Raw genomic sequence first — 72089 nt, 5'->3', positions numbered from 1 at the left:
TTCTATCTTTTTGAAAACAAAATGTAATGCTTATATAGCATGTTACAAACAAAAATCAATTTACATATTGATTTAATAATTTATATAAAAAAATCAATTTAACAATTTATATTTAAAAAAAAATGAATATAATAATTTATATAAACGCAAAAAAACAATTTAAAGGTTAGTATTAATCAGGTCATATCAACATTCCTCCCTTTAAGTAATAAACTCCACTCAGGTTTTTCTTACATGTGAATCTTATCGTGCAGGCAACGTTTCTTGATAGTTATATTGTCATCATTAGTATATTTCATTAACTTTTGCTATTGAAAGTTTATTTAAAAGAAAAATATTTTAATAATATATTTTTTTTTAAATATATTTTTAGTCTTTATTTCATTATAAAATTATCGAATTTTTTGTGAAAAATTATATTCCTGCTTGGTCTTTGACTAATAAGACTCTGTTCTTGTATTCCTAAATTTTGATCATCATTTCTTCTGAAACTTAGAGTAAAAGGTATTGCATTTTCAGTATTTGTTTTCAACTGTGTCGTTTCATTAAGTGGTGTAATACTCGTAGACCTTTTTTTGATTTGGTCTAAATGTCTTCTAATAATTTTGTTTCCTGTATCCATTTCATATATTAAATTCCCATTTTTGCGTTATACAGTGCCTTTATTCCATATATTATCCTTGAAAGTTTTATACCAAACTTTGTCACCATTCATGATATTTCTATTTGATGATAAATTACGATTAAATTCATTCACTTTATCTTCTTGTGGTTTGACTAAATCCCATCTGGTTCTTACGGTTCTGTTGATCATAACTTCGCTGTTGATTGTTGCGTTTGGTGTGTTGCGATAATTGAATAAAAACTTTTCTAAAGCTATATCTAAGTCTATTTTATTATTACTTTCCATATTCCTTTTCATGCATATTTTCATTGATCTTATCATTCGCTCACACTGACCATTGGACTGTTGGTGGTGAGGCGCGGTGAGAATGTGTTCAATTCCATGATCATTGCAAAATTTCTTGAACAAGTTACTTGTAAAATTTGTATCATTATCACTGATTATTTTATAGGGTATACCAAATAAGATGATTATTTTTAACAATTCTTTGATTGTTGACTCAGTAGTTATATCTCTCATTCTTCTAATGATAGGAAACTTGCTAAGTGCGTCAACACATACCATGAAATTGATACCTTCAATTGTGCAAAGTCGATGTGCACGCTTCGAACTCTTTTACAGCTGTTTCCCATGGATTTTGTACATTATGAGGATTGTCCGCATATTTATTACACGTATCACAGTTTCTCACCTCCTTATCTATTTCAGCGTTTAGACCAGGCCACCAAAAATGATCTCTCGCCAACAGTTTCGTTTTCCCAGCACTAAGATGCCCTTTGTGTAATTCCTGTAATATCTCCTTTCTCATATTTTTCGGAATTCTGATCTTATTCTCTTTAAAAAGACCATCTTTAATTAAGCTCAGTTCCATTTCCATATTTTTATATATTTTATTCTTTATCTGTTCATGATTCTTTATATTGTTAATTACCTCCATTAATTCGATATCAATACTAGTTTCTTGAACTATTCTTTTAAAATTTATTGGTAAGTCCCAAAATTTGTCATAAATTATTTCATCATCTATCTCTTGTACCATCTCTTCTGTGTTCATTTGGGGTAATCTTGACAAACAATCCGTTATTACATTTCGTTTCCCGGGTCTATGAATTATCGTAAAGTCATAAGCTCCCATAGCCAAACTCCATTTTTGAAGTCGCATTGATATGGATGAATTATTTTTTAGTCCCTTCGTAAATATATAAACGAGCGGCTTGTGATCTGTGATTATTGTAAATCTCGTACTAATAAAATATTCTTGAAACTTTTTTACCGCGTATATAACAGATAAAGCTTCCCTCTCTATATTTGTATAATTGAACTCTGATTTTAATAAAGCTCTTGACGCGAAAGCAATGGGTTTTTCTTTGCCATCACCCTCAATATGAAATAAGACTGCGCCTAGACCTTTCTTTGAAGCATCAGTTGCAATGCCTATTGGTAGATCCGGATTATAAAAATTTAACGTAGGCTGAGTACTTATCAGTTTTTTTTAGGTCATCGAAGCTTTCTTGATGTGTACTATCCCATAACCATTTGTCTTTATTAACCATTTTCTATAAGGGATCAGCTATTTCATCAAAATTACACAAAAATTTTCGATACGCCATCCCCAAAAAAGTCCAATTCATCTTTTGTCTTCGGTTCCGGCATGTTAGAAATAGCTTTTATCTTATCTGCAATCGGATGTATACCTTTGTCGTCTATATCGTGCCCCAAGAACGGTAGTTTTTTTAGAAAAAATATACTTATTGTAAAGTTTGGTGTAAGCCCATATTTTGATATCTTATCAAACACCAATTTTATGTTATTCAAATGAGCTTCATCGTCGTCCCCAGTAATCAGAAGATCATCGATATAAAATATCACCTCTTTCATGTCTCCGAAAATGTTATCCATAGTTTGTTGGAATATTGCTGACGAAGTCTTTAACCAAAACTGAAGTCTCGTAAACTTATAATAGCCCTTATGTGTTGATATTGTGAGAAAATCTCTTGATTCTTTGTGTATAGGTACTTGAAGAAACGCGTTTTTAAAATCAATCTTGGTAAATTTCTTACCTTTAGATAATTTTCCAATTAAATCATTGATGCGTGGTATTGGGTACTTAAAATCTTCTAAAGCAGGGTTAAGAAATAGATCAGGAGGTGAGAAACTGTGATACGTGTAATAAATATGCGGACAATCCTCATAATTTACAAAATCCATGGGAAACAGCTGTAAAAGTGTTCGAACGCGTGCACATCGACTTTGCACAATCTGAAGGTAGCAATTTCATGGTATGCGTTGACGCACTTAGCAAGTTTCCTATCATTAGAAGAATGAGATATAACTACGAGTCAACAATCAAAGAATTGTTAAAAATAATCAGCTTATTTGGTATACCCAATAAAAGAATCAGTGATAATGGTACTAATTTTACAATTAACTTATTCAACGAATTTTGCAATGATCATGGAATTGAACACATTCTCACCGCGCCTCACCACCAACAGTCCAATGGTCAGTGTGAGCGAATGATAAGATCAATGAAAATATGCATGAAAAGGAATATGGAAAGTAATAATAAAATAGACTTAGATATAGCTTTAGAAATGTTTTTATTCAATTATCGCAACACACCAAACGCAACAACCAACAAGATACCAAGCGAAGTGATGTTCAGCAGAGCAATAAGAATCAGATGGGAATTTATCGTCAAATAAAAATATCATGAATGGTGACAAAGCTTGGCATAAAACCTTCAAGGATGGACAAAGGCACGGTAAAAAGCAAAAATGGGAATTTATTATATGAAGTAGATACAGGAAACAAAATTATTAGAAGACATTTAGACCAAATCAAAAAAAGGTCTACGAGTATCACACCACTTAATGAAACGACACATTTGAAAACAAATACTGAAAATGCAATACCTTTTATAAGTTTTAGAAGAAATGATGATCAAAATTTAGGAATACAAGAACAGAGTCTTATTAGTCAAAGACCAAGCAGGAATATAATTTTGCCCAAATAATTCGATAATTTTATAATGAAATAAAGACTAAAAATATATTTATAAAAAAAATATATATAATAAAATATTTTTCTTTTAAATAAACTTTCAATAGCAAAAGTTAATGAAATATACTAATGATGACAATATAACTATCAAGAAACGTTGCCTGCACGATAAGATTCACATGCAAGAAAAACCTGAGTAGAGTTTATTACTTAAAGGGTGGAATATAGATATGACCTGATTAATACTAACCTTTAAATTGTTTTTTTTTGTGTTTATTTAAATTATTATATTGAATTTTTTATATAATTTTGTTTTATATATTTATAAAAATTAAATTAATATTATCATCTTAAAAAAACTTATGGTTACTAAGGAAGGACAATAAACACTTAAAGTCAAAGACCTGCCAAAGTATTATTTGCAGGGCCCGGCCCCGCTTTTTTATAAAAAATTTTCGGCCCAGCCCGGCTCGAATTTTATATTTTCAGGCCCCGTATAATATTTTAAACTCAATGCCATCTAAAATGACTATGGTATTGATAATATAACGTAGTAATAATTCCGAAAACCTCAACTTTTACGAACAAAATTTAGAATAAAATATATAAAACGCCATTTTTTTAAATTTTTTTCCAATCGACAATATTTCAGGTACACTTAAATTCATTCAAAATTTATTAATTTCTCAATCAATCAAAAAGGTGCATTTAATTTAATTATACGTTGGTACATTTAAATTCATATTTATAAATACATTTAAATTCTTATATAGATTAGTATATTTAAAGTCAAATTATAGATTAATACATCATAAAATTTTCTCAATGAATCAAATTAGCACATTAATTTTCATAATTATAAAGTGATATCAAGAAATAACAGATAAGTATAAAGCAATACAAGAATAATTAGTCACAGGAAAATATCCTTCACTATATAAGGAATCCAGGTAAAAAAGAGTAATTTTAGATATAAAGCGAACCATGCAAAAAGAAGATATTCTTTATAGAAAAATAAAGAAAGTATAAAAATTAATCCAAATTATAGGGTTTCTAATTTTTTGTTCTTAATTACTTTGTATAAATATATTTAAATGTTTTTACCTTTAATCACTTTTTATTTTTCTTTTACTATTCTCTTTTTTGTGTGAAGCTTTGAAGACACCAATAATTTTGGCAGCAAGGAAAAAAATATATAGGAAACAATTATAATAATTTATTTCGTTTTTTTTATAATCTTTTATATTTACTACAAAATAAATATAAATTGATTAATAATATCTAAAAATAACTATATATATATATGTTAATCCTTTTTAAATAATAATATATTAAATTCATCACCAAAAAAGAATGACTCCAGAATTTAACATTAAAAATATGACCCACATAACACGCCTCAACTAATTGAAAACCCAACTTCGCACTTCAACCTCACATCCAGCCTCTTCTCCTCTTTCATCGTATTTCCAAGGATTCGTACAGTAACATTTTTATCGTTGTTCTTTAGGTCCTTGAGTCTTCCCTCTTTGTCCGACGATATAGTTGATTCCCTGAAATCACGTCTTGGTTTGACTTGGCTCCATACCATTTGCACATCCCATTCCCATTAACCCAGATATTATTAATTCCCTTTTCATTATTATTATCAGTCGCTTAGATGAGTTAGCTTATCTTTGGTTTAGTTATTCCCTTATTCCTCGGATATATTAAGATAATCCACGAATTTCCGATTAATTAATTTCTCCTATTCATACTACCGATCGCAATCTCCCAGGTCCCACTCCCCTTTTCAATTAACCCCTATGCCGAATTCCCTCTCTCACGTCGGTGAATTTTACGCGATTTAGTTTGTGTCCAATATATTCCATGATCCCGGCCTATCATTTCCTTGTACCACTATATATTCTGGCCCATACAATATGTCTCACTACAAACTCAGGCGTCTCACTTATCCCCTCTTCCACCCTCGGTTTCTGCTTTAATAAATCCAATAATATCCTGGTTCGCCTCCCTAAAAACTTTTCTGCCGGAGATTATTCTTCCTCCTTTCAACTGTTGTTATAATATGCCACGGCTATCCAAATTTCCCCACCTTCATGCTTTGATTTTCTTAACCAGTTTTTGACAACCGACACCATCCTCTCTGCCTGACCATTTGAGCTCGGATAATATGGCGGTGCTAAAATATGTCTTACTCCAATTTCCACGTAAAACGTCTTAAACTGTATACTGATAAACGCTCATCCGTCAAATACTATAGTTCGTGCTACTCCGAACCTGTACTTCCCTCCTACTCCACCCATTTTGAGTAAGCGTTCACCACGAGTATATAAATCTTATTTTCAAAGTGTAAGAAGTCAACGTGTATTCGCTCCCACGGCTGGGTAGCCCTTGGCAAGACATTTTTCTTATCTTTATGGGGCATCTTGGCCCATGTATTGCACAACAAACAACTCCTACTAATATTCTCGATCTCTATTCATTTCTGGCCACCACACATATTCCCGACCCCATTGTTTCATCTTTTCGACTCCTTGATGTCCCGCACGAATTGTCGATAGCATCCCTTAATTTGAGCGGCACTATACCTCTATTCTCTCGTACCACGCATTCATCCACTATGGCCAATAATTTTTCTATATATTTGAAAGTTTTGTCTCCGTCTCGCCATGTTTCCGCCCCTTTGTACATGCGTTGATAGGTGTTAATTCGCGATTTAATGTGGCCCTCTTAAGTTGTTCCCACGTCACCGGTATTCCTTTAGATATTCCTACCATCGTCCTAATTAATCCTTGCTCAATCTCATCATCCACATCCTTACTACCCTCGAAATCCTCCCCGGTAAATAATTTTCTCATCCCCGCCGATACTTCAATTATAATTCAAAACTGCCTACCAGTAATAACCATCTTTGTGATCTCGGCGACAACATTAACACTTTATTATCCTTCCTAAAAAGATGCATCAGCGGTTTGTGATCCGTATATACTATAAATCTACGCCCTATTAAGTACTCTCGGCATTTTGTCAATCCAAAAATAACTGCTAACGCTTCTTGTTCGATCACCGAATATCTGGTTTCCACCGCTCTAAAAATTCTTGCGAAAAACAAAACAGGTCTCTCCAGGTCGTCTATACAATGTAAACGCTCCTCCTTCACCTTTATTGGATGCATCTATGGCTAATACTACTTCCAAATCATTATTAAAACACACTAGAACTGGTTTTCTTCCGATCCTAGATTTCAAACCCTCAAAAGCATCTTCTTGTTCATTCCTCCATTCAAATTTATCTCCTTTCTTTAACAATTTATATAACGGCGCTGCTATTTGCGCGAAACCCTCCACAAACAGGTGATAAAGGTCTGCACCTCCATTTTATTATTTGGCTCAGCATACTCAATCTCAGTCATGTTTTTGTCCAATGGTCTAGCTTCCTTTCTATTGATTTTATGCCCCAAATATACGATTTTCGACACCCCTAACACACTTTTTCGTCACTCGACCGCAATCCTTTTTCTTTTATTATCCGAAATACTTCCTCCAATCTCCGTTCATGATATTCGGTAGTTCTTCCACATCGTTCTTATAGTAGAAAACTCCCTCCATTCCTTGAAAAACGGCCACTATTGTTTGTTGAAAAATAGGAGCTGATACATTAAGTCTAAATAGCAATCTATAAGATAGATTCAATCCCTTCGGCGTAGTAATAGTGAATAGTTTTTGCACCTCGGACTTCACCCGCAATAAATAGGCATTTGAAAAATCAACCTTCGAAAATTATACATCACCCTTTCAATATCTCATCAATTCGCGGCAAAGGATATTTCACTTCCACAACCCACGGGTTTAGCGTGACCCGGAAATCTGCGCATAAATGGAGTTTTCCATTGACCTTCTTTACCGGCACCAACGAAGTTTCCCACTCGCTATATTACAGCGGACACACAATTTCCTTCTTTACCCATTGATCCAATTCTATTTCCACTTCTCTTCGCCACTCGAACGGTACTAGACGCAATCCATAAAATTTTGGCACATAGCAACCCCTTCATTTTAATATCTACTTCATAATCTCTTAGAAACCCCCAACCTTCTTCGAAAATCTCTTGATGAGAATTCACTAAATTACGCACTCTTTCTTGCACTTTGATATTCCCAATTCCATCTCTTCATTCCGCCACTCTGTTTCGTTACGCCGTTCCGTTTTCTTCATTTCCATCTCAACTCTTCGAATACGCGTTTTTCCTCCATCCTTTCGTTCCATTTCTTCGGTCTCCCCCGTCCATTCCTCTGGCAACTCTATTTTCTTTAAAGAATTCTCATCGTATTCACCCCTAAAGGCCGTCCCTATATCCCCTCTAACATTCCCCTCTTCCCATTTCTTTCTTAAAATATCCACCTATTTCTTATTTAGACTTACTCTCCTCGCTTTTCCCCCTAGAACTATGCGCCCCAATTACCTCTCACCCCAAGAATTATTCCTCTCCTAATACTCCCCAATGAGCCCTCCACTCCGATTACTCTCCAATGAGTCCATCCGATTTCTCTCCTAGAATTATCCCCATTTAGTTCACTATAACATGGTTTCAACTCCCGGCAGCACATTCTTACTCAACGCCATAACAGCATATTCCTCACTAGTTATTGGCACAAATACACCCCACCATAAAAATACCCCCAAATATTATACCACGGACCTATTTGGATGGTCCAATCCCACCCCAACACCGCTTCAATCCTTCGATTAATAATCCACAAATCTAATAGCTCCAATCTTTCTCCCACTATTCCTTCTATTTCAACTCTCCCTATTACCGATACTGTGATCCATCGAATTGCCGTATTCTCAATTTATTTTCGATCATCTCATTAGGACAAAGACTCCGATATCTATCAAATCGAATTACCGAAATAGCTGCTCCTTGTCAAATAACATTAGTACCATACTCCCATTAAAATCTATCATTACTCTCGGACAAGGGTCATGCACTATTCCTTCTTATATCCTATTTATGCATCCCATTAATTTAATTTTTTCGCTAGAACACCCTTTGCCTGTCTCCTTTAATCTCTTCGCCTTGACCCTGGTATTTTCTTCGCTATCATATAGTCACCAATTCCCACATTCTCTAGCCCATGTCTTTTTCTCCGGCATCTTAAACACTTCACATTTTTCTCCTTAGTTTTTTTTATTAGGTACAATGATCCTTTCACTTCTCTTACCCTCAATAGTTCGCACGTTTGATGTATTTTAATTCATTCCTCTCTGTGGAAAACCCCCTCTGGTGTCATATTTCCAGCATTACATTCATTTTTATTGAGTCCAAATTCCGCAGCCCGCATAGTGCAGTTTTTCACATTTACCCGGACAATGCGGGGCTATATATCCATATTTTCCACATTCGAAACACTTAGTTTCCCGATAATTCTGGACCATATGACCTGGTTTGCCACAATTATAACAACTTATTTCTCCTCCACCCCCCCCCCCGAGACCCTAAAATTCTGTCTTATTTCTATTCTCCTCCTCGAGAGTTTCTTGGCTCTCTTTACGGTCTCAACTTCTGATTTTTGTAAGGTTTAAAGATGTTATTATCAATATAGTAAATACTCCAACAATAAACATTTACATCCACAATTTTTGAAAGAAAAATAAACTTACTTCCGATAAAATGTTGTCAATTTACGTCTTTAAATTATTTAATTCACGTATACAACGGTTTCTTCAACTCTCAATCTTTGAATGGGGAAAAATAGGTTGCACTTCCGTATGACAGTTCAAAATTTGAGCAACACTTCCGTGTAATTATTTAAATGGTCCTCCATCTGATACCCAAGTTTTCATTAAACAACATTTACCGCAAAATTCTTTCATCAAATTGCATTGATAAACCTCATATTTAAAAAAATCTACGTGTATTCCTTTGCAAGAACTGTTTGTTTCCATCCATTTATCTTCCTTATTCATTGGTGGTACGTTGATCCACATATTACATGTCTCACAACTTTTAGATACTTTTTCTATCTTTGTATTCAACTTTGCCCACCAAATATATACTCGTGCTTGATTCTTCATTCTTACTACGCCTTGATGATCGACATGCAATTACTATCCTACATCCTCTCATCAAACATTTATCTACTTACTATACTTAATTCACCTTTTATAATTTTAAAAGCTGTGTCGCTTTTCCATTCTTATCCCTTCAAACATGATTTAATTCTCGTCATCTCTTCATCAGCAAGGATATTTTATCTATTATCAAGAGTAATCGGCTTTTCTCCTGTATCTTCATTATTTATTTCTTCTCCTACCTCCAGCTCATTTAGCCGATTAATTTTGTATTCAAATTTATTTGTTTTCCTTTTTCTTAACACAAAGTTTAGATAATATATCTGGTAAATGTTTGTCATTCTACTCTAAATCTTATTTCATAATTGAAGCTACCCCAATAATAACCATCTTTGCAGTCTAGGAGAAAGCATTAATTCCTTATTATCTTTCAACAAATATATTAGACTTGTGATCAGTATACAACCCGAATCTAGGCCCTATTAACGGTTCCTTCTCTAAACACACATAAAATAGATAATTTCTTAAATAGGATATACCCATTCAGGACAGTTAGTGCATTATTTCAAATCTTCGCATTTACTGAATGAACAATAATATTGCCCTATAAATTTTACCCTACCCCCCTTCCCCTCATTATTTTTTTCACCTATCATTATGATCAATAAAATATACCAATATATTCTATTTACAATAATTAATTACTTAAATAAATAATTAAAATTATTATCCTGGAACAATATAAAAATTTATGGATATAACCTCATGTGAAAACACTATTATTTTCCCTCTATATTTTACCAATTAGAACATGTTCAGTTATAATAATCTTCTTAATGCTGTTTTTCAACGGGCCTCTTTAACTGGAATCAGCTAAACAGGAGAAATATTGTAATTTCAATAAACACACACACACATATATATATATAATATCGACAATGATTGTGATCCATGCTTTAAAGTATCAAGATAGTTATTTAAAGATTATGCTTCAGAAGAACATAATATATATAAAATAAATAATAATTTCCATTTAGATGAACTAAACACTAAATAAATTCAAGTAAGAGTTTTTTTATAAAATATATCAGGTTGGAGTAAGTTATCTCATGATAATAGATTAGAAATAAGCAAGTATATTGACGAAGCCAACGTTTTCAAGGATTCAAATTGGCTAGACTGGTGGAAAAAAAACATTTTAAAAAGTATACCCAATATTATCAAAAATTTTCAAATTATCTAGCAATTCAAGCCTCCTCAGCAAAATGCTTTTGCAAATGACGTTATGTTATAACAGACTAATCTAATGTTCACTAAATTTACTTACTATCCAAGCTTCCCTATACCTAAAAAGATGGCTCGTATGGAAATCAACACATATAAGTATTTTACCTTATATTAAATTCTATCTTTTGAACTATATTTTATGCAAATAGACAGTTATATAATTTTAATTTCTACATTTTGCTATTATTTTTAAGTTAAAATAAAAATTCGATTTGATGTCGGTTTGCTGATAATAAATAATGAATAAATTAAAATATTTTCGTATACACTTTATATGTTTTTTTTCAGGACTCTTATTCAGTAAAATCTCGTTCTCATTTTTTTAAAAAAAAGCAATGCTTCAGGTTTTTCTTTAGGTCCGTGATTGGCCCCCCAGTTTTGGATTTTCAATGGTTTATTAGTTGGACTTATTTGTACCGTTTTCAATTTGATTTGTACCGTAACCGTTTTTGAGATATTCAAAGAACAAGATTGGGGGCCAACTTCACGACAGCTTATCAACTTTTGTTAAAAATAAATAAAAAGTGTATAGGTAGATAAAGAATTATTTGTACCGTTTTCAATTTGATTTGTACTAGGGATGTACCGATATTTTTATCGGATCGGATAGTGCCGATATTTCACCTATTTTGAAATATCGGTTATCGGCCAATATTATAAAATTTCCCGATCCGATATAAAATGGCGTCTTTAACAAAAATAAAATGTTATAAATTTTTTAAAAAAAAGTTATATCTAAAATCATTTATTTTTAATAAAATCGAAATCCATATTTTTTTTAATAATAATTAATTAATTAGTAAACATTCTGCCATATTGTTATTTTTTTGCGCATTCTGTATATAAAATTGTGAGATAATCTCTTCAGAATCTGTTTTTAGTAAAGCTGGTGATATTGACAGTTACCATCGCCGCAGGCTGATTTCTGATAAATTGAAAATTTTGGTAATTCTAAAAAGAAATCTTCGATATATTAATGTTAAATATTATTCCTATGGTAGTCCAAAAAGTGCTATGTCATTTGAACGTAACCACGATTGGTAATGATGGATCTATATTTTTAAATTGCACTCTTACAATAGTTTCAACAAGGAAGTCTAACTATTGATTGACGTAAACTGACAATGGTTTTGTTGTTAAATATTTATTCAAATTTCATAATATATTTGTTTGTTACTTATTATGTATATAGATTAATGTTGTTACTTATTATATAAAAGTGATTTAACAATAAAAATATTTTATATACTTTAGAATTGCAATAGAATTGAATATAAACTATAACTGATCATTATAATATATTTAAATGACATAAGTTATGGTATAATTAAATTATAGATGTTATACTAATAAAAAGTATATTACAAATTAAAACCATATCGGCCGATATCAATTTAATATCGGGATCGGGAATATCGGATCGGATCGACCTCCAAAAAGTGATATCGGTACACCCCTAATTTATACTATTACCGTTTCCAGATATTGACCGTTATTGATTTGGCGCCAATAAAATAAAACACAATTTTTTTTTTAATTTCTTAACGTACAACGATAGTGTATCTTTTTCTCTTCCTAATTATGCTTCAAATTAATTTTTAACTCGATTATTTATTTCGGAAATTTTAAACTTTATATTATAGCGTAGGCCCCCGATTGGATTTTCGAAACTATTACCGTTTTCCAAATATTGACCGTTAAAATTTTGTCAAAAATAATCTATTTTTTAATAGAATGCGATAGAGAAACTTTTATCCATCCTAATGATGCTATAAAATTATTTAAAAATAAATTTAGTATCATATAATTAAATTTTCTTAGGGGGCTGACCCATATCTTGTATATTGTATTCAACTACTATAAATATTCTTCATTTTGTTGCTTTTGCCTCCACTCGCTTTTTGCCAATGACTATATAAATAAATCTTAGGAATTGACCTAAAATATTATATTGCTGCCGAATAGTAAATTATTCACTTATTATCAAAATTATATTAATGGGAATGTTTGAAAATACGACAGAAGAAAGTGTCTGTGTTCCAAGGAGTTCTGTTATAATAAACTCTATTTTATCTTTTACCATAGCTCATATAGCTGCCTTAGAATCAATGGTTATTGATTATTTAGCCCGTCCTCTATTCTCAATTTAAATTTATATTGTTGAATTTGATATACATTTAATATACTCAATTTTTTAAGCTAATTATTTATATGTATTATAATATACGAGGATTATATTTGAAGATTATAATTATATGAGTATTGAATGTAATGATTTTTTTGTGAAAATATTTTATATGGATTTTTTTATCTTAAATTTTCTTGATATTTTATTTAAATATAACTTATATTTATTAACTTAATTTTTAATGTGATAAAAAGATATAAACACAAGTCTCTTTTCTGTATGCTGTTTTCTCAAAATTGTTTCTAAATTGAGACTGATAAAAATAAGATTAAAGTCTAAAAATTATTTTAAAAAAGGAGTAGGATAATATTTATCTTTTTTTAGGGTATTGTGAAAATATTTATTATATACATAAAGGTAATTATTAAAATGTAGTATTACTTTATGTATTCAAAAGTTTAAGGATCATAATATAAATAAGTAAAATTTGTTTAAAAGGAATATTTATGAAAATATTTTTGACCTATTTTTATTGTTAAGAATACATTAATGAAATGAAGGAGATAGCGAAATAGTGAAACTTAAAAATGCTTTACAAATATAAGAAACAACAATTAATCTTGAAATACAGTTTTAGGTAATTTTGAAAGGAAACACATGAATGTTTATATCAAAAAAAATATGAAAGAAAGAATGATGATGCTAAAGTATATGATAGTGAAGAGGATGATGAAATATTGAATATATGAAAAAATATATAAATATTTTGAAAATCTAGAAAGAAGATATCTTTAATGATTTTGGAAATGAAAGATATTAATAAATGTTTATAAAAGGTTATTGAGAATAAATGTAATACTGGTCTAGAACAAAGAAATTACTAAAGTTATAAAGGTTTTTGAGAAAAATAAAATATAGATATTTATTTAATGTAATAAACAATATTTTTATTAAACTTATAGTGCATGGGAATTCATTTGGAGAAATAAATGACAAAAGCATATACAATATGTGATTAAAGAAAATTTGTGTTAGTTTAATCAAGGTGATAGTTTTAGAGAATAATTGTAAAATATTTATGTTTAACTTATAAATCAACAAAGTTTTTAGATAATTTAAAACCAACAAAGGTTTTTGGTTAACTTAGAAAAGAATAGAAGTTTTAGATAAACTTAGAAATCTAATTAATTATTACATCATAAATCACTGGAGATATCTGTGGCAATTTAAAAGAAAATGGAGGACATAGTTTATTTTTTATTTAGTATGATACAAATATGAGATGCTAAGGATGTCTTAAAGAAATAAATAAATGATTGTTTTTAAAAGAAAATGCAGGACTTTTTTTAAAGTGTGAGAAAAGAATTTTGTTAATAGGAAAGTAGGAAATGAATATTTTATGTATTATTTGGTTTAAAAGTCCTAAAGGAATATGTGATGTTTAAAAAATTTGAATATGGATATTTTAGGATGTGCGAGAATATTTGACAAAAATAATACAAGAAAAATATTTGTAAAAAATTGCCATTTATTAATATAAAATTGTCAAAAAATGAGTGAAGGCCAAAATAACAAAATATTGGAGAATATATATAGTAGCTGAATAATATACAAGATATGGGTCAACCCACTAATTTAATTACATGGAACTACATTCTTATTTTTATTTTAATATATAAATGATTTTATAGAATTATTTGGAAGGAGTTCAATTTTTTTTTCTGCATTTCTTTGGCAGTAATGCAAAATATGACCATATCTAAATCCTTGCAAATCTATTAACGATTCAAAAACTACAAATTTAATCTTTATTTAAATAGGTAAGGCTAGTGAAAGCTGATACAATACCATTCCCTTATTTTTATTGGTTATTCTATTTTTAAGAGCACAATTAATAGTGAAGGGTTCGTTTTTGGGATTAAAAATATACAATTACATTAATATGTTATGATTTTTGTTTCTAAAATATTATATTTTTATTTCATGATAAAATTATCAATGTGCTAAAATAGCATTATACATTATAAAAATCAAATTTTTTGGAAGGGGCATGCTGTGCCCAGGATTTCGCGTAGAAATTTACCAAACTCAACCCAACCACCATATTTTTGAAATTTCCGAAATATATTTCGAAAAATCATGTTTTTGAAAATGATGAAATTGGATTCCCTTTCTATCGGATCCCCTGTTCTTGAATTTGTTATGTTTTACCTGATGACTAATAAAAGGAAGGGATCGTATTAGATAATTTGTATAAATTTTAAGATATTTAAGAAAAAATCCCTCCCATTTTATAAATATTTGAAAAATATATACGTAAACAAAATATTTTATTTATATTTTCATTTAACCCGGCCGAAGGCCGGAAAAGAGGGTTAGGGGAAGTCCTCCCTTTTACGTATATCTACCATAATCCAATAATTTTTATCTAGCCACCTAAACAATTCCTCCTATTTTTTAAAAAAGATTTGAATGGGAGTGCGATAAAAAATTTTCTGGATATAAATTGATAATTATTTCTAACTTTTAAGATTTTTTTTTATGATTAGGAAGCCACGTAAAATTTAGGTGAAAGTTTAAAGGTTTTAAAATAACGACTATAATTCAAAATTTTTAGAAAAAAAATGTCAAATCCAAAATTATTAGAGGTTTACAATGAGTGGACCCCAATAAAATATGGTGGAAACCCCCGCATAGTGCTACTCCCTATAGGGAAAGCCTGGATACCCCTTTGGAAGATTATATCACATATTTTAATAATTTTCTAAAGGGTAAAATCCCTTTGAACCCCCTACCAAATATACCAATAGATTAATTATATATAAAAATTGCAAGAGTCCCCCACCCATGACGGGAGATGTAAATGAATAAATTTATGAAATCAATAAGTTTTATATATTGCGTAATTAAGAAAAAGAAGACATATCGATTTTAGGATAAAAATTATATTTCGATTTAGTGATTACTTTATTAAGAAGCAACGTATTTAGAGAACAAGATCTACTTGAAAATATTTCGAAGAATGATAAAAAAATTATCTAAGCCGCTGTCCCACGCACAAAAATTATATTTAAAATTATTTGGTGCAATGAAATAGCGACGAAGAAAATCTTACATAAATAATAAACTAAATTATGTCGCTGTGAGATTAAACCAGTATAATATTGAGATTTATACAAAATTATAAATTTTTAAAATGAAAATAAATTTTACTTTTATAAATGAGAATAGAGGAGAAAATAAAATTTTAATCGTAAAATGGGGAAAAACAGCATACTCATTCATAATCATGTTTAAATTAAATAATAAAAAAAATCGAAAAAATTTTTTGAAAATGAAAATAACAAAATATCGTCTGCTATAAGTCACGTAATTTTTTTTCTTATTGTTAATTGGTTCAATCATACCACGTGGCCAATTTTTTTTTTATAAATAAATATTATTTTGAAAAATTTGCAAAATAAGTTTAATTGTGTCGATGTCATTCACGTAGGCTTGTATTTGTTATTTATTTTTTATATTTACAATTTGTAATCTATCCAATAAATTAAGATAGATAATTTAGAAATTGCTTACGCTAAAGAGGCCTGTAATCAGCTGGTTTTTAACCACCCCACACCCCCGCTATTTATATAAAATTTGTTAAATCTACCTGCCCAATATAAATTATTTAATTGGTTGATTTGCCTCATTTCTTTTTTAAGTTGGAATCAAAAAATCAGCCGGTGAGAAAGAAAAATAAGTTCGGAAATAGCGGCTGACCAGATATTCTGCAAAGGCAAGTTGGAATATAATTATAACGAATTTGAAAAGTGAAAATAAGAGTATGCCTATATAATTTATAAAATAAGAATCTTAAGGTATTTATGAAATAACTAACCCTTTATTTAATGTTAATCAATAATAGGTGTAGCCAGGATTTTGTTAAGGGGAATGAGTGGGAACTATTAGGTGCCCACCCCCCATATCCTTTGGCTATGTTAGATATTTATAAAAATAAATAATTTTCACTCACTTTTTTTTCTACAAATTTGATTTTAAAAGGTTATTAACTTGTACTAATTTCTTACATTTGATTTAAAGGGTTATTAACTTTTACTAATTTTTCTTTCAAATAATTGTTTTTCTGTTAATATGTTTATTTTTTCCAATTTAAAAATTTAATTTTAGCGGAAATGTAATCCAGTGTAGGGGGTCAGCTTAAAACGAATTTACGAGAATAGGCAGAACAGGCAAAAAAATCAGTTCAGGCTGGGTCTGGCTTATTCAAAAATAACCGGTTCAGGTTGGGTCGGGCCTAATGTTTTTTAAAAAACGAGACGGGTCAGTTCTAATAAAAAATGCGGACCGGGTCGGGTTTAATTTTTGATTAAAATTGTAATATTTTGAAAAATTTTTGCAAGAAACAAGGCGCCAATGTTTATAAAAAGTTCAAAAATTTCTAAGTATAAAAATGTCAGATAATTGCAGGCCGTATTTTAATTTTTTAAATATACCCGAATCGGGCCTAAAAGAATTCTTTTTTAATACCATGATCGGGCTATAAAATATCCCTGGCAAGTATATTTTAGAACCGATCATTTTAAATTGCCATTATCAGCTATAAAAATAAAAAATAACAATATATTAAAAGAAAATCTAATACCCAGACTGACGATGATTCATTAAAATTGTAAATCAATGGAAACAGCTGGGGACGCAATTTTGATTACCCATATCATTATTACAAATTTTAAACGAGAGGTCAATTTATTCCTATGTCTGCCACAAACTTTATTAAAATAATTGCCTGATCATGGAGATAATAGAAAGCAAGTTATGAGAATAATTTCTATATGGGTTACCAAAATGGTTGGTCCAGCTGATTTTATTTCAACGACGCTTTCAAAGGCATTATTATGAATGCATCGTCAGTCAAGGTATTATTATATGTCATTGGGCCAGGCCGAAAATTTTTTTTAAAAAAAAATCCAGGTTGGCTGGGCCTAAAATATAGAACTTGGGCCGGGCCGAAAAATTTTATAAAATCTAGGCCCGGCCAAAAATTATTTTTAAAAAAATCCGGGCTAGGACGTGTAAATGGTACCTTTGCAGGTCTCTGAAAAATGTAAAACTATATTGATAACAACAAATAAATAATACTTAAATAAATTCAGGCCGGATGAACAATTAATTTTTATTTCGGGTCAAAAAAAATTGTCCGGGCCGGATAATTTTATTTTTCAAAAAAAATTCGAACCGGGAAAGGTTTTAAAAATTAGGCCTATATTTATAATCATTGTGAAATTTAGAAAAGGGCTGATAATTTTTAAAAAAAAGTTACCCTATTTTTTCCTTTTTTATTTAAATTTATTCGTTTTTTTGGAACTTGTAATCTCACTTCCGGTTTTATAGAATGGTCGTTTTTATATTTTATCTTTTAAAATTAATATAAGCGTTCTTTTGAAATAAAAATAAATAAATATTATTTTTAGATTCACCTAGATTATACGGTAATCGGATACCAATGTGCGGACATAAAGATCCCGACAATTAGGACAGAAAGACACCGGTCAAAAGTATTTTTAAAATAGTAATTTCGATGATGTAATGGCTCCGATTTTGCCACTTATATTTCTCTTTTCACTTTCTGATGTTAAAATTTAATATTGTTTTGATTATAATCTTAACCGGGCCGTTACCAAAAATCGGCCAATATCGGGCTTTTTAGTTTTTAACATTACTAGTCCAAGGTAGGACATAACGTGGTATAAAAATATTAATTAGTTTAAAAAATAAAAAGGACTTCGATTTTCAACATTAAAGTAATCAACAATTTAATAGTTTTTGAAGAAATGTTTGCTGCTTCAAATATTTGATAAATATATTTAAATGATATATAATTTTTAATCAATCATTTTTTTAAATAGAACAAAATAAGGAATTTTTTTTATCCAATATAAAAAATATTTAATTTTACCAGATAATATTTTCCATGTTTTACTTTCTTATGTTAATGAATTTGTTAAACTTAGAAAGGATATCATAATATTTGCACCCCTTAGGGTTTGATAAGTTTTTACTATTTTATATGGTTTTCCTTTATTCACTTTAAAAAAAATATATTTGAATATGATGTAAACATGTTTATTGTAAGAAATCTTAAGGTGAAATTTATTTGATAGGTACAAATAAAATTGAAATGCTCTTCAAAATTTTGAAAAATATAATATTTTTTTTATAAAAATATGAAAGAAAGTAAGAAAAATAGGAATAAAAGAAAGAAAATAAACAGTTATTAACTTTAAATTAGAGCCCTGAGTGGATAGGTATCCCTATAACTCGATCTGTCCAGACGGAATCGGACATATTATTTTATAAAATTGCTTAGTTTCTAAAAGAGAAAACTTTGATTTTAACACTTTTTTGATTAATCTTAATATTCTGAAAATTCAGAGTATTTATTAATCTTGAGGTTCTCGATTAAGTCTATAAGAATGTTAAAGGAAAGCCGTAACACGTGAATTCTCTCTCATGGCCTCCCTCTATCCCAAGGAGTTATATTGACCCCATTCGGGAATATGTTATTAAGTAAAAGCTCACCCCATTCGGGAATATGTTATTAAGTAAAAGCTCTGTTTCTTCTGAATCGGAAAGCCAGCTTTAACTATTTTCGCTACTGACATGGAGCAGGAAGGGTAATATATGCCTTTCCTATTGACAAGTAAGGAGAATCTTGCATACTAGTATGGCACATCCTAAATGAAGGATTACTATTTTTAATTCTTCACTACTTAACAACATCCCTACAATCTGAAAAATAATTTCCCGAGAAAAAAATTCACCTGGAAAATAATTTAACGGGAATAAATTCCGTATTTTTCGATTTTAAGAAATATAAAGTAGAAAATAATTTACTGGGAAATAACACCTCCGCCAAAAAAAAAATAAAAATATTTCTTAAAATAATATGTCATTGAAAATGTAATTTGCAATATTTTTTCGAATTTAGCAAATTGCTAAATATAAATACAAAAATAATAACAATTGTCATAATTAATATTTTTAAACTTTATTTTGAAAAACAATAAGAAAATATTTAAACCGTTTATGTATATTATAATATAATTTGCGTAATTGGGATGGGGGGGGGGGGGGGGGGTATTTTGTTATAATCGCAATTTTAAATTATCATTTAATATTAATATATTATCAATAATTGCTTTTTTCAATTGAATAAAAAGAAGAAAATTTTATTATCAATTTGATTTGCATTTATATCTGGATAAATATGAAAAACCCATTTTCCGTGAAACAAATCCAATTTTTTGATTATGATGGTCTATTATTATATTAAAATTATCCCATACTTTTCTAATGAATTGTTTTATAATCATTTTTTATATTCCTAAGAATGTATTTTCATAAGCATTTCTATTCATTATATCTAAAGAAAATATTACATAAAAGAAAGGTTTTAATATAAAACTGTTATAATAAAATACTTTAACAAAATTAGTGTATCTGAAAATTTTATCTTTCTAAAGTTATGAATTGATACATTTTATCTTTTATCCTATAATAAGCTAAATTATTAAACCTAATATATAGAAGCAACTGTACAGATATATATATATAGAACATGTTATTGTTAATAAAATAGGATCCCTCAAAATGTAAATAATATTAATTGCGTATACACTTTAAATTTTATACCTATTGTCAAGTATAAGATGCTAAATTTACGATTTTAAATATAAAAAAGCAATAAAAACTAAATTGGCACTCTCCAAGATATATAGATTAGTTTAGTGTGATAAATTATAATGATTTTGTTATATCTGTCTTATTAAATATCCTTAAGATAAGTTAAATTTAAATGAAAAATTTTGTAATTGTTGAAAAAAGAAGAAATAAATTTAATATAATACATCAAATGTCAGTTGTTTTCTGACAGGGGAATTAAGTTTTCCTTGGGGGAAGAAGAAGAGGAGATGATCACGGGGGGAGGGGGGTTTCATTGTTAGGAAAAACCCCTAGTTGGAGATTTGGGAATATTGGATTAATGGTAGAAGATGTCAGCTGTGAACCTTTGGGAGATGAAGAATTGGATAATTATGATTTATTATATTATATTTCTCTCAATGGATAGATATTAGATTGTTGTTTTATTTAATGAATAAATTTGAGTCGTCTTCTTATTATTGAAATATGTCTTGTTATAAGTACCAAGCCCAATAAAATAATTTTGAGCCCGGGTCAGGCCCAAAAGAATATATAAAATTAGGCTCATACCAGGCTCATCTGTGAGTCGGCTCGGCCTATGAGTGTCTTTGTGTTATACAGCTGACATATATTACCCATATCTAAATTCGAATAATGAACCTTTGTGCCATCTATGAGCGATCCCAACTTATAATAATCTAAACATTTTTTTCCACTACCCATAAACCAAGAGTTATTGTCATATTATCAAAAATCACTCACATTTTGATTTTACACCAAAATTTCAGATTTGTGAAATTGTTTGCCACATATGCACTTTTACAAGACTACCCTTTGTTCACGACATTATTGAAATTATCGCATCGGCATCAAAGGGCATTTCATTATTATTATTGTTAATTTTTAAATTAACATGAGGGTTTTAGAAACTATGGGCAGGCGGGTGGGTAGGCGGGTTAAGAAAGGCGGGTTAAGAAAATTTAAAATTTTTGTTCAAAAACAATCTAAAGAAAATTAATTAAATAATCATTAACAATATTTCTTTTTTAATTCTACCAATCACTTTAATCATTTTTCGACATCTTTATATAATTGTTCCCACCATATATAATGTCTCGTAATGGATTTCATTGATGTAATACCTGGATGTCCCGTATGCAATATATGTAAAACTCCCTTTTGAAGTGACTAAGGAATGATTAATCTGTCATTCCAAAATAAAATACCGACATCATTTTCTACTTCATCTATTCTTATTCTAAAAGCTTGTAATTCTGGTGCTTGATTTTGTATATTTGAACCATTTATTAATATTTTTACTCTTCTTAAAATTGGATATTTTGCGGTTTCCTCTCTAAGTTCTTTTCTTGACAGAGTTAATGTGTCATAAGTAAGATTTCTTATATATTTCACTGTTTTATTTTCGCTTGTTACTCTATCATCATTTTTCTTTATTGGGTTTCGCGATAGAGCATCTGCAATTATATTATTAGCACCATTACTGTACATTATATCATAATCATATGCAGATAATTTATAAGCCCAATATAATAATCTTTGGTTTATAATCTTAAATCCCTGTTAATACCAAATATATTTATTAAAAGTTTGGGGTATGTTAGTATTTTAAATTTTCGCCCATACAAATAGTTATGAAATTTTTCTACGCCGTATATTATTGCTTTTGCTTTTTTGTCTATTGTATAATAATTCTTTTCAGCGTCTTGTAAAGTTCTTGAGGTGTAACTGTAAGCTATTGGAAATTCGTTACCATTATCATATTTTTGCATGAGTACATCTCCAAATCCTTTGTTAGATGCATCTGTTTCTAATATTAAGTTGTGGTTTGGTTTATAAAACTGTATAGTATTTTGTTCTGTTACTCTTCCGAATAGCAAAAACGATCACAAAAATAGCACGGTACCTTATTTTGGAATGACAGATTAATCATTCCGTACTCACTTCAAAAAAGAGTTTTACATATATTTCATACGGGACATCCGGATCTCACCTGAGTGAGGAAGAAGATATACTTAACGACAAGAAAGAGATTTGACAAAGCTATCAAGATTAGCAAGAAAAATATTGGCAATTCCTTCAACTAGTGCTTCTTCTGAACCAGGATTTAGCTTTGCTGGAAGATTTTTAGAACAAAGAAAAACATGTTTGAATCCAGAAAATATCTTCATATTATTTTTGCATTATAATTACATAAAATATCAATTATATATTTATATTTTTCATAAATATTCTATTTGATTAAATAAATTGTGCATAATTTAAATTGAATATTTTTTTTATGCTTAAAAAATTGAAAGAATGGCCATAATTAAATTTTATAAGCGGGCTTATGTTAAAAATTTTTATAAATAATGGGCGAGCGGGTAAAAGATTTTAGACTAATGGGCGGGCGGGCGGGCGAGCGGGTAAAAATATTTTAGACAAATGGGCGGGGCGGGCGGGTATATATTTTTAAAAACTATAAGCGGGCTGGACGGGCGAGTTAATTTTTTAAAAATCCGCCCAATGCAGACCTCTAGTATCGATACTGTCCATTCCACATTTCAATCATTAAGATTTTATAAGTTCGAGTCGGCTGAATTATAATATCATCAATATTCATGTATAAATTTGTCATTGAATTTAGAGGCCTCTAAATATTATCAATTTTTTTTAATTATAAATTCCAAATTGCTACACATTTATTATTTATTATATATATTTTTATTCAGATTATATGGCAATTTAAAATTTTTATTTCACCAAAATGATAATAAAAATTTCAGCATTACAGCTCTTTTTATTTCAGTTAAAATTACGATTTACAAGTTTATTTCACATGACAATTGTTTTTTCTATTAAATATATTCATACGATCTTTAAAACACTATTATTAAATGATTTATTATAATGATCTCGGTGATGTTGGCGAAAATCATTTGGTCATTGTATTCCACTCATGATTGCAAACAGTTCACAGGAGTAATCTATTCACATCTGTATCATAAAAGGGTATTATCTATATTAGGCACACAAGTTTCACTTATATTTGGCAGGGGCGTCACTAGCCTTTATAATTTTATGGGACTCAACTAAAAAAAATTATGGGGGCTTTGCCCACCATACCCTCTATTTTGCCCGGACCTCGGCCGGGTTTTATATTAATGTATCATACCTTTTTAATTTAAATTTGCAAATTCTGAACAATTAATTTTTAGCAACCTCCATTGACAAAATATCATGAAACTAATATAACGTTGTATTACGGTTTTAGACAATGTTTTATGGAATTTACTAATAAAGAAAAACATGTAGGACTTACCAAAATATAAAAAATATACTAAAAATCTTTAGAAGAAATAATTATGCAAATATTTTGAAGCCAAGAGTTATTTCGGTAAGGATGCTGTTAATTAGATAATTTTTTGAATATAAAAAATTTTATATTTTTCTTTCTTTTACTTTTTGAAAAATAAATTAAATGACCTTTTTGTAAATTTTCTTTTACTTTTTATAAAATATAAGAACGAACTTGTCGAAATTCTTTTATCGTAAATTCAGTCGTTAAGTTCTTAATCCATGTTATTATTGGAAATTTGCTGTCAAAAAATACCATAAAATTGTTATTTCCAAATTGTGCAAAATCTATGTGTACTCGTTCAAAAATCTTAGTTGCTTTCTCCCATGGATTTTGTATGTTATGTGGGTTATCTGTGTATTTATTGCATGAATCATAATTTTTCACCTCTTGATCTACCTCTGTATTTATACCAGGTCACCACAAGTAATCTATTGCTAACAATTTTGTTTTGCCTGCTCCTAGATGTCTCTTGTGTAATTCACGTAAGATCTCCTTTCTCATGTTCATCGATATTATTATTCTGTTTTCCTTAAAAAGACAATCCTTCATCAAGCTTAATTCCATCTCTATATTTTTATATGTTTTATTTTTTATCGGGTTGTTATTCCTAATATTATAAATTTTTCCATTAATTTTCATCGGGTTGTTATTCCTAATATTATAAATTATTTCCATTAATTCTTCATCCTTATTTGTTTCTTTAACTATTTTCTTGAAGTTTATTGGGATGTCCCAGAATTTGTCATCAATTTTTTCCAGGGATCCAAACCGAAACGAATATCGGTTCTGTTCAGGTTCGGATAAAAATAACAGTTCAAGGTTCAGGTTCGGTTCGCAAAAAATAAAAATATCGGTTCGGTTCGAACCTCTAAAAACCGGTTTGAACACTTTATATTCAAACCTACTTTAGGATTATGTATAAGATAAAAAAAAATTTTATTTCATAATTAAAGTAAAAACCATCATTTTTATTAATTGCACATTATAAAATAATATTGAATTTATAAATATAACAAATAAATATATCAATGAATAATTTTAATATGAACAAATTTTTTTATTAAGCCGCACAATTAATATATTTTCAAAATTCGTATCACTCAAATTACATCTATAAGGAGATAATATAAATTTAATTGTTGAAAAACATCTTTCTACACTAACTTGGGTAGCTGGCATTGCCAGTATGATATCACATTTGATGTGTCATTTATAATACTATATGTAAATAATTTATATATTAGATTTAATTTTTTTCTAGGCATTATAATTTATAAGCTTAAAATATTTAAAAAATGTTGTAAAATGGCAATATACTAAAGTTTATAAAAATTATGACTGACGTTTGATTGATAATAATTTTTAAAACAATTTGAATATAATTAAAATTTTTGCAATATACTACTAGTAATAACTTACACATTATTTTATAAGCATAAAATTATGAGACTCGAACTGGTTCAGAGGCATTTTAGCGGTTCGGTTCAGGTTCGGCTAGAAATTTTTTAGAGGTTTAGGTTCGGTTACCGATCTTTTTAAAACGATCGAATCCCGATCACGAACTTTTCAAAAAATGAGGATCGAAATCCAGGATCGACCTTTTTTTCTATTTAAATTTCTGAAGGAAATTTCTAACCGATGCAAAATTAACTAATATATGTTATAAATTTATTGTAATTGAATAATAATATAATATAACCGATGCAAAATTAACTAATATAAAAATAAATTAAATATGGTAGAAATTTATTGTAATTGAATAATAAATATAACAATTATAATATATTTATTTATAATTAAAATTAGCTTTTAATAATAAAATCTTTTCTAAATTATCATCATTTAAACATCCGCGTCTTTCATTTAGAACATGTTTAGCTTTACTAAACAAGGATGGCCAAGGTGTATTATATTCAATAAATATTTTTTTTTAATTAATATAAGTATTAAAAATATTCATGGAATAATCATTTGAATAAAAAAAATTTTTAACGGAATAAGCATTTTGTACAGTATTTTTCCCAAAAAAAGCATCAATGTCATCCATACATTCATTTGAGGTATCCGCATATGGTTGTTCCTGCATATTTTCCAAATGGGCAACTAATCTTTCTTTTACCATCATATTTTGTGGCAGATTAATATAAGGCCAATTAAGTTTAAATTTAGGGTGAATCATGGCTGCCAAAATGTTACCGCCTTCATACAGTGAAGGAAATCTATATTATGAAATGATAATTATTTTATTATTAAATAAGTCTTCATTTTATTCATATAAATCAAATCGAGTATCTGCAAAACTTAACCCTTTCAATCAAGTCTGGCACATCATATGTATGGTATTTATTTATATTTGGGTCATAACATAAATATTGATTAAATGTAAACTTAATACTTAATATACAAAGAAATTAACATTGTAATTTATTTACAAAGAATATTAATCAAAATATTAGCTTAAAATTCAAATAATCTAATAAATTTTTAATGTCTTCAAAGGCCCATTAATATTTAACTAGATATCAGAGTTTTAGTAGAACTGGCCAGTTAAAAATATTTTACTAAATTTGCCAGATCTTTGCAATTTTTTAATATATTTTGTAGATATCTGATAATATAAAATAATTGCATAAAAAAATATTACCTTTTATCAATACCTCTAAGATCACTATCTACAAGGGGCTGACAATACCGCAGGCAGCTAAATTTCGTTAATTTATCTATCAATATCGATAGAACGGGAGTTAGATATCCCTGCTCCATATTATCTTCCCGTTCCAAGATTTTTAACGAGATCGCCAAAGGTTGCATAACCTATAAAATTTAAATTTATTTAGAGAATATCATTGTATTACTATTGCATACTCTTTAACAAAAAAACATTCCTCTTGCCTAAACATTGCAAATCCAATTTGATCACATACTTGTTCTACTTCTGAGAACTTTTCAGAAAGCATCTTATCTATTAATTTCATGGATTGGTAATAAGAATTCCATCTTGTCTTGTTGGGAGCTATTAAATATCTTCCCAATTTCTCCAATAAATTATTCGCCATTTTTGACGACATATTTTGTATATTAACTAAAGCAAAACATTTGCAAAAGTGGATCTAGATATTCGTTTATAATTGAGATCACTATCTGCCATCTCCGCATCTGTTGTTGCAATAAGGTTAAGATTATGGCAACAACAACGTTGATGTTTTGGTAGATTGATAGTAGGATTGGGTCATCAACGGATAATATGTCATCCAAATTCATCAATTCCATATCCTCACTACTATTTTCTTCATTTTCTCCAAAAACTCTAGAAAAAATAAATTTATTTAAATATTTTTTGCTAAATAAATATTACTTAAATGCCTTGACAAAGTTGGTTCCATTGTCAGTCACCATCTTCACCACCTTATTATGAATTTTATAGAACTTGTGGATACCCATGATTTCGTTGGCCAAAACATCATATGTTTGCCTCCCAATTATCCTCCTCAGTGCCAAAACGGCTGACCTTCTCTTGAGGGTTAACGGATCCAGCCAATGTGCAGTAAGTCCAATAAAAGCCCTAATAAAATAAACATTATAAAATTCATATAAATATAATATACCTTCGATGACCACTCCAACAATCAGCAGTGGTGCATACATAAGAAACTTCAGACAAATCTCTTAAAAGATTTGTCGTCATATAAGAGAAGGAAGTAGATATCCTGTTGCCCAGTGTTTGGCGATAAATAATTTTTGTTGCAGGAGAAAATAATCATTTTTTCAAATGAAGGATCATCAACCAGAGACAGTGGTTGGAAGGTGTCAATAATAAAATCCATGATAACCTTGTCTGCTGTTTTTTGCGAAAAATTTAATTTAGATTGTCTGGATTTGCAACCAGAACCACTTTGGTTTTGCAGTAATATATTTTTTTGTGTAGAGAATTCGTTGAGGTGTTTGGTAATCTCATTTTTAAATTCACTGTGCTTTTTCTTTATAAAAGAAAAAAATAGTATGTATCAAAGTTGGATGAAAATAACTTCTCCTGAATCAAATTTCATTTTTAAAATTTTATATGGAAATTTAAAGTTAAAAAAAACAATGTACAGGCTGAATGTAAAACCTATATAAACAAAAAAATGATAAAGGGTTCAACACAAATTTTGATAAACATATTAGAGTGTATTATTTAATTTATATATAAGTTCTTAAATGCCAAAAAGCCTCATTATATTCATAATAGGAAAATACTTTATCAAAATCTTTGGCCCATATCATCTTGGGCAACTTTTAATAATGATAGACAATATTGTAAACTTAAATTTAAGATAACCTACCCCCTTTTAACCACTAATAAAACATACTTTAATATGTTTAAAAAAATTTGTTGAACCCTTAATCCATAGTTCTTAAATGCCAAAAAGGCTAATTGTATTCATATATAGGAAAATATTTTATCAAAATCTTTAGCCCATATCATCTTGGGCAACTTTTAATAATGATAGACAAAGACAATATTGTAAACTTAAAATTTAAAATATGAGTCAAATGATACAAAAAATACTTTCAATTCAAAATATATTATTAAAAAAAAGCCCTAAAAATGTTGTTAAGAGGATTATATAATCAAGCTCAAACTGAAACTATAATACTAATTGATTAGATTTAACATATTATAATAAAGAAATAATAGAATAGATATTTATTTTGCTTTTGGTGAAACATTGCTAAGTTCAATACAAATAACATTGTACTGGATGTTTTAATTATATTAAAGAAAGTCAAAATACATTATAAAGGCTTAATTATTAGTTATTACACTTCCATTATAAATACTCTTCTTTTGAAAATTAAACTAATATAATAGTAATATTAAAAAATAAATGCCTAATTATTATATACCAAGATTAACTCTTCATCAAATATATTATTAATTATACTGTATCTAATAATTCATTTTTTTATAAAGAATCTGTATCTAGATTCTATTTCTGTAGGACCTGCTCAACTCAGGAATGTAATAAATTAAATTTAAACTTGTTGACATTAAGATTATCAAATAAAAAAAATTTAAAAGAATTACTTGTAAATGTCTCTTTAAGTTCGAGGATGATATTTTGGAAGATGATATTATCTTCTTACGGAGACGGCATTTGGTGCTGATCATATTATAAGAGTTGCTTTCATCCATTTCACATAAAGTAAAATACTTACGTAATTTCAAAAATGGTAAAAGATTCTCATTCTCACTTATATCTGCTGTTACATCAATAGTAGAAGCAATAGAATCTTCTAAATCTATAATGGACATTTACATTTACCTATTTAAATAAATATTAATATATTAGTAGATAGCCCGTCAAAAATGAGGGAGAATGAGAATTTTATTCGTTTTTTTAAGAAAGATGTTATCTTTTATTTAAAAATCATATCCAATTTATATAATTTTTAAACCCCCCCCCCTCCCCATTTATGTCAAGTCCAAGCAATGTCATTGAGTCCAACCAGTGGCGTAGCTACGGGGGTGGTTTTCGGGTTTGGACCCCTCCCAGAGCTAAATCTTTTTTCTAGATTATACGTTCAAAAGACTTAAAAGTGACTATATATTAAATAAATGCCATTAGTATTTATATTTTTCTAGTTTTGATGTTTGTGGAAGGATATTATATTACTATTGAAATTATTCTGGATAGTATTATAATAAAGTCATTGAGAATAATCTACTAAATTATAATAACATATTATTGATGCATTTAAAAAATATATTTATTATATATTATAGAAGATATGGTTATGATTTGTAAGATTAACCCGGCCGAAGGCCGGGCGAAAGGGCCGAAGTCCCGTTAAAGGGGGTCTGGGGGGCAAAGCCCCCAGGCTTTTATATGTATGGACCCCCTCTAAGAAAAATTCCTAGCTACGCCACTGAGTCCAACCCATTAGGACTAAGAGTGGAAACTATTATTTGAGCCAAAATATATTTAAATGAGCTTGTACCCAATACCAAAATTCTTTGTAAATATATTACTGGTTATATAAGACTAACATTTAACATTAAAAAATTTCAAGCCAGGTCCAAGCTCATAATATTTGGAAAAAATTTCCACGCGTTCAAGACCTTATTTATAAAAAAATTTCTCAAGCCTAGCTCAACCCATAATAATTTTGAAAATTTTTTCCTAGCCCGGCCCATAATAATTTGTATAAGATATTCCCAAGTCAGGTGCAAGCAAATATTAATCTTGAGGAATATTTTTCAAGCCCAGTCCATCCCATATTAAGTTTCAAAACTATTTCCCAAACCCGGAGATAGTTAAATTTCTAAATAATTTTTCAACACATGAAGTCGGATTTACCAATTAGTGGGTTAACTCCTTTTATCAAAAAATTTGATAAGGGCTATCTATATCTTTTGTTAAGTACAAAAAAATGCTATTTATTTAAATTACAAAAATGCCATTCAATACTAATGAAACTTATATGCAATTTATTTATATATTTTTTAAGAAATTTGTTTTTCTTGCCATATAAATTTAGGTAATTTTTTTAAAAAATGATGAGGAATAATTATTACTCTGTGTGTCTGGTAAAATTAAAAGCAAATCCTTTCAGTCGTCTTCAGAAGGAAAAATTAATGTATAATATCATCCCATTTAGGGTTGTAGGTGAAAGTAAAGAATAATGACGGATTACCAAAGCAGTGTACAACACCCATTGCGTCCTGATAAAGCTGAGGCCCTGGGCTACTGGTAAAAGAAGAACGCAAAATGATATTTCTGCCAAAGTGTCCGTTTTGGTAACCCCCTCTAAAATAGAATCATGAACGACATTGTCAACTCAACCATAAAACGGTCGTAAGTATTGTTATAAAGGCCATGACAAAACTACAGCATATTTTCCCATTAATAATGTTAATGAAATTGGCCGCACTACACATTCACGTATGAACATCTCTCTAAATATTCATGAAAGTTCCTCAGGGAATCGGATAAAGTATTATTAATAATAACTCCTAATGAGGTATGATAGTGGAATTAAATGCTTTTATTTGTTAAAAATTAGGCAGAGGTGGCATAGGGATTGTGGTAGTGGTGATAGAAATATCATTTGGAGGCAACTGGGTGTATAAAATAAACATATAGATATAAAACATTAGATAAAAAACAAAATAAACCTCTAGAGGAGTTCACAGTGCCTTATTATCTTGGCCACCAGTAACTCTAGAACGGGTAAGGCGGTTGTTGAATCGTTATTTTTTTTCTTTGCTTATCTTTAATAAAAGATTCATCATATTTGGTAGCAATGTGAGGGATTAGGGTTAGCCTAGACAAATAAAGAAATCAGGCAAAAATATAAATATACTATTGTTGAAGTTAAACAAACATTAAAATAATGTAAAACCGGTAGAAGGGTCAATATTAGATGCATATTTCTAATAAGTTTGAGGGCTATCATAAAATAAAATTTTTGGGGGACTAATCAGTCTATTATGATATTCTAAAAGTTAAAAAATAACATGATAAATGTAATGATCCAAGCATCCAAGATCTTAATATTTAAAAAGATTTTCTCAAGCCCACCTTCCCTAATAATTTTGAAATCAAGCCCAGAGATATTAATTTTATAAATAATGAAGAGGAAATATCTGATTTACCAATTAGTAAACAGGTAAAATATATTACTTTATAAAAAGAATAACATAAGACTAACATTTAACATGGAAAAAATATCCAAGCATCCAAGACTAACATTTAATATTAAAAAATCCCAATAAAGGTTCAAGATAAAAGCATCCAAGATCTTAATATTTAAAAAGAATTTCTCTAACCCACCTTTCCTAATAATTTTGAAACCAAGCTAAGAGATATTAAATAAGACTAACATTTAACATTAAAAAATCCCAATATAGGTTCAAGCCTACAATATCTGGAAAAAATATCCAAGCATCCAAACTAACCTTTAACATTAAAAAATCCCAATATAGGTTCAAGCCTACAATATCTGGATAAAATATCCAAGCACCAAGATATTAAAATTTAAAAAGATTTTCTCAAGCCAACCTTCCCTAATAATTTTGAAATTCCCAATATAGGTTCAAGAAAAAAGCATCCAAGATCTTAATATTTAAAAAGAATTACTCTAACCCATTTTCCCTAATAATTTTGAAACCAAGCCCAAAATTTATAATTAAGGAAGAGGAAATCTCTAATTTACCAATTATTCAACAGGTAAAATATATTACTTTATAAAAATAATAACATAAGACTAACATTTAACATTAAAAAATCCCAATATAATTTTGAGAAAAATTATACTTGATAAATAAGAGAATATTCTATTTTGTAGGTCCTCGCTATCCCTAGTGCGTTTCTTTTTTTGACTGATCTGCCATCTTTTTCTTTTACTAATGACAGAATCACCACCTGTACAATCATTAACTGAGGTTAGGACATGGCTTGTTATCTAAAATAGAAACAAAAGAATAAATAAAAAAATAAATGCATTGAACTTGATGAGGAGTCAATATACCACCTGTACAATCATTAAATATGGGTAAGACAGGGTTTGTTATCTAAAATAAAAACAAAGAATAATATAAAGAATATAAATGCAATGAACATGATCTAAAATAAAAACAAATGAATAAATAAAAAATAGAGTCAATATTAGGTTAACCTCTCTAGAAATAGTGGGAATAATTATTAACTGAGGTTAGGACATGGCTTGTTATCTAAAATAGAAACAAAAGAATAAATAAAAAAAATAAATGCATTGAACTTGATGAGGAGTCAATATACCACCTGTACAATCATTAAATATGGGTAAGACAGGGCTTGTTATCTAAAATAAAAACAAAGAATAATATAAAGAATATAAATGCAATGAACATGATCTAAAATAAAAACAAAAGAATAAATAAAAAATAGAGTCAATATTAGGTTAACCTCTCTAGAAATAGTGGGAATACAATCATTAACTGAGGTTAGGACATGGCTTGTTATCTAAAATAGAAACAAAAGAATAAATAAAAAAATAAATGCATTGAACTTGATGAGGAGTCAATATACCACCTGTACAATCATTAAATATGGGTAAGACATGGCTTGTTATCTAAAATAAAAACAAAGAATATAAATGCAATGAACATGATCTAAAATAAAAACAAAAAGAATAAATAAAAAATAGAGTCAATATTAGGTTAACCTCTCTAGAAATAGTGGGAATACAATCATTAACTGAGGTTAGGACATGGCTCGTTATCTAAAATAGAAACAAAAGAATAAATAAAAAAAATAAATGCATTGAACTTGATGAGGAGTCAATATACCACCTGTACAATCATTAAATATGGGTAAGACATGGCTTGTTATCTAAAATAGAAACAAAAGAGTAAATAAAAAAAATAAATGCATTGAACTTGATGAGGAGTCAATATACCACCTGTACAATCATTAAATATGGGTAAGACAGGGAATGTTATCTAAAATAAAAACAAAGAATAATATAAAGAATATAAATGCAATGAACATGATCTAAAATAAAAACAAAAGAATAAATAAAAAATAGAGTCAATATTAGGTTAACCTCTCTAGAAATAGTGGGAATATCATCCATCATAAGCTAAAAATAGATATGAACATAAAAAATGAACAAATAAATTACTTCTTCTGATTTCAGGAATTCAAATAAAATGATAATCTCTAAAAATTGGTATCTGGCACTCCGATTTCAGTCAAGGAAAATGATAGTCTCATAAAAAATCAACAATAAATTACTTCTTCTGTTTCAGAATTTGGTATGAACATCTGTTTAAAAAAATATAACAAATAAAAAATAAATAAATAAATAAATACGTACCGATGACGTAGTGAGGACATCGGAAAATTATAATATTGATTATTATAAATTTATATTAAATAACTTGTAAGAGCTCTAAATCTCGTAAAATTTAGGAAATGAATAAATATATCTATAAAATAAATGGTGGAATGGAAGTTGATAAAATATGAAGATAGATATTTTTTTTAAAAATAATATTTAAATTTAATTTTCAAAATTTTTATTTTATTTATTGCTTTTTAAGTAAAAATAAATTTTTAAAAAGATCTGGATCGAATTTTAAACAAAATGATCTAGATCCTCAATTTAAGTCAGAATCATAAGTCTCGTAAAATTGACAAATTTGCGAGCGAATCCAGGATCGTCGATCTTTTGATTCGATCTTTTAACAACTCTGGGTTTAGGTTTGATAAAAAATATAAGTTTTTAGCGGTTTAACGGTTCGGTTCAGGTTCGGTTTGGATCCCTGATTTTTTAATCTATATTCTTTATCGCATTTTCTGTATTTGTTAATGGTAATCTTGATAAACAATCTGGCACTAAATTCTGTTTCCCCGGTCTATGTATTATTGTGTAATCATAATCTCCCATTGCTAAATTCCACTTTTGTAAACGCATTGATATTGAAGTATTCTCTTTGAGTGTTTTTGAAAATAAATATATTAGCGGTTTGTGATCTGTTATTATCGTAAATTTTGTCCCAATCAAATATTTTTGAAATTTTTTCACAGCATATATTATAGATAGAGCTTCTCTTTCAATGATCGTATAATTTGTTTCAGCTTTTGTTAATAGGCTCAAAAAAAATACAAAAAATAATTTAATTTTTATTTTATTTTATTACTACTTTTATCACTTTTTTATTTAACATTTTGTGCTCTATATATACAATTTAATTTTACACTTTTTACATTTTTTACTTATTGAAGTAATAAGTTTTTTAAAAGGTTATATAAAAAAAGAATTTCGACAAGTTCATCCTTATATTTTATAAAAAGTAAAAGAAAATTTACGAAAAGGTCATTTAATTTATTTTACAAAAAGTAAAAGAATGAATAATATAAAATTTTTATATTCAAAAAATTATCTAATTAACATATGCCATGTTAGAAATGAATTACTTAGTGACTAGGAAATAAGGACCCAGAGTAATATGATGAAAATAATTTAGATTTTATAAATTATTGTAATGAATTTTCTACGGATCTGTAGATTGAGCAGAATTAGTCGACATTTAGCCATTACCTAATTATAGTATTCATGTATTTATATGTGATAAGTTGGTTAATTGACATTCACTAAATGGCACTTTGATAATGTCTTGATTTTTTCTAATATATTCAGCTAGTTCACAACTCACGTTGTGTTTAAATATAGTCCACGAATCTTAAATGATTGAAATATTATTCTCATCATTATTTTTAGGCTTATTTGGTTATATAATTTATTGGGTATTTACTAATAAAAATATATTTGAATTAAAGGATAAAGGTATGAAATTTAAACCTAAATGTTAGGATGCTTTTATTTTTATGCTTTTGTTAAAAATATTAAAGGTGATGAAAACAAATTAGATGGTCATTCAGATAAAAAATTAAATGATAAATCTAAAAAGTTATCAAAGAAAATTTCTGTTACAAAAATTTTCAAAGAAGATAAAAGTGAAAAGGAGAATATCTTATTAAATCACCCATGGTTATGCACTACCTTAAAAGGACACACAAATGATTTATTGGATTTTACCATTAGTCCTAATGGTCAAACAATACTAACATGCTCAAAAGGTTTGTAAATTTATAAATCAATATTCAGATCCTATCTTACTAATTAATTTTTCACTGCAGAATAAATGTCAGAGACCTGCAGAGATACAATTTGCATGGCCTGTCCCAGATTTTTTTTTCCAAAAATTTTTTATGGCCCTGCCCATATTTTTTTTTAAAAAAAAATTTCATGCCTGGCCCAGATTTTTTCAAAATATATTATATTTATTTTTGATTTTTATAGCTAATAAGGGCGATTTCAAATGTTTGGTTTAAATATATGACTTGGCCCAGATTATTTTTAAAAAAATTTTCACCAGCCTTACAAGTCTCTCATAAATGTTATAATTTTTGATTAATGATTGTTTAATACACAACATATATATTCTGTAAATGAAATAGATGAGTATGATGCCTATTTGGCAGCTAATTTTCAATGTATAAACTCCATGAAATACCAAGGTTTATACTTTGCAATGCTAAGGACACCAAGCACTAGATACCTGCAAATTTGATTTTTTAAAATCTAAACCCAGTCTAATACTTTTTTAAGTCTGGCCAAAAATAATTAATTAACAAATATAAATTAGATATTTTTTTAAAGTATTAAAATCACTAATTTGTGCTTATCACAGATAAATTTTATTTTGATTAAATAAAAACATTATTTTCTATGTTATTTTTAACATTTTATTTATATTTTTCAAATCTGCCCTTGCCTAATTCTTAAAAAAATTTGCCTACTAAGCCTGACTTTTAGAAAGTTTGCATGGATCTAGCAAGAACATTAAAATTATGATAGTATACTATCAAAAAATTATATTTTATATATCACAAACCAGCCCAAAATTATATAAAATGAATGTTTTTAATTCTTATTTATTAATCCTTTTTTAAATTTATTTTTTATAAAGAAAAATTTGCCATCTGTTGTATATTTTATGAATCATAATGATCAAAAATTATATTTTAAATCATTTTGGTGTTTTTATTTATTTGGTTGTTCCCATTTATAAATCGAAATTTCTTTTTTTTTGGATTGCTAAATTTAATCATATATTGATACTTAATAATCTAAATTAAAATATTTTACAAATAGAAATCAAATAAAAGAGTGAATAAGATTTATTTGTCAAACTTGCATAGGAAATAACAAATGGAAGAATAATCACATAACTGCATAAATTTGTATTAATAATTTTAAAAATGTGTTTAACATTATGCCAACTATATATTATGATTAAATTATCATTTTTTTAAACGGTTATGAACTGTTATTTGTTAATTATTTTTTTGTAAAAAATAATTTAATCTTTTTATAACAGTCAGGTATGTGAACCCTTTGACAAAAAAACAGGGATTAAAAAAGGGTTCAAGGTTTGGAGAGTATAAAAAAATATTGACTAAGTAATGTGAATAAAATAACATAATTTACTAGCAAAACATTTAAAAATCATTTATCTGCAAAACATTTAAAAATCATTTATCTTACAATCATTTTTATTTTTTGTATTTTTTAATCCAAAAGCATCTCAATAAACAAAATTAAACATGTCAAAATATGACAAGCTTTATATTTATATTTACATAATTGCTTATATTTTAGTTGAATTAAATTTAAAAATTGAATATCTAGAAATATTGGGTTTTAGTATCCTTCCTTAATTTTATGTTTTGGTCTCAATATTACTTTTTAAAATTCATATAAAAACATATATTATATTATTATTAGCTTATTAAACTATCAATTATAATGAAATTTTACTTGCAAAAAAGTGAAAATTTTGAAAAATGCAAAGAAAATAGAAAATGATCCAACAAAAAAACTTATTTTTTATGAATTTTTTTTGATACCTTGAACCCTCAACTCTTAAAAAGAGATCTGGTTTGGGTTGTGGATCAGAAAAAACACAAGGGTTCACATCCCTAATTACAATTGAATTTTGGTTCCTTTTTATCCATTTATTATTATTATTTGGAAATTATGAATGAAATAAAATATTATATAATCGTAAGATGAGCAAATACAATAATAATATTGGATCAGATCAGTTTTTTTTAAAACTCGATAAATATTGACACCGATCTATTATGACACTGCCCTAGTGAAAAATGAGGACTTCAGTGGTATTGTTATAAATGTCTCTCTGGATTTCTGTACCTTAGAAAAATGTTAACTTATTTTGTTTTCCTAGTGCGTTAGTTTATATAAATTATTTTCAAACAACATATTTTCTCTACTTGTTATAAATCCCCCCGCCCCTAACTTTCCTTGAAAACCCCATTTTTCCCCTCGGTCCAATATTATTTTTTTCTGCATTGAATTTGAAACTATTTTTTAAAATAAAGTTTGGAAGAAAATCAAAATAGGACTGAAATCTTTATAAAAAAAATTTGCATTAGTTGGACAATTTTTTTCTTCTATTGGATCAGGCTGGTTCTCAGAAAATATGTCCAATTTCATGGCTGGCTCAAATTTCTTACTTTGCATACCGATCCAACCAACTATATTTACTCATTCAATATTTTCTTATATTGGTTCTTCTTAAAATTATCATAAGTGTTTATACATTAAAAATCTTCTGAAAAATCCGGGTATCATGCATCCCTAGAAAATAATTTAAAATTAAATAGCTATTCATTAATAATATATTTTATTTTTTTTAAATTGTAGATAGCTTTATTTTAATCTGGAATATAGAGAATATGTCTGAAGGATCATTAAGGTAAAACAATCGCATTTATTAATTATAATCTTGACTATTTAAACATATAGTCCATTAAGATTAAATTTGGAGCCAGATTATTGCGATATTATTAGATTTAGCCCTGATAACAAGTACACTAAAATATATGCAATTTAAAAAAAATAAATTTATAATATATTTTTCCAAAAATAAAATAACGACATGTTGCACTTTTTAGGATTAGGATTTTATATCTATAATTATACCCAATGACATAATAATACCTAGACTGACGATGCATTCATTAAAAGTAATACATCAATGAAAACAGCTGGGGACGCCATTTTGGTTACCCATATCATTATTAAAAATTTAAAGCGAGAGGCCAATTTATTCCTGTGTCTGACGCAACTTTATTAAAGAATTGCCTGATCATCGAGATAATAAGGAAGCAAGTTATCAATTTAATAGTAGTTTTTAACATGATAATAATTACTATATGGGTTACCAAAATGGCGGGTCCAGCTGATTTGCATTCAACAACGCTTTCAAATGCATTATTACGAATGCATCGTCAGTCTGGATAATATTATATGTCACTAATTATATCTCAAAATGAATATTTTTTTAGAGCATTTATTTCGCATTTAGCTGAGTCTAACATCCTCAGGGTATTCGCGATTTCCAAAAAGCAATCGCCGAAATCTTACAAGCATTTTGATTTGCCTAAGGTATCATTTTACATTTCCCTTTCCCTGAAATATTCTCATTTTCATGAGGTGATTGATTTCTTATATCATCATCGTGGTTACCTCCGTAATTTGACTATAAAGTGAATGATCACTTTGTTTGTATTGGAGCCTTGCAGGACCGGTGGTAACTTCATTAATAAATATAGGTGGGACCTCATATGTAGCGCTATCTATACCTTTTTTAAAAACATATTCTTCGCGATTTTTTATAATTACCCAGCCGCACTAATTATTGAAGAAATTATTAGAAAAGTAGTTGAAAGAATAATTAGAAAATAAAAATTTTATGTTTCCCCACAATTATCAAGTATTATTACCCCTAATAAAATCTTTTAACGAGATCAATTTTTCAAGTTATTAATACTAGATTCAATATTCGAACTAATTTAGCTTTTGATTTAAAACTAATTATTTTACATCAGTAAAAGGTTAAAAAAACACTATTTTTTTATAAGGTGCCTACGAATTTTTATCGAAATTGAAAGGGGTCGGCCAAAATCTCGATTTTTTTGCTCATTTGGATCCTAAAATAGAGAATTTTGGGAAAAAATGTTTTGAGTTTAAGATTTCGTCCCTATTTATCCTTTTTTTTAAAAATAATATGGGCCACAATTGGCTGGGCCGAGCTTAAATCTAAGAAAAAATTTCTACCGGGAGCCTAGTAAGCTCGTGCCAAAAAATTTCGATTTTGCAAGCCTCTACTTTGTGTACTTTTCATCGTAATAATAAGTTCTTTAAATTGGATCCCTACCCTTTATACCAGGGATGTGAACCCTCCTTCTAGAAAAATGAGTTTGGGTTCAATGAAAAATCTCTGAACCCTGTTTGGGTTCAGGGTTTGAAGACCAGAAAAATAATGACTTATAAAAATTTGTTAAAATAACAGAAACATCATTTTTTTTAAATTTATTAATTAGTATTGCCATAAAAATAATTTATATATTATATATAATATAATGCTACAATTCAATTTACTTTATAAATAAATAACCACCATTTTTATAAAATATATATTATTATATATTATCTTTTATTAAAAAAACTTTTTAAAATCTGCTTTGTTGGGTAAAATTTAAAAATTTTTGCCAAAAATGGCCAACACTTAAAATATAACAAAAATGATTCAACGGAAAAAATGATCAAAAAATATTTTTTTTAAATTAATATTTTTTTTTTGAATAAAAAAAAACAATTATTTTTATAAATGAAAAATTACAAGTTTATTTTTAACATATAATTTAAAATAAATTAAACGAAAGTTTAAAATAAAATTTTTTTTTTAAAAACTTGGACCCTTAACCCTAAATTTTAAAAAAGAGTTTTGGGTTCAGCGAAATATCGAGGGTTCAGGGTTTGGGTTCTCATTTCTTTATAAATATCGATAACTTTCGAAATTTATTATATTATGCGATATTTATTTTTTTAAAAACAGCTATATTCAAAAAAAATGATCGGATTTGAAGTAGCTAATTGTGGCGTCTATATTTTATCGTATTATCGGGATTGCACCATAATAATAACCAATGTTAAAGGTAATTTTTGCATATTTAAATATAAATAATTTTTTATTTCATTTATAAATAGACTCCCTTATAAGCGAGCCCAATTTTTTTCGATCTGGCCCGAAATCAAATTTTTTTCAATGATAGATCCGAATTTTTCTGAGATCTGGATTTATCCCAACCCAAATGAAAATGTTAAAATCAGGGTCCAGCTCAACCTACCGAGTTAGGCCGGTATTAATTTGATCAGATTGGATAGGTCCTTGAAGGGCCCTTTTATCAATCTAGAAAGTATAAAAGGGTTTGAACCCTAAGAATCGGGACAAATCTAATCTAAGAACGAACTGGAACTCATTTTGAAATTTGCAGGAACCGGTTTTAACCAGATCAGATCTTTTTTTTTCAAGTCTCAACTTAATATAATATTGGCCTTATTTCAAAATATATCCAAATTTCTAAACGCTTAAACCCTTCGCCCACGGGTGTGATGAGACTATTTAGATTGATTATTAATGAATGTTATTAATTGACTAAATATTTGTTAGTAGGAAAAAATATATATCCACGAAATGTGCAAATATATTTGAGGGGGGGGGGGTTAAGATTTAAGTATTTCCTAACAATTTCTAATTTGGATATAAAAATAAATTTTATATTTTCCTAGGTTTGGAGTTATATCGACTCAATACGGAACAACTCTCATTGAATGAATGTATTTTGTCGCCCTGCTCAAGACTATTTGCTACTCGTGGTTCAATATAAATATATTATTTATAACTATTATATGATAAAAACTAGGGCTGTGCCGATATTAAATATCTCGGCACCGATATTTTGCGTTTTCCAATAATATAAGATCGGACCGATACTTTTAAAAACCAATCAGATCTTTTTACTTTTCTTTTTTTTGTTATTTTATTTTATGTATATAAATTTACATTATTATAATATATATGTTAAACAAGTATGTAAGAATTATTAGGTAGAGAAATATGGGTTAGAGTCGATTAAATATTTTTCAGCTATATTGGTTAGGGTTAGCGCTGTGCCGAGACATTTGCCGGCTCAGGGTAAAAACTAATTTAGCTGCCCATTTGCATGTTATTTTATCTAACTTCACTTAAAGAAAAAATATTTTTTTAAATATATTTACATGCTTAATGCATTATTATATAATTTGTCAAATCACTATTAACTAAGTTTGGGGATGTCAAGAAATTCACAGTATGGGCACTAGAGATCGGCAAAAGTAAGCGTGGGCTGGGCCTATTTTAAAAAAAAACAATCGGGTTCGGACTGGGTCGGGCCTAATATTTTTTTAAAAAATTCGGGCCAAGTCTGGTCGTATCTTGGAAATTTTTCAATATATTTAAATTTATCAATTTCATGTTGAATTCTTATGTAAAATAAAAATATTTAATTTTATTTATGGAAACTAGACGCCATATAACATACATATATCGTTTATTTTGAGTAATTATAAAAATTAATTTCTATATTTAAATAAATTCATGCCGGGTCGGTAAAATTTTTCAAAAAAAATTTTGGTTTTGGGCCAGGCAAAACTATTTAAAAAAATTTCGGGCCGAACCGGGCTTGAAAAATTAGGCCCGATGCAGATCACTAATGGGTACTCAGCTACTGAAATACTTTCCGATTAAATCTAATTTTTAAAATGTATAAAAATCGTCTTGAATAAAGGATTTAAAATTAAAAAAATCCGAATCCCTAAGGATTATTCACATTTTCTAAATCTCGGGAATAGTTTTCAATCATTTTGTTACATTTGAATGGTAAACTCGAACAACGAACGGTTTTCATCCGATATTTGAAAAAAATATTCGGTCTAGACCAGATTAATTTTCCAAAAAGAGATCTGGTTCATAGGTTTTTAAATTACTGATCTTTGAGATCTTCACTAGTTATAACTTTTGATTAAAACTAATTATAAAATACTAATTTGTTTTTAAAAAATAGGCGCAACTAAAGGGATAAAGTTGTGGAAGCTGATAAATTATTCCATGGATCAAATTGACAAAATCGAAAATTTCGCTGATTTGTCCCGCGACCAAATGGTCAAATCTTTCGCTTTCAGTTTCGATTCTTCAAAGTATAGACATTAATTATTTTTTTTCATATTTAGAACTAAATCTTTTTTTCACTTATTACCCAGAGATTTTAGATATCTAGAAAATAAACTTTGACTCTGAATTTTGTACGCCCCGAATTCATGTTAACTCAGAATTCAGGGTGGCACGGGAAATATTTTTATTTAATATTTATTTAAAATTAAATATATTTATTAATATATTATTTTTTTTTAAAAAAAATTTTTTCAAGAATCGCTTTCGTAAATGGCGGGAATTCATGGAAGATTTGTGAATTGTTAGGTACATAAATAAAATTTTCAAACTTAATTAAAACTGCATCATAAAAAAAGAAGGTTTAATAATAGTTCTTTTTCCAAGCGTTCCAATTGAGCGTATAAATTAGGGGTGACTGATCATTCAATTTTAAATTTCAGATTTTTTTTTGAGCTATAATATAATGATCAAAATATTTTAATATGTTAAAACGAAACATTTTAAGTTGGTAAATAGTCTTTTTTTGTTGTTGAACAATAAAATAAGTTACAAAGGTAATTTTAAACCTCCATTTTGTAATACGTATCGCTAAATCATTTATATCTATTGAATGAAACGGTGAAGACTTATTTTTAAAAATGTTATCTGTTATGGTCTTTGCAATCGGTTTCCGGTCCGGATTAACATTAATTTAAATTTTTTGGAAATATCTAAATAAATTTAAAATAAATGCATCTAATTTTAATTATTTTTCTATCAAAAATAAAATCGACATAGTTTAAATGTTTTCTTAATATTAATGACTACCTCATCTTATTATCTTCCCTTGACCCCTTAATGCCATATTTACCCTTCCTCCTCCCTCCAACCTTAATTTTTTTATTGGAGACCTTTAATATCGTTGAGAAATCCTTTTTTTATTTAAAAAAAAATAGATATCACAACAGGCAAGATTAAGTCTGAACCGAATGTTATTATAGATAGTTTTTTAACTCTCAAAGGCTTAGACACCGACTCGCACACTAATAAACCTAAATCAAGAGATAAAAAAATAATTAAAAGTAACCCCAAATATGTTAGTCAAGCGAAAGGTAAAAGACAATTAGAATCGGAAAACGAGGAAGAGAATGAGGAGATCACTAATGGTAAAACAGTGTTGGTAGCTTTAGCCGAAGAATGCAATTGTTTGGCTCTTTTATCCCACGAGGAAAATGGCGGAAAGAATTTGAGCCTATACAATATATTGAACGTTATGGTTATAGACACCATTTTCGAAGGAGTTAAGGAAGGTAGTTTTTATAAACATAAATTTTAAAGTGCTAAAGAACGGACATTGATGATGTAACTTTTAATATAAACTTAGTTTAATGACAATTGCTATTTGTGGAGAAGAAAGGGTAGGTGTACGCGTCAATTGTCTTTAAGAGTTAATATCTTTTATTCAATTTTTTTTAGATACGATTATTCTTAAAATATATATATTCTATCATGTAATTTAGATGGCTTATTCAAAATGTGCTTTTACGATAACGACAAATACCTCTTGATAGGTCACAAAAGCGACAAGCGAATATACGTTTTTCACAATGTTTCGTCTTATAAACTTAAGATAGACAAATTATCTTTCAAAAAAAAATCTAACCCAAATGACATTACCGGCAATAAAAAGCTAGAGGAAGAAATATCGAAGATGGAGTCATTAATTAAACGATTATCGTCGGGGAAATAAACAAAATCTATTGATTGATCTTTGGAATTTATATTTTAAACGAAAGAAATCTATCTAGACGATATTCTGATAATGTGATTTGTATGGCCATTTATTTTAGAAAGTCTTTGAAATTGCAAGTCTTAAATATTTATATTATATCGTATGCAATTTTTAATTTTATTTTTTTAAAAAAATTGTTTAATTTATGACTAATCATTTGATTTGTAAGGATCATCATAATTCATAAATATAAACAAATATCAAAAAATTTTAAATGTAATCCTAAAATATTAGAAAATTTTTGAGACATTTGTCAATAACTTAAAAAATTTGTCTATTCCGAACTATAAAGACTGAATTACAATTTCAGTCTTTGTCGGCACAAGCGGGCATACAAATTTAAAAATATTTCGGGCCGGGTTTAGATCTATAAATATTTTTTAAATCAGGCGAAGCTTTAGCCTACAAATCTTTTTTAAATCGGGATGGGTTCAGGCTTGAAAAATAACATGAAATCTAATAATAAAATTAGAATTTATCTGTGATAAAGACAATGCAATTATTCTTTTTTTGCTTCGTTTATCTTAAAAAAAATGCATTACTGGGTTTAAATATATATTCATCGTTCTCCATCTATAAAGCAACGCTATCCCCTCCAAATCAAATAATCCACTGCAGGTTCTCACGCGGAGAATCACCCCTTCTATCAATCTTTGAGCCAATGGAACTTACTTAATTCCATTCCAGATGATATTACCATCATCTCCTAGCCAAAGGATCTGACAGATTACTCCCGAAAGATATATTTTTTTTATTCTACACTATAAAATTATTTCAAAGATAAACAAATAACGCCAGCCTAATAAATAATATCTTCAGGATAGACACTACAACTTAATAAACCTCTAAAAAGATACAAAAATGTAGTAGTAATCAACATTTATATTATATATTGTATGAACAAAATAAATTTTAACCATTTTTTTTTGGTGGGAATCGGAAAAAAATTCCGACTTTGACATACATTATCGATCCCAACTTATGTATTCTTTCAAAAATATTTCCCTCCTTATCCTATCATTAAATCTTTTATCTTATATGCTATTCCGTTTCCTTTTTAATATTATTCCCTTTATTCTTAAAATTATATATACTTTTTAAAAAAATCAATATATAACTAAAGAAATATTCCTCAGAGCATCTATACTAACATAGTTTTTGCTGATAGGAAAAAAAATAATGTAGTATATTTATTGAATAATTCATAAATATTTTCTTATTTTTTTTATTAATTTATCATTTTGTTATTTAATTTATAAAATTAAATTACTAGAAAAAGGAAACAAAGATTAACAGCACTCACTTTTTTATTGGGTTAGAAATTTTTATATGGATTTTTTTTATTGGCTTAATGAGGGAAATTTGGGCTAAGCCAGGATTTATTTTTAAAATATAATTATGTTTTAAGGATTTTGCAAGGAATAAGTCACCAATATTTATATTTGTTTTTAGCAGGGTTTCAAACCGAACCGCCAAACCGGAATGAACCGTTATAATTTTCTAAACCATAACCGTAACTAACCCGTTATAAAGAAAATATAAAAAGAGCCAACCGAATTGTTATAAATATTTTAAACCGGTTTTAAAAAATAATGGATTTTAAATTATTAACCTATTTTTAAAATTTAAATTTTCCCTGAAAGCAATTTTTAAATTCGTGATTTCTTATAATTAAATTTTTTTATATAATCTACATATCAATCAATACCAAGTTTATTGTTTTTACTTTAAATACTCAATTTAATAGAGAATAGGCAAATTACCAGTTAATTAGATAAGATATAATCTTAAAATCACTAAAACTATTCTTGGTTAAATTAACAAGTTTATTCTTATATTATTAATTAGCTTTTAATATTTAGGAAAAAATCATATAATTCTACCATTAATAACAAACATCTAATAAAAATCAAGTACTGATTTTTAACATTTGAATAAAAAGAGATTGCCAAAAAACATTTTTTAAAACTTGGAACTTGATAATAATCATATTGAAATTCTAGATACTATGCCTACGTGTTCATATTCGAAAGATAATTTAGATAATGATTTTGAAGATTTATCAAAGTCGGAATGCCTTAATAAGAATAATTCTCAGGGAGAAAATTATAATAAACATATAGAAATAGAATATATAATTCGGTCATTTGATAATATAGAGAGATTAGAAAAAGTTACTAATCTTTTGTATTATTTGGAAAATGTATTATAGGTTAGCTATAATTGTGCTAGCAGTTCCAGCTATGGAGGTATATAAAGAGCATTTTTTCTTGGCAGAGAACTAAATTAAATCCTGAATATTAGGAATATTTTAATTATTTGTTCTAGTTCTCTTTTTAAACATAAATAGTATAAATTTCATTATATTTATGCGTTATTTTATTCCTCATTATATTTGCGCATGTTTGTTTTATCTATCTTATTTATTTTTGAAATAAAAAAAATTAATTGTCTAATTTATATTTACTAATAATTAAAATATTTATTAGATTATCATGGTTAAATTAAATAAGAAAATAAAAATATTTTAAAAGATTTTTCTCTAAGATTAATATATATGGTTTATGATTAATTTTTTTTAAATCAAATTTATAAAAACTGGAACAAACCAAAAAGAACCGTTATAAATTATAAACCAAACCAATATGGATTTTTCAAAAAACCGGAATGGAACAAAACCTTTATAAAATTTTAAACTAAAAAACGAACCGAACTGCTATACTTAACGGTTCGAAACCCTGGTTTTTAGGATATTTATTTTTTTTATAAATAAATAAATTTTAATTTGTAGGAAACCAAACCAGGTGTTAACTTTTATATATCTTATTTTTGATAATTCCTGATCCATGGATTCTATGTGTAACTGGCTAGTCTATAAAATGTCATAGGCTATAATCTTTTAGATTTAAAACTACTGCTAATTTTTACAAAAGATATGTTCTTTAAGTATCACATGATTAGATCACTTTTATTACCAACAATTAATGAATGTAACATTTTATATGGCATATATAAACATTATTGCTATCAACATGCTGCTGGTGTTAATATGTTGAATGTATAAAAACAGGGTTCATTTTCAGTTAAAGTCAAGATTTTATCTTCTGAACCGCACTTAAAATTTAACTATATAATAAAATATGAATAATAAATTAAAATAGTAGAATGCTCACAATGCTATGTCTGCCTATAATTGTAATATTTTGAAACATTTTATTAATATTTGGACATGTGGATGAATCACCATCATAAATTAAAATCTGGTTAGGTTTTAACCAAATACTTTTTTTACCAATATTTAGGACACTCTTTTCCCCATCTGGTAATAATTTAATTTGTTTGCTTTCTTTAAATGGACAAATATGATATTCATATTGATAAAATTTGTATTTAATACACTTTTTTTTCAAATGATAATATTCATTTTTCACACCATATAGCTACAAATTAATAAATATATAAAAAATTTGTTTTGTGTTACATCTGGCGAAATATGATTTATTATTGCTTGCTTGATATATAACTGCTTTATTCTTCTGCCTCTCAATTTTTCATTTTCTTCAAATTTAAAATGGTTCAAAAGATTATCACATGTGTTTTTACATTGCTTGATTCCTTTCTATTGCAAAGTTATTAATTTAATAGCATATTTACAATCTTATCGCTCCACTCATCGGAGCCATCACAACAATCACATATTCCATCATCCACTTGAGTTGAATATACAAAATTTACATGAAAAATATTTTTGTCATTTAATAATGGCAACTGATAGTCACAAAAAAATCTTAAAAATAAATTGAAACTTTGTAATCTATTTAAAAAATACTTATTTCCCCTGCATGCAGATGTTGAAGGTTCATCAGATCCATCTTCACAATCACAATAGTCATCATTCAAATATTTCAAGGGTATATTTTTACCTGAACTAAAACATATAAAATTGTTATGTTTATCTTGAGATACACCCATATATTGGGCATAAAGATAAATATCTTGTGGGCTAATATTCAAAAAAAGTTTAATAAAATTCACATTTAACAACTTTATTCCTTTCAAGCCTTGGTGATTATAGTTTATAACATCTTTGCGATTATAGCTTTTTATATCAACCGTTAATTCTATATTATTTTTGATAATTTTTTGATATATAATAAATTGAATTATTCCAAATATCGTAATATAAATTAATATTTTGAGATAAGATAGTTTTCCAAAGAGCATGTCATTTCTATAAAACCCGTTTCCAAAAGGTGCTTAATCAGCTGGTTGATAAATGCAATATAATCTGGTAAATCCTTGATTCCTCTACTCCTAAAATATTTTCTCCAAACCTTAGTATTTTAATTTTTTAAACGATTTAATTATATATTTTATTTTCTTACAATATTGCCATACTGCATAACAATATTTAAATTTGCCTATTAATTTTATATTGTCTCGTTTTATCTATGGTAATTGATTATGTGATAACTACTAAATAAAAAAAATCAATACACGAGAATAAATAATATAATGCGCAACAAATAACTAATATATAATCAACTGGAGATCCTCTAAACATGTGCTCTTAAAAGTTTGTTCTCTGCATCCTTTATGGCCAATAAAAATTTTACATACAGGCTGATTATCCTATAACCTATCAGTAAATAACCCATAGTAAAAAATTATCTATAATTGCTTATAATCGAAGAATTTTTAATTTGTATCAAGACCTGATCTGAACAAGTAAGTGTAGTGATGTGGAAATTACATGTATGATTGCATTATAATACATATTAAGTTATTATTGATACAATGGATACTATTATATTATTTGTATATTGTGAATTAGTATATTTGTTGATTAGATATGTTTCGTAATGAATATATGTATGTATAATATCGAGTGGTATTTATTAATTGCCTAAGATTATTAGAATGTAGAAACTACTATTATATTCTTATATCGGATTTTTTGTTTTATTGATTGTATATTTGTAAATAAAGGTCTGAATGATTGCGTTATGAATTATCCTATTGATATATGAAATATCCCATTTATAAAGTAAGGTGGAGATGAAATATCTAAAAATATATGAGTAAATGCTTGATGTTAACTAGGACTATTTTCTAATTTACCTGAGTGTAGCGAGCAAAGGGAAGAGGCAGGGTACAAAATCACCTCTCCACTTTTAGCTCTCAAAGCCAAAAAATTAGGATAATTGAAATATTATTAAAAAGCTTTCACAAAATCACAATTTTCGTAAAAAAATATTACTCATCTTGATATAATATAACCATTTTTTAAAAATCACCATAATCGGAATTTTTTAAAAACACTACCAAATACTTATGTAATCATTTAAAAAGATATTAGCTAAATAACAAAGGATTTGCATGTATTTTCTTTGTAAATACCTTGTCGATTTATATTTAATATTTTTAAGAATATTTTTGTATATTAATCTACAATATTAAGAATGTTTTTGTGTAATTGATCTACTTTAAAAAAATTTTAAATATAATTTATATATTAAAAATTGGGCTTGACCGACTTTTTCTCATAAAGATTTCTTACAGATTTATATAAATTTTAAATGCTCAAAAAATTTACATTTTTGTTCAAATTTTTTTTCAGCACATATTTATTTTATAATGATTCATAATAATAAAAGCTTTATTTTAGCCGTTCCAGCCTATTTTAAACCTATGAAACCGAATTTTTAGCAGAAAAATATCATCATATTCCAGGGTTCTATAAACCTAATAATTTATAACTCCATTTTTTGGGCATAAAAGTACAAGAATTTATATTTATTAAATTTACAGAGTATTTAGTTATTAATAATTGTAAATTTTTTGTATTTATTTCCAATAATTTATTTTACATGCTCAAAAATAACTTGAAAATAAATTTTATGTATATAAATTACTCACCCCAGGCGCGTTCCTGGCTACTTACCTGAATTTAGCATTATACCCATGAAGCAAAATCTTAGCCAACAAGAAGTTTTTGCAATATACATATATATTATAATATCCTCACTAATCTACAATAAGTTTTTTTTATAATAAAAATGATTTAAATGCTTCATTTTTTAAATATAGACATTATTTGCATAATAAAATAATAGTGTTGTAAACGAACGCTTTCAAGATAAACGCGTTCATGAACGAAGTTCGTTTTTTTGAAAAAAACGATAAACGGCGTTCCTTTTATTTTTGACGAGCTTTGAACGTAAACGAGTTCCTTTTTTATGACGAACGCGTTTGAATTTAACGTTCGTTCAATTTTAAAAATATTTTTATTTTTATTTATTTGAAAAATTTAATATTTCCGAATTTTTTGAAAAAATGTATTATTTATATTTTTTAATCGGCTGTGTATTTCCTTTTCACATTTCAATCTTTTTAACACATAGTTTATTAATTTGAATATTATTGTTTATATTTTAATTTAATAGATTAGCATAAGCATGGATATTATTATTTAATCCTCATCATCTGATTCTTAAAATCCAAAATAAGATGAATTATCATTACTATGGCCAAATATGATAAATGTTTTACATTACATCCTATATTGAAGGAACTAATGAAATGCTTACCAAGTGTAAAATATGGTCAAAAATATTATATTGTCAAAATCTTCAGGTTCCAATTTAAAACGACATTTGATTTTAATATTAATTATTTGGTTTTATATGATATAACTCAGTTAAATCACTAAATTTGAAGAAATAATGCATTTGGGATATTTGACCCCAACAATAACGATAGTTATTTTAAAATTATAAAAATTAGTGGCCTCAAATATAGCCAACCATTGATAGACGCCGTATTAAATGGGATTAATAAAAGGTATTAAACCTATCACTCTTCAATTAATTACATTTATTTTATTTTTTTCAAAGATTAGAACATATATATGAAGATCAATATGTTCTTTCTGCAATTATACATCCAGCATTCAAACTTCAATTGTCATGGATAAAACTTCCACAGAACGAACCTATTAAAAATAAACTTTAGCGTTATTGAAAAAAATGCTGAAAACCTTAGAGAACTGTTAATTTCGAGATATCTTTTTTTTGACGAGAGTAGAGAATGGATTGGAGGAGAACTTATCTCAATTTTTTGCAAATAACAAAAAAATATGTTTTTAATTAATTCTCTACGTCAAAAAAGCTGTTTATTAAGTATAATACCGCAATCCCCTGATCTGCCCCTGTAGATCGCGTTTTTAGTTTAGCTAATGCCGTATTAACTGCCAAGTGTTCCTGTCTATCAGATAAATATTTTGAAAACAATTGTTATTAAAATTTAATAAGAAAAATTTTTTATATATAAAAATATCTTTTTATTCGCTATATATTATATTATATTATCAAAATAAAACTATATTATTTTTTAACATGGCTAAAATATATTATATTAAAAAATATAAGTTTATTTATAATTAAATTTTAAAAAAATTTATCATAAAATTTTGAAATATATAATTTATATATAATTTAAAGATTAATAAAAGGATATTACAAATGTATTCATGAATCATATAATATAAAATTGAAAATGGATATGATTAAGTAATCCCAAATAAATGGTAGCCCGTTCAATTCAAATCGTTGAAATGATACTAAATATACCGCTTGGAAAAGGTAATAATTAGCGATGTTTAAAAAAAAAATAGAAAACGAAAAAAAAATATATTAAAAGATAAATACTTATAAAACTGGCAGCTCTATCTTGCCCACCCACCAGTCCGTTAATTTTTTTGCTCTGCACGGCCTAAATAAAAAAAATTTAGACGTTACCCGATCCATGGATATTTACATTTTTATATCATTTTTGCTTTCGATTAATACTAAAAAACATATTCATTTCATTAAATTCTATTTAATTGCTAAATTAGCCAATCCCCTATATCTTATATATCGATATGATCAGCTATCCAAAATACCATTACCAATAAAGTTTGATCATTCAAAAAGTATATATAATGTTTTTGCGGCTATAAAACGAATTTGTATATTATAATCAAATAATATTAAGAAATATATAAAATCATAGTATTATAATAAGATATAATATACAGGCATGTAGCAGCCCCCCCCCCCCCCATCCGTATTAATTTTTTTAAAAAAATAAAAATATTTACTGAATTTGTGAAATGCAAATTATTCTATTTCAAATAATAGTTTATACAATATTTTAAATTTTAGCAAAAAGTTCAATTAATTTTTATATTTTTTTTCTATCAAAATTTGAAGCATATTTTTAAACCTTAAACACTGATGGAGATAAAAAAAATTTATCAACCAAAAATCTAAAAGTAATATAATTTAATATAAAAAATATATAACCCAAACCCAATGCCAGAAATCATGATAGCTGATTATTCATCTTCACAATCTGATGCACAATGATTGCAAATAAAAATATTAAACAAAATAGATAGATAAAGAAGAAATAAGATCTTCAGGAAATTATCAATCATTTTCTAGACAGAATTTGTTAATAAGAATTACTTTTAAGACTTCTTGTGCCACGAAGAAAAAAACTACAAAAAAAACATGCTCCATACGATAGAGTCTTCGACATCAAGTTGTTAAGGCATTTTTTGTCTAAAAGAGCCTATTTCGATTCCTTCTGAAGAAATATTAGAATGGGCTAGACAGATATTTCATCTTAAGCTGGTACATTGTTAGATTCGATGGCACATCCGATTTTTTTTTTCACATTGGAATATGTATTTATAAATTATATAATTGCCTAACAATTTATGGAATATTTTTCAAAAAAATGATATGGATTCGGCAGTGATTACACGAATTTTAATATGTTATAACTTCTAAAACTAAGAGATAATATCCACCATGAGATTTTGTGATTAATAAGGAGAAAGCGAGATTATATGATTTTGAGCTTGCACCTAGGCAAATAATAATTCCAATTTAATGTGGACCAATTGAGGATTACTGTAAATAACCCATATATTTATCTACTTTGGATACATTTTTTATTCAATCAATGAACGATTTGGGTTCACCAAATGCCAATTTACAAATACTATCACTTAGAAATCAGTCTTAGGATATATTAAATCTTGATATTGATATTAAATATTTCGCTTAATATTTATAGGAGATAAATGTACCTGAAGATCATATCTGATTGACCAATTTTAAATCTTAGTACGAAAGATTAATTAATTAATAATCCTCCACCATGAAAGCATTGTATACTTTAAACTAAATTTTGTAGTTTTTTCAAATATATTATAATTACCGTATATTTTAAGCAACAAAATCAATTAGTATAAATACAGATGGACCTTTTCTTCATTATGGAGAATAGAAACCTATCTCAGAAGTACGACATCTGAAAATCAATTGAATTATTTAATTAAATTGCAGAGATATTAGGAACTTATATTGTATAATTATATATCATTTTAACAATATTAGTTAAATTATTAATATATTTACGATGGTGTAATTAATTATCAAAAATATTTTTAAGGTAATAAATTAAAAAATAAATAATGGATATTTTTTTAAAAAAACATTTCAATTAGTAATACTGCTCAAATTTGTCATAGAAAATGTACAGAGTCAATCATAGGATCACCTCACTATGACTTGCAAATCTTTTATAGAATGTTCATAAAAATAGAAATAAGGAGCCTGACAAACCAATTTTTAAAAATCAGATAGCTTCCTTTCTTTTATCTTACCCACCTCCCCCGAATTTAAGCATATTAAGATAGGAAGAAAAGAAATTAACGAGGATTCCTAAAGTAACGGCGAGTGAAATAGGAACAAGTCCTGTGTCGATACCATTTGTAAAGAGTGGGCAAGAAATGTGGGAAAGCGATATTCGATTGCTAGAGCGTTTTTCAAGTCCGTCTATATATATATTATATATAAATAGACCACTACAACTTTATACTATCAGTCGCCACTAGCACAATTTATTAATATATAAAAGAAAGAAAGAAGTTTTAAGTACCTGGTTTAGCAAAGCTCCATTAGCACCACTAGCTTTAATTAAAGATAATATCATTTAAGTTTATAAAACTTTGTCAAATTATAAAATAGGAATTATAACTTTTTCATAAAATTAAATTGTATGCTAATATATTTTTTTTAAATCTATTTTGTAAATACAAATATTTTTCATTTTATATCTTCTATAAAATTCTATTCGTTATTCACATATAAAAGAACTGACATCTTCGTTTTTCTGCCCATTGGAAATAAAGGAATCCTATAATGACCAGACACTTAGAATGAAGAGTGTCACAAATCAACCAACAGATATGCATAAAGAATACAAAAAGATAGGGGCACCCAATGAGCCATTATCTTTGTTTTTCCATCGCACCAGCAATAATAAATGAATCGTATATTAGACTCAAAAATTAGATTTGAGAATCTTATGACTCAACCAGCTGATGTGCTTGTGCATAAAGAAAAGCACGATACGATGTTTTTTCTCCTTTTCAGTAAACTAAATAATGTACTTTAAACGAGGGATATTAAATTCTACAAGGGGGGGGGGGGGTTCCAGAATTGTTATTTGAAATTTTAGGGAGATTTGTAAATTTTCCTCAAATCATTAACCAAATTAAAGCATAACTATTAGAGGTCTACATTGTGCGGGTTTTTGGACCATAAGCCCGCCCACCCTGTTTAAAAAAATTTAACCTGCCCGCCCTGCCAGTTTTCAAAAAATATACGTGCCCGCCCATTAGTCTAAAATTCCTTACCCGTCTACCCGCTCGCCTTTATGAATAAAAATATAAATATAAAATAAAAAAATATATATATAAAAACTAATAATATATTAAAAATGAATTAAAATATAAAAGAGAAATGAATGAGATAAAAAAAAAATCGTAAATTTTGTGAAATTTGTTATTTAAATTAGAGATCTGCAAAGTTAGGCCCGGCCCGAAGCCCGTTCGGGCCGGGTTCGGGCCTAATTTTTTTTAAATAATCGGGTTTGGGCCGGGCCTAATATTTTTTAAAAAAATTCGGGCTGGGTCGGGTAGGACTTTGTAAATTTTTTTAAATATATCTAAATTTATCAATTTTTATTGAATTTTTTATGTAAAATAAAAATATTTGATTTTATTTTTTGAAACTAAACGACATATAACATATGTCTTTTATTTTGAGTAATTATAAAAATTAATTCCTCTATTTAAATAAATTCGGACCGGGCCAGTAAATTTTTTTAAAAAAAAATTCGAATTCGGGCCGGACCGGCAAAACTTTTTAAAAAAAAAATTTGGGCCGGGCCGGGCTTGAAAAATTAGGCCCGATGCAGATCACTAATTTAAATAAAGTATCTCATCCACCAATATAAAATTTATATTTTTTAATATATATTTTTAGTAAATTTTGAATTTGACATAAATCTTTATTTAAATCTTGTAATTAATTTATAATTGTATAATTTATAAAATGAAAAATATAATTAGTATAATTAGTAAACGATTACGAAAAAAAAATTATAATAACAAAATATATATTTAAAATTATAAAAAATATTTAAAATTTATATTATATATAATTATAATGCAAAAATAATAATAAATCGACATTTTCTGGATTTAAACATGTTCTACCTTGTTCTAAAAACCTTTCAGCAATGCTAAATCCTCGTTCAGAATTACAGGAATTGCCAATATTAGCTTTAGCAAATCTCTTTCTTGTCGTTCCCTACATAGGATTTTTAAATATACAAAAAAGTTTATTTATTTTAAGAAAAAAGTTTTTATGATACAAAAAAAGGACATTTTAATTTTTAATACCAAAAAAGTTCATAAGGACAAATTTTTATTAATATTTACTTAAATAATTTTTAATTTTTTTAATCCGCCCGCCCATTGTTTAAATTTCTTAACCCACCCTGCCCGCCGCCCACTTAGATGGGTGGGCGTGGGCGGGCTGGCCGAAACCCCGCCCAACAGACCTCTAATAAATATTATGTTAATGCTGACTATTTGTAAAAACTATAAATACAAAACCGAAATAGTATTTATCTATATCCTCTCACCAATGTTACACGATCAAAAAAAAAATAAACATATTAAATCTCCTCTTTTTTCCCACTTAATTACAATATAAATAATAATATATTTTAAAAAAAAGGAGTAATACACAAAATAACTGTCAAATATTTTAATTAAAATATTGAAAAATAAATTAATAACTTGAAGAATCAATAGAGTTAAAAATACACCAAGTTCCAAAAAACACGGATATAAGGAAAATGTTTTATAAAGATGAATTCTTTGTTATATGTATAGCAAACATAAAAATAGCTCACCTTATCCTTGATTGATTTAATTGCATTTATTCAAAATTTTATTTTAATATAATATATATTTTTTTTAATTTATCGATTTGATATTTCAAGATTTATTTAAAAAGATCCTTTTTAAAAAATAAACATATCAATCTTTAAATATATAATTTATATTTATAATTAAAAAAAAATTAAACTAATAATCGATTTGAAATTATTACTCAACTCTTTTTGATTTATTTAAATCACCATTAAAATAAATTGAATGCCTATATTATTTGAACTAGAAGATTTGAGGGAGTATAAAAGGAGTTTCAAAATTCTTTTGTTAAACGGGTCCCTCAATTGCACAATTCACAGGAACTTAAAACTTAAAACGATAACCACGATGAAAGTGTTCGTATATCTAGCCCCTATCTTACTAATACTAGGGATAATTGGCAATGCTCTGGGACTCTACTGCGCTATGAGGGACAAGAAAATATATATCAGGGTATATTTAACTCATGTGTTTCATGCCGTAAATCTGGTTAATTATATTTTTATGCTACTTTATCCTGTTATAACGTTAATTGCTGAATTCCGTTTGGTTCGTTTTATAAATCATCTACCTTGGAATATCTATTTGGTTGATTGCCATTTCCCCATCGCGAAAACGCTCATTAATTTTTCTTTCGGGATTTACGTCATATTCGGTATCTCTCAAATGATGGCCATTGCCTATCCTCATTATTATAAAAGTCATTTTACTCTCCAAAGGATTAAAATTATGTTAGCGATTTGTTTTTTATATTACTCTGCTTGGTACATACCTTCAGCGTGGTGGTTCCACATTTTAAAACTTAATAATATTTGTGGATTAGATCCCAAAATTTTCCTTTATATACGGATATTCGCATCCTTCACAAAAACGGAAAGAAGGGAGTGGACGATTTTCGGAATTTTTAGGGAGATTTTTACACGATTCATACCTATCGGAGCATTACTATTACTTAACTATATTTCCCTAAAGCATAAAAGATTAAACATTAAGTGGAGAGCGAATCAAGTAATATCGAATTTACAAGTTACCATACCAAGTAACACAAATCGAGCTGCTATATCTCCGGAATTTGAGAAAAGTGGTGGAAAAGAACTTACTGTTAGCAGTATTAAACTACCAGAACTATCTAAAAGCGAACATAATGTTTCGCTTACTACGACACCCTCAAATATTATTGATATGGCTTTTATTGACCGGAATCGTAATAAGATTGCAGATACCATTGACATTACCAATTCAAAAACTAGTTCTACAATGATTTCGAAAACCGACTCTAAAACTGCGTTAGGCCAACATAAAGTGAAACAGATGGAATTGGAATACAGGATAAGCATTAGAATGTTAGCTATATTAATGCTTGAATTCTTAGTTTTCTTACTTCCGGTTTCCATATATCTTATCATAGTCGATTTTTTTGATTATCTAGTGACTGCCGGAGAATCTGAAATAGCCTTTGCCGGTTGTACTTTGATGGAGTACGCGTATATATCGTCAACCTTTTATCTCAATATGATTTTTAATCCCGCTTATAGACAGGATGTCTACAAAGTCTTTAGAAAATCGAAGTTGGGTAAATTTTATAAAAAATACAAGAAAAATTCTATAGGAGTTGAAAGATCAAATTGAAGGAATAAAACTTCCCTTTAATGTTAAAATTAATATATAATTTTTGTAAATAATAGAATGTAATAAATTTTTTTTTAAAATATACAATTATTATATAAATTTAACAAATTGTTTTTTGTCACTTCTATAAAATATAATGTATTAGGAGAAGAAATAAATTTAAGAGATTGTTAACATTTCTATGCTAACCTGGGCAACTAATACCGTCTAAATAGCAAGATACAAAAAAAATAAAAATGGCGGCAAACATTGAAAAATAAAAACTTGTTTCCAAAGACTTTATTACGAAATTCGGTTCAGGTTCTAGATTAATACTGGTTAAACGGTTAGATTCAGGTTCGATTTGGATACCTGTAACATTGTGTCTAACAAAATTAATATTTTCTTTATCAAAATATCTTTTTACAATTATACTACGTAGTAGTGTCTAACAATCTTTATAAGCTTAAGTTTTCGTATTTTTATTGTCGCAAGCGCTAACATCCAGACAAAAAATACGAGACTGTGTGAGAATAACTTGTAATAACCCAAAATATATTTTAAATATTGCTTTAAGAATTTTCTAGGAATTAAAGGGATTCCCAATTTTTTGCGATTTACAATTAGTAAACTTTATTTTGATACGTTTTAAATTAATTATATACCTGATGTATTAAATTACAGTGATTAAAAATTGACATATAATATCTTATGGAAAAATAATAATATAAAGCAATATAAAAATATTATGCTTCAATATTATTTAAAGGAAATTGGAAGAAAATTATTACAAATAAATCTTTTGTTGTGATCTGATATGTAATAAGATGTTCAATAAAACAATAAAAAACATTTAATCTTTATAATTGATAATTTGACAAATCGATAATATAAATAAAACAATTAAAATGTCTTTAAAGTAATAAAATGAATTCAGTAAAATTAAATAATAATAAATATTTCACAATTTTAATTCTTCTTCTAAGAACTGATGATATTTGGGTGTCTTTATATGTCTTACAGTAAAAAGAGTCTTAAATATATAAGGGTTTTTTGTTAATTATACTTTAACGACATCACCCGGCTTTAAAGATGATTGCTAAACTATTTTGTTCTTTTTATAACTATCTTAGAATCTCTATATAATTTATTATCTCTCCTTTATGATTTTTTTTTTACCATTTAATAATATATTCGCTATGTCCCAAACTATCGATGCAATGTTTCATACTATTATAGCAAAATCTTTACTAATAGCCTAAAATATAAATTTGTTATGATTATATTCCTTATCTTTGTACCTAACATCAATTGGTTCAATTTAAAACTTAAAAAATATATACGGGGTTTGCAAGAATTTATTAATTTATTCCATGGGTGCCATACAATTCAGTAGAGGAGAGGTACAATTGGATTGCTTTAGGTCACCAAGACATTTACGTTCTACCTACACGTGATGGTAATCATAGTATCAAACAATTTTTGCCTAAATCACAAATGAGCTAAGCTCAAATAGAAATCGAAGAACCCCTTTTCAAATTTATAAAAAATCATATCAGTTGGTGTTGGATTTTGACGTTTTATTATTATAAAAAATAGAAAGATTAAATATTAAAATATATATATATAATTAAACCTTTATTTTTGTCTTGGAATATTATTGGATGAATTAAAAAAAATATCGAAATTAAATTTTAATAATTTTGTTTCCTCTATATATCTTTTTAATATTCAAATTGCAAATTTGAATGGCGAACTAACAATGCCCAACTAAAATTTTAATATAATAATAACTAATTCTAATATTCAAATATAAAAAAATTATAATATTCAAAAAAAATAATTACATAACAATATAAAAAAAATTAGGAAAAAGTGAATAATTACAACACCATCCCCCTTAAAAACCCACTGGAGTGGAAGATTTAGGCTGGTCAATAACCTCTCTTACCGATAGCAGAGCATTGTTGTCGGAGGTTAATGCCGCAGTTGGACAGTAACGTAACTTGTAAGTGTCTCCGCAAGACCAACACTCCATTCGACTTCTCCTGACCCAATCTTGATCTGTTCTGGTCTCATATCTTGGTCTTTTCGTTACTTCTTGCAATAACTCTCCATATCTTTGTTGTGCCTCCAACCGGGCAGCTTCTATCCATTTCTTCGACTCTACGGATCCGTCAACCTCTCGTTTTTCGATTTTATTAATTTTATTTCCTACTCTGACGAAGGAAGCCATCTAAAACAAATTACTATATAAATTTAAAAAAAAAATCTAATGATCTTCTATAATCTCTCATATTCTAGTAATTATTTTATTCCTCTATAAATTATGATTCTCATTCCTCTATAAATTATGATTCTCATAACTATGTCTATCATCAATTCCATATCGTCAGAAATTATGATTCTCATAATTGTGTCCTTCATCAATTATCATCCTTAGAATTATGATTCTCATTATTATGTCAATCATCAATTCCATATCGTCAGAAATTATGATTCTCATAACTATGTCTATCATCAATTTCCATCTCATAATATATATATATTTTCCTAAATCCTAAAACATTCTATCTATAATTATCTCCAATATTATTGCTCTAAATATCTAGGTCTTACTTGTTTGATATGTCTAGACCAAGTTCCCTTTTGTCCTTCAATTTCTACCGCAACTCCTTTTCTTCCTAAATTTCTCTTTACTATTCCCTTCCCCCCATTTGATTGGACCATCAAACAAAAGAATTCAAGCTAAGCTTCCAACCTTAAATTTCTCCTCATATGTATTATCCTTTTGTTTTATTTTTTCTTTCAAAAAATCTAATTCCATTCTTGTTTTTCTACCTAAAAATATCTCCGCGGGTGACCTACCTTTGGCTCTCTTACTGTTATTGTAAGCTAATAACAATAACCACCATTTTCCTTCTCCATATTTTTCTTTCTTAAGCCAGCTTTTTACAATGGAAACCATTCTCTCGGCCTATCCATTACTTCTCGAGTAATGTGGTGGCGATAATAAATGCTTAATATTCCACCTTTCATAAAATTTGTCAGACACTCTACCTTTAAACGCTGGTCCTCCATCCGAAACTAAAGTTTCCCTTAATCCAAACTTACCTACAAAATCCTTTATTCTCGTCAAGGCTACTCTTGTCATTAAACCTGACACCTGTTGACAATCTCATCTACTATGATAAAATATTTTCTTTTTTCATATTCTAAAAAATCTACATGTATTCTTTTCCCTGGAACCTCTGTTTCTGGCCATTTATCTGTTTTATTTTTTGCTGGTACATTTGCCCACATGTTACAGGTATCACAACTTCTAGTGAAACTTTCTATTTCCCTATTCATTTGGGGCCACCAAATATATTCCCGTGCTTTATTTTTCATCCTCTCTATACCTTGGTGTCCTATATGTATCGTTGCTAGAATATCTTTTCTTAACGTCCATGGAATTACTACACTATATCCTCTCATCAGACAATTGCCTTCAATTCATTCTTAACTCTTTTGAATGCTTTGTCCTCATTTTTCCATTCTATGTCTCCTTTCAGACATGCTTTAATTCTCATTAATTCTGTTTAGATATATTATCTACCAGTTCCAAAGTTATCGGTTTCTCTCTAGTATCTACTTTCAAAGATCTTATAATATTATTAACTTCTTCTTCTGCTAAACATATTTCTACATTATCGGTTTTGGACTCTCTTTCTTCCTCTTCTGTTTCTTTTATGAATAATCTTGATAAAATATCTGGTAAACAATTTAATTTACCTTCTCTGTATCTAATTTCAAAATCAAAATTGCCTACCAATAATAACCATTTTTGTAACCTGGGCGAAATCATCAACTCTTTATTATCTTTTCTAAATAGTCCTACCAACGGTTTGTGATCAGTATATAACAAAAACTTTCGACCCAATAAATATTCTCTGCATTTTGTTAGACCAAACTTTACTGCTAACGCTTCCTTTTCTATAGTTGAATAATTTTTTTCTGCCTTATTAAACTGTCTTGACAAAAATAAAATAGGCTTCTCTATATTATCAATCATCTGTATACTCCTCCTATACCTTCATTGGACGCATCAACTGCTAATATAATATCTAAATTCTCATTTAAACAATTTAATATAGGTTTCTCTACCATTTTTATTTTCAATCTTTCGAAACTTTTCTCCTGTGCTTCTCCCCATTCAAACTTTTTATTTCTCTTTAATAAATCATACAACGGAGTGGCAATTTCTGCATAATTTTGAACAAAACGATGATAATAATTTGTTGCTCCTAAAAACGCCTGTACTTCCGTTTTATTAATCGGTGCTCTCATATTCATTATCTTATCAATATTCTTTGCAATTGGCGTAATTTCATTACCCTTAATAATATGTCCTAAATACTTAATTTCTTTTACTCCAAAAACACTTTTATTCATATTGGCTCTTAAACCATTTTCCAATATTATATCTAACACTTTAACCAATCTAGTATTGTGCTCTTCTTCTGTATTACCCGATATCAGAACATCATCTAAATAATACATTACTCCTTTTATTCCCTGAAATAACGCCGTCATAGTCCTTTGAAAAATTGGCGCCGAAACTTTAGGTAGCCTACAAAACGCAAATAAACCCCTATGTGTAGTTATCGTTAACATTTTACTTGTATTCTCATTAACTTTAATCTGTAAATACGCATTAGAGAAATCTATCTTCGAGAAAAAAATCGCTCCTTTCAAATTTGCCAACAGTTGTTCTATTCTCGGTAAAGGATACTTTACCGTTATGATCCAAGGATTTAGTGAAATTCTAAAATCTATGCATAGCCTTAGACATTATCAGGTTTTCTTACTGGCACTAACGGTGTTGCCCATTCGCTATGTACTATCCGTTTTATTATACCTTCTTTTAACCATTTATTTAATTCTGTATCAATCTCTTTTATCCAAGAAAATGGCAATCTTCTTACTGCACAAAATTTAGCCTGGTAGTTCTCTAATAATTTTATATCTATTTCCACATTTTTTAATGTACCCAACTCTTCTTTAAAAACCTCCAAATGTTGATCTAAAATTATACTTATTTCATTACTGTTTTTATTTTCGACCATCTCTTCCTGTTCTGCTGCTTTACTTCTCTGTCTGTTGATTTCGATTGGTGTTACCTCATATCTTTTGACATCTTATTCTCTTTGACTCTATATTTAATCAAAAACTCTGGTGTTCGATTTCTAAGTTTATCGAGAACTAATTTTGTTTATCCTCTATAATCGGTAACTTAAATCTATCGAAATCACTTCTTATTATTTTACTATTATCAACAAATTCTGTTGTTCATTTCTAAGTTTATCGAGAACTAATTCTTGTTTATCTTCTATACTAGGTAACTTAATTCTCTCGAAATCACTCCTTATTTTTTAACTATTATCAATAAATTCTGTTGTTCGATTTCTAAGTTTATCGTGAACTAATTCTTGTTTATCTTCTATACTAGGTAACTTAATTTTCTCAAAATCACTCCTTATTATTTCACTATTTTCATCATTACTTCCAGGGATAGTTTCGAAAAATTCCACCAATTATAAACTGGACCTAACGTTCTTATATCACACCAACCTAAAATTGGTTCAATCTTCAACGTAGTTATCCACAAATTTATACTTTTATTAACTCCTGGTAACCTTACCCTATAATACCCTAAAATTTTCACCACGTTACCATCCAATTGTTTGGCTCTTATCTTTTTTGTAACAAATTCTTTCTCTGGCCAAAATCTCATAAAATCCTTAATACTTAACAAACTAATTTCTGCTCCTGTATCTAATAAAAAACAAATTTCTGCTTCATCCATGTTTATCTTTACTCTCGGGCATCTATTCTTCATTAAAAAATTCTCTAATTCCATTTTTCGTACATCTACACAAGTTGCATTTTTAATTTTATATATTTCAAAATCTCTACTTTTTATTTTTATATCACTTCTATTAATATCGCTTGAATTATAATTATCACCGTTAAAACACTTTTTATTATCACAAAATTTATCGTTCATATTACAATAATTATTCTTACTTGCACTCATATCCACATTATCCAAATTATCATTATTAAAATTAAAATACTTATTTTTAACATTAAAAAAATTATTATAATTATCAAATCAATCATTAAAATTAAAATGCTTATTCTTACCTGAACTAAAATTAGAAAAACTATTATTACCAAATTTATTATTAAAATTAAAATATTTATTCTTATTTGCTATTAAATTATCAACATTAAAAATATTATTATTATTACAAAATTCATTATTAAAATATTTCTTTCTTAGTCATTTTTTACATTTCTCTTGAGTGTGTCCATCCTGGCCACAAATATTACATCTCACAATTATTATTGTTTAATCTACATCTTATAGCTAAATGACCATTCTTGCCACATCTCGCGCATTTCAAATCCTTTGTTAATTAACAATCACGCGACATATGGCCTGGCTGACCACAACTATAGCAACTAATTCGTCTGAAATTCTCTGTACTTCTAGCAATGTTTATGTTTCTCTCCTTATTTTCCTCATTTAATATATTTTTTATCTTATCTAATTCCTTATTTTCTATTTTGATGTACGATGTATTTCTACCTAAAATTAAACCTAATAAAAATGCTAAAACTATTACCGAAAATATTATTACCACTATATTTTCCAACAATAAATTCCTTAAAATAATTTGACTTAGATACATTACAAAGAATTCAAAATAATTTTAATCACAAATAACTTAATGCTGCGGCCAAAATTATACAACAATGTAACTAATATTATGATTAAAATAAAAGCATAAAACGGCATTAAAAATAAAAAAAGAAAATATATATATTTTTTTTTACCTTAAATACGCTGATATATAAAAAAAATTGACTTCTAATCACAATTTATTTCTTCTAAATTTAATTGTATAGTCTATTTAATAGACTGAATATCTGCGGTCCCTGAGTATGTATACACTTCGGACCAGTGTTGGATTTTGACGTTTTATTATTATAAAAAAAAGAAAGATTAAATATTAAAATATATATATATAATTAAACCTTTATTTTTGTCTTGGAATAATAATTATTGGATGAATTAAAAAAAATATCGAAATTAAATTTTAATAATTTTGTTTCCTCTATATATATCTTTTTAATATTCAAATTGCAAATTTGAATGGCGAACTAACAATGCCCAACTAAAATTATAATATAATAATAACTAATTCTAATATTCAAATATAAAAAAATTATAATATAAAAAAATAATTACATAACAATATAAAAAAAATTAGGAAAAATTGAATAATTACAACAATTAGCTTACACAGAGAGCGATTGTATTTCTAGAATTAGAGAAAAATAGGGGCTTGTCATATCAAATTCAATGCGTAAAATAGAATTTCCTGCTAATAGCGTTGAAAAATCTGGGTTACACCAAGATGATTGTATGATCAATGATAGCTTGAGAAAAAAGAATGGTTTATCTCCCTTCTCGGAAGAGATAAAGGAGAGCAGACTTACATGGTAAGGGCATGTATTGAGAATTGTAACTCAACTAAAATAAATAAATAAGTTCTCGATCTTGAAATTAAGGACTAACGAGCAAGAGTCAGGCTACGACTAACTTGGATTTCTCAAATCCGCAAGGAAATGTTGGATAAGAAAGTTGCTGTTGATATTGCCCAAAGCCGAGCCATATGGAAGAATAGGATGCGTTTTAAAAATCCCAAATAGATTGGGGAATAACAGTATAAAGAAGAGGAAGATGGAATGTTGAGGCAATAGCACTATTAGCCAATTTAAACAGGGGTCATACTTTCCTATTTTGGAGAATACCACTTAATTCTTTATTCTTATTTTCACCAGCCGTCTATTAATTTACGCTTTCTCCCTATATTTTATTTAAAAATATTCAAATTAGTTTAACCAGACTCTTACCAATAGAAACATGCGTTCATATTGCCCATTGCTTCTTGGGTAATGTGGTGGTGTAACTACATGTTGAACCTTCCATTTTTCGCAATTTACTAAATGTTCTGCCTTAAAAAGCACCATCTAATATTAACATTTTCATTAATCCATATTTTCCTTCAAAATCTTTTATCTTATCTATGGCTATTCTTGTTGAAAAACTAGAAAGCTGCTTACAATCTAATCATTTTGAAATCTACCATGATAAAGTATTTTTTCTTCTCTTAAAATCTACATTATTCCTTTCGCATGGAATGCCGGTCTCTGGCCATTTATCTTCTTTGTTTCTTGCTGGTACATTAGACCACTTGTTACATGTATCACAACTCTTAGTTACTTCTTCTGTCTAGCTATTCATTTTAGACCATCAATTATACTCTCATGCTTTATTCTTCATTCTTTCTGTGCTTGATGACTGGCATACACTGCTGCTAAAATATCTTTCCTTTATAAATAAGGTATAACTAAATGATATCTTATCATTACACAGCACAATTTGTTAAAATCACTCTTCGCGTTTATGAACTATTTAACTTCGCCTTTTTATTCTATATCACCTTTCAATATTCTATATCACCTTTCAAACATGCTTTTATTCTCATTAATTCTTTATCTTGCTTAGATACCTTATCGACTAGCTCAAAAGTTATCAGCTTTTCTCTTGAAAGATATTATGTTATTATAATTTATCTTCTAAGAAAAAAATGCTATAAACCACTGCTTCATTTTCCATTTCCTTGACAAACAGCTTGATGAAATATTTGGTAAACAATTTAGTCTACCGTTCTGAACCTTATTTCAGAATCGAAGCTACTTACCAATAACAACCATTTTTGCAGTCTGGGTGAAATAGTCTTTATTGTCATTTTTAAACAAATAAACTAACGGCTTGTGATCCACGTATAATAAGAATCTCCTTTCAATCAGATATTCTTTGCACTTTGATAACCAAACTTAACTTCTAAAGCTTCCTTTTTAATGATTAGTTTGGATAAAAATAAGATAGGTTTCTCAACATTATCAATGATTTGCAAGAAGGCTCGTCCTATATCTTCATTAGATGCTTCCATTGCTAATATAATATTGAAATCCTCGTATAAACAATTCAGAATTTTATCTGTCATGTTTATTTTAATTACAAAACTTGCATCTTGTTCTTTTCCCCATATTTTTCTTTAACAACTTGTACAACGGTTTAGCTTATGAAACGATGATAATAAGTTTTAGCTAAGAAAGCTTGTAATTCCATCTTATTACTCGGTGTTCTCATGCTCATCATAATCTTATCTATATTCTATGAAATGGGATAAATTTTATTTCCCTTTATTACATGATCTAAGTACGTTACTTACTTTACTCCAAAAACACTTTTTTTTCATATCAACTCTCAGACCATTTTCAAATATTATATCTAATACTTTAATTAATCTCGTATCATGCACTTGTTCTGTTCTACATGATATCGAATAACGTCATCTAAATAATACATGATTACACAAATCCTTGGAACATAGCCGCTATAGTACTTTAAAATATTGGGGCTGATATTTTTAACCCAAAAGGCTATCTGCAGAATGCAAACAAATCTTTATGCATCGTAGTCGTTAATTTCTCATTTACTTTAATTTGTGAGTAGGCATTAGAAAAATCTATTTTCGAAAAATTGTTGCTCCCTTTAAATTAGCCAGTAATCTATTCTAGGAAACAGATATTTCACAGTCATTAACCAATGGTTTACAGATACCCTATATATGTATAGTCTTAAACTGTTATCCTGTTTTCTTATAAGAACCAATGGTATCGCCCATACACTATGAAATATTGGTCTTATTATAACTTCTTCACATTTGCCTAGTTCTTTATCTATTACCTCTATCCAAGAAATAGCTAATCTTCTTATGCTACAAAATTTATGCTGTAATTTCCCATTAATCTTATATCTACCTCAAAATATTTTAGAGTACCTAATTTGTCTTTAAAAACTTCATTGTACTTATGATATATCCTATATTTTATTACTGAACCTATTCTCAACAATGTCAGGTTCTACCTTATTCTTAATTCATTGTTACTTGACTTCAATCGACGTCACCTATATTGGCCTTATATCTCTTAATAAATTGTTTTCTTCTATGTTACTTCCATATCTAATCAAAAACTCTGGTGTTTGACTTCTCAGTTTTAACAAAATCATGTTTAATTTCTAAACTAGTCTTAATGTCATTTTAACCTAAGGCTTCATCTTTAATGTTGTTATTCATAATGTTATCTCCTTATTTATATATATCTAACAATTTTATCAATTGAAATTCTAGATAATATTCCTACGGATTTATATTCGAAAGATAATTTAGATAATGATTTTGAAGATTTATTAAAGTCAGAATGCCTTAATATAAATAATTCTCAGGGAGAAAATTATAATAAATATATAGAAATAAAATATATAATTCGATCTTTGATAATATAGAAAGATTAGAAAAATACTAATCTTTTGTATTATTGGGAAAATGTAAAGAATAGTATGCCAGTTATAAATTAGCTATAATTTGCTAGCAGTTCCAGCTATGCAGGTATCCATATAAAGAGCATTTTTTAGCCTTAAGTTTATACTTTCTTACCAGAGAACTAAATAAATCCTGAAATATTAGAAAATATTTTAGTTATCCGTTCTAATTCTTTTTAAACATAAATAGTATAAATTTCATTATATTTATGCGCTATTTTATTCCTCATTATATTTACGAATGTTTGTTTTTATCTTATTTATTTGTGAAATAAAAAAATTAATTTGTCGTATTTATTTATTCTAAGTTTAATTAAAATTTTTATTAGATTATAATGGTTAAATTAAATAAGAAATAAAAATATAAATTAAAAAGATTTTCTCTAAGATTAATATATACGGTTTATGATTAATTTTTTTTTAAATCAAATTTATAAAAACCGGAACAACCCGAAAAGAACCGTTATAAATTATAAACCGAACCAAACCAATATGGATTTTTAAAAAAAACCGGAATGGAACAAAACCTTTATAAAATTTTAAACTAAAAACTGTAACGAACCGAACCGCTATCGAAACCCTGGTTTTTTAGGATATTTATTTTTTTTATAATAAATAAATTTTAATTTGTAGGAAACCAAACCAGGTGTTAACTTTTATATATATCTTATATTTTATATATAAAAAAATTAGGTAAAGGTAATTTTTATATTTAAATTAATTTGGGTCAGGCGTTCTGATTGGGCTGGGAAAATTTTTTTAAATAAATTTGCTGGGCTTGAGAAATTAGGCCCAAAGTAGATTATACTAATGTGACTGTAAAAAATGTTTAATTTATGAAGAGTTAATTATTAATTTTGAGCATTGACCAACTATTGTTTAAAATCAAATATATTGGTCTATAATTCCTGATCCAAGGATTCTACGTGTGACTGGCTAGTCTATAAAATGTCATAGGCTATAATCTTTTAGATTTAAAACTATCTGCTAATTTTTACGACCTCCATTTAAAAGATATGTTCTTTAATTATCACATGATTAGATCACTTATATTATCAACAATTAATGAATTTAACATTTTATATGGCATATATACATTATTGCTATCAAAATGCTGTGGTGTTAATATGTTGAATGTATAAAAACAGGGTTCATTTTCAATTAAAGTCAAGATTTTATCTTCTGAACAGCACAATTTAACTATATAATAAAATATGAATAATAAATTAAAATAGTAGAATTCTCACAATGCTATGTCTGCCTTTAATTGTAATATTTTGAAACATTTTATTAATATTTGGATATGTGGATGAATCACCATCATAAATTAAAATCTGGTTAGGTTTTAACCAAATACTTTTTCTACCAATATTTAGGACACTCTTTTCCCCATCTGGTAATAATTTAATTTGTTTGCTTTCTTTAAATGGACAAATATGATATATTGATAAAATTTGTAATTAACACACCTTTTTTTTCAAATGATAATATTCATTTTTCATACCATATAGCTACAAATTAATTAATATATAAAAAAATTGTTTTGTTACATCTGGCAAAATATGATTTATTATTGCTTGCTTGATATATAACTGCTTTATTCTTCTGCCTCTTAATTTTTCATTTTCTTCAAATTTGAAATGGTTTATAGAAAGGAATCAAGCAATATAGAAACCTATATTGCTTGATTCCTTTCTATTGCAAAGTTATTTTACAATCCTATCGCTCCACTCCTCAGAGGCATCCAAACAATCACATATTCCATCATCTACTTGAGTTGAATATACAATTTACATGAAAAATATTTTTGCCATTTAATAATGGCAACTGATAGTCACAAAAAAATCTTAAAAATAAATTGAAACTTTGTAATCTATTTGAAAAATAATTATTTCCCCTACATGAAGATGTTGAAGGTTCATCAGATCCATCTTCACATCACAATAGTCATCATTCAAATATTTCAAGGGTATATTTTTGCTTGAACTAAAAGATATAAAATTGTTAGGTTAATCTTGAGATACGCCCAAATATTGGGCATAAAGATAAATATCTTGTTACTAATATTCAAAAAAAGTTTAATAAAATTCACATTTAACAACTTTATTCCTTTCTAGGTGATTATAGTTTATAACATCTTTGCAATAGCTCTTTATATCAACTGTTAATTCTATATTATTTTTGATAATTTTTTGGTATATAATTTGAATTATTCCAAATATTGTAATATATATTAATATTTTGCAATAAGATAGTTTTCCAAATACGTGATATTAAGCGCACTAGCCCTAAAATGTCATATATATATATCAAAGATATATATATATATATAACAGAGCAACGCTTGGTTCTCTCATAAGAGCCCATCTAACTGGGATAAAAGAATGGGAAATAATTAAATAAGAGGACCATCTACGTTTTTTGGGCAGGCCACAGTTTAATGTGCGCGCAAGAGGCAAAGTCCCTTACTTAAACGCCTATGGGAAAATAAAAAGAGAGGTAAAAAGCCCATGCCCGATTAAAATAAAATTTGATTATGGAAGGAAAATATTGGCTATATTAATTTTATTTGAAATAATAATGAGAAGTAAATAATATAACTCGGCTTAAATAAATATAATAACATAATGTTAAGATAATATATAAAAAATAATGTTTAAAACTTACGTTGAGCAACAATAAATTAAATAACCATCCAATGAGTGTAGAGTATTAGGTTTAGGCAGGGTTGGGCAAATTTTCAGAAAATTGTATTCGGATACAGATATAGATACTTTATAAAATTTTGTATTTAAGATACAAGATACTAGATACTTTTGAAAAATTTCAATAAGATATAAGATACAAGATACTTGTATTTTTTTTAAAAAAAAAGTATCTAACAAGATTTTTTAAAAAACTTTAAATAGTCAAAATAAAAATGTATAAAGCTTTATTTTCTTATCTATAATATAAATTTATAAAAAAATATTTAAAATAAATTGTAGAAAATAACAAATTTATTATAAAAGATAATACGATATTCTATTTAATAATTATATAATTAGTAAATAATATTAAA

General features: G+C 27.6%; 3 protein-coding genes and 1 long non-coding RNA gene across 5 annotated transcripts; 1 reads left to right on the top strand and 3 right to left on the bottom strand.

Annotated features, from left to right (window-relative positions):
• Positions 1-32954: 32954 nt before the first annotated feature.
• LOC135923019 (uncharacterized) lies at positions 32955-33914 on the bottom strand. The gene is made up of 3 exons (XR_010571109.1): positions 33835-33914; positions 33757-33792; positions 32955-33012 (listed from the first exon to the last, which is right to left on the bottom strand). It is a non-coding gene; the product is annotated as an uncharacterized LOC135923019 (long non-coding RNA).
• Positions 33915-38470: 4556 nt separating this feature from the next.
• On the top strand, positions 38471-44576 carry LOC135922159 (transducin beta-like protein 2). Its single transcript, XM_065456585.1, has 9 exons — positions 38471-38500; positions 38551-38613; positions 39093-39192; positions 40646-40745; positions 41380-41466; positions 42693-42825; positions 43056-43105; positions 43735-44088; positions 44299-44576. The coding sequence occupies exons 1-9, from the start codon at positions 38481-38483 to the stop codon at positions 44526-44528; spliced, it is 1137 nt and encodes a 378-aa protein (XP_065312657.1). The 5' UTR covers positions 38471-38480; the 3' UTR covers positions 44529-44576.
• A 2959-nt stretch (positions 44577-47535) lies between these two features.
• Positions 47536-48804, bottom strand: LOC135922069 (uncharacterized). Of its 2 annotated transcripts, none has more exons than XM_065456488.1 (6): positions 48616-48804; positions 48400-48573; positions 48225-48357; positions 48052-48189; positions 47744-48010; positions 47536-47696 (listed from the first exon to the last, which is right to left on the bottom strand). In XM_065456488.1, the coding sequence occupies exons 1-6, from the start codon at positions 48792-48794 to the stop codon at positions 47598-47600; spliced, it is 990 nt and encodes a 329-aa protein (XP_065312560.1). In that variant the 5' UTR covers positions 48795-48804; the 3' UTR covers positions 47536-47597. The 2 variants fall into 2 exon arrangements, with proteins under 2 accessions (XP_065312560.1, XP_065312561.1); XM_065456489.1 differs by having other exon boundaries at positions 48052-48177.
• A 13767-nt stretch (positions 48805-62571) lies between these two features.
• Positions 62572-63177, bottom strand: LOC135930841 (uncharacterized). The gene has a single exon (XM_065467629.1). It carries the CDS (start codon positions 63175-63177, stop codon positions 62572-62574), a length of 606 nt encoding a protein of 201 aa, XP_065323701.1.
• Positions 63178-72089: the final 8912 nt, after the last annotated feature.

Source organism: Gordionus sp. m RMFG-2023, chromosome 1 (genome assembly GCF_954871325.1).
Source record: "Gordionus sp. m RMFG-2023 chromosome 1, tfGorSpeb1-WG-v2, whole genome shotgun sequence".
Lineage (NCBI taxonomy): Eukaryota > Metazoa > Nematomorpha > Gordioida > Chordodea > Parachordodidae > Gordionus > Gordionus sp. m RMFG-2023.
Note: the sequence above shows the minus strand (reverse complement) of the source record. Positions and strands in the feature narration are given on the sequence as shown.

What these genes read in the sequence shown, in the direction of transcription:
- LOC135922159 (XM_065456585.1), top strand. Translation starts at nt 38,481, where the DNA reads ATGTCTGAAGGATCATTAAG. An exon ending in AGATTTAGCCCTGATAACAA is followed by an intron (nt 38,614 to 39,092) that starts GTACACTAAAAT and finishes ATATTTTTTTAG; the next exon opens with AGCATTTATTTCGCATTTAG. An exon ending in GAAGATTTGTGAATTGTTAG is followed by an intron (nt 43,106 to 43,734) that starts GTACATAAATAA and finishes AAAAAAAAATAG; the next exon opens with ATATCACAACAGGCAAGATT.
- LOC135922069 (XM_065456488.1), bottom strand. Translation starts at nt 48,794, where the DNA reads ATGCTCTTTGGAAAACTATCTTATCTCAAAATATTAATTTATATTACG. An exon ending in ATGAGTGGAGCGATAAGATT is followed by an intron (nt 48,190 to 48,224) that starts GTAAATATGCTA and finishes ACTTTGCAATAG; the next exon opens with AAAGGAATCAAGCAATGTAA. An exon ending in TAAATCATATTTCGCCAGAT is followed by an intron (nt 48,011 to 48,051) that starts GTAACACAAAAC and finishes ATTAATTTGTAG; the next exon opens with CTATATGGTGTGAAAAATGA.
- LOC135930841 (XM_065467629.1), bottom strand. Translation starts at nt 63,177, where the DNA reads ATGTTAACGATAACTACACATAGGGGTTTATTTGCGTTTTGTAGGCTA.